The sequence below is a fragment of the Schistocerca gregaria genome, chromosome 1 (assembly GCF_023897955.1).
Source record: "Schistocerca gregaria isolate iqSchGreg1 chromosome 1, iqSchGreg1.2, whole genome shotgun sequence".
In the NCBI taxonomy this organism is placed as follows: domain Eukaryota; kingdom Metazoa; phylum Arthropoda; class Insecta; order Orthoptera; family Acrididae; genus Schistocerca; species Schistocerca gregaria.
Genome location: NC_064920.1, coordinates 1,129,318,181 through 1,129,390,269, shown reverse-complemented (window position 1 = coordinate 1,129,390,269; position 72,089 = coordinate 1,129,318,181).

The window sequence follows — 72,089 nt, the reverse complement described above, 5'->3', positions numbered from 1 at the left end:
AATTTTAATTAGTAATCATGTTGTTGAGTGACATACTTCAAACGCCATACTTTTTGTAATTTCTTCTAACTACGTATATCAGTAGAATATAATTCAAATGTATACTGAAAGGGACCAGTACCGTCATGACCTCTACGATACAGGGGAGCAAAAGACATTATCGAGTGATGGCATTCATTTATACCTTCACCCCCACGTTGCCGAATGGAAGACTGATAAAGTGCTCGGATTAAAAAGGAGGTAAGGCAATGGTGCAGGTTTTCTCCCCTACTGTTAAAGACACATATCGAAGAAAAAATGACGCAAATATTAAAAAAAATAGGAGTGGGATTAAAATTCAGAAGAATTACGGGGCCTGCTGGATGCAATGAAACGTCTAATGCGATAGGAATATAGGTTGAAAGTGAACAGTGAAACAGGAAGGTAATGTGGAGTGGCAGAAGCGAAATTAGCAATACACTTAACATCAAAATTGGGGACCAAGTAACAGACGAAGTGAAAGCATTTCGTCACCGTCGAAGCAAAATAGCAGAGGACGGACGAGGCAGGGGGCAATAAGAAGCAGACTAACGTAAGACAAGAGGAAATTTCTCGCTAAAAAATGAGTTTAGTGCAATCAAACGTAGGCCTTAATTTGAGGAAGAAATTTCTGAGAATGTATAGGGAGCACTCCATTGTACGAAAATAGATCTTGAACTGCAGCAAAATCAAAAAAGAAGACAAATGCAGCGTTTGAGGTTTTACAGAAATAAACATACGTTGAAAATATTTGACCTAGTCAGACAATCAAGAAGTTGTTTCCAGAATGAGATTTTCACTCTGCAGCGGAGTGTGCGCTGATATGAAACTTCCTGGCAGATTAAAACTGTGTGCCCGACCGAGACTCGAACTCGGGATCTTTGCCTTTCGCGGGCAAGTGCCCCTCCGCAATATCCTTTCTTTCAGAAGTGCTAGTTCTGCATGGTTCGCAGAAGAGCTTCTGTAAAGTTTGGTAGGTAGGAGACGGATACTGGCAGAAGTAAAGTTGTGAGTACCGGTCGTGAGTCGTGCTTCGGTAGCTCAGTTGGTAGAGCACTTGCCCGCGAAAGGCAAAGGTCCCGAGTTCGAGTCTCGGTCGGGCACACAGTTTTAATCTGCCAGGAAGTTTCAAGAAGGTGTTTCTTCGCAGAACTGGCGAGGAAAGCTATATGAGGAAAACACTGCCTAGAAGAAGGGACAGGATGATGTGATGTGTTTTCAGATATCGGGGAATAACTTTCATAGGACTAGAGGGAGCCGTAGAGGAAAAAACTGCAGGGGAAGACATACACTGGAACACATCCAACACATAATTGAGAACGTTCAGTGTAAATGCTAATCTGATTGCGAGACGAAAACCCTAACGCAACAGAGAACGTCGTGGAGAGCCGCATCAGAATGATCAGAAGACTGACACAACGTAGATAGCAAATCTGGAATCCTTTGTGAAACAATTACTGTGTTTTGTGTCCTGTCCGAATTAGGACAGTTTACCTAACCTAGAAGCCGTCTTGCACTATTGCTGAGCTTTGCGCGGTATTTTCCTTTGGAGTTCAGGCATGTCGTAGAAGTTGCGTCAGTGACGTAACTTTCAAGTTGTCGCGAACTGTTTCTTGCAATCGATTTTTCATGTTACGGAAAATTTTGCAACCTATGCGTAAGCTCCTATATGCTTGCGTCAGTTGATTCACAGATCTCTTCGGCGTTTGAAATATATCCGGATGACGCTCGTAGATTGCAATACATTTGACATGACTAACATCAGAAAGTAATCTTATGTCTTACGCTCAAATCAAAATAATCTTTCGTCCCTATCTAGAAATGTCACTCAGATAAAGAAGTGTTGCAATATAAAGGCTGTGTGGTGATACGTCTTATGTAACCGACGATCATTTTGCGGAGCACAGAATCACTTCTAAATTCTCAGTAATTTAGCACTGAGTAAAAAGATTAATTATCAAGAAGAAATACTCGAAACTGAGTAAATTTTTCACTACGCCCACCAGAACAGTGATGGAAATCAATGTAAGTAGTTTCAGAGTAAAATTGTGTTACTGACAAAACGAGTGTTTATGACGTCAACCAGATGTCCAGTACGTCAAGGCACCAAATCATAAAGGTTCTTCACATATTTCTCAGGCCTTATCTGTTCAGCTCTTTCGACCAGCGTGCAGAGATCACCGGAACAAAGTCCGACAACAGCTCCTTCACGTCAGTTACCAACGACATCCCAAACGAATAAGCTTCAGGACGATGGCGAAGTTAGGCAGGCGGAAGACTCAAGGAGGAGAGAAATATGACATTTTGGGAAAGAGGCCATCAAGCGTTGCGGTGTTGAAGTAACGTGTGTTTTGCCAAACCATGAGGGGCTATCTACACTCCTGGAAATGGAAAAAAGAACACATTGACACCGGTGTGTCAGACCCACCATACTTGCTCCGGACACTGCGAGAGGGCTGTACAAGCAATGATCACACGCACGGCACAACGGACACACCAGGAACCGCGGTGTTGGCCGTCGAATGGCGCTAGCTGCACAGCATTTGTGTACAGTCTTTAACACTGGTAGCATGCCGCGACAGCGTGGACGTGAACCGTATGTGCAGTTGACGGACTTTGAGCGAGGGCGTATAGTGGGCATGCGGGAGGCCGGGTGCACGTACCGCCGAATTGCTCAACACGTGGGGCGTGAGGTCTCCACAGTACATCGACGTTGTCGCCAGTGGTCGGCGGAAGGTGCACGTGCCCGTCGACCTGGGACCGGACCGCAGCGACGCACGGATTCAAGCCAAGACCGTAGGATCCTACGCAGTGCCGTAGGGGACCGCACCGCCACTTCCCAGGAAATTAGGGACACTGTTGCTCCTGGGGTATCGGCGAGGACCATTCGCAACCGTCTCCATGAAGCTGGGCTACGGTCCCGCACACCGTTAGGCCGTCTTCCGCTCACGCCCCAACATCGTGCAGCCCGCCTCCAGTGGTGTCGCGACAGGCGTGAATGGAGGGACAAATGGAGACGTATCGTCTTCCGCGATGAGAGTCGCTTCTGCCTTGGTGCCAATGATGGTCGTATGCATGTTTGGCGCCGTGCAGGTGAGCGCTACAATCAGGACTGCATACGACCGAGGCACACAGGGCCAACACCCGGCATCATGGTGTGGGGAGCGATCTCCTACACTGGCCGTACACCTCTGGTGATCGTCGAGGGGACACTGAATAGTGCACGGTACATCCAAACTGTCATCGAACCCATCGTTCTACCATTCCTAGACCGGCAAGGGAACTTGCTGTTCCAACAGGACAATGCACGTCCGCATGTATCCCGTGCCACCCAACGTGCTCTAGAAGGTGTAAGTCAACTACCCTGGCCAGCAAGATCTCCAGATCTGTCCCCCATTGAGCATGTTTGGGACTGGATGAAGCGTCGTCTCACGCGGTCTGCACGTCCAGCACGAACGCTGGTCCAACTGAGGCGCCAGGTGGAAATGGGATGGCAAGCCGTTCCACAGGACTACATCCAGCATCTCTACGATCGTCTCCATGGGAGAATAGCGGCCTGCATTGCTGCGAAAGGTGGATATACACTGTACTAGTGGCGACATTGTGCATGCTCTGTTGCCTGTGTCTATGTGCCTGTGGTGTTGTCAGTATGATCATGTGATGTATCTGACCCCAGGAATGTGTCAATAAAGTTTCCCCTTCCTGGGATAATGAATTCACGGTGTTCTTATTTCAATTTCCAGTAGTGTATTAAGCTACGCTATTCGTCGGAATAGATGTCACACTTATTCATCCAGGCACCAATTTTTTCGCTCAGAAAATTACATGATGAAGCTAAGGACAATTCTGCATATCAAACACAAATTCTGATTTTGCGTAACATATTCCAAACTGCACGTTACTTGTCATGAAGAAGTCATGTGCAGACGAAACACATAATTTGGCCATTAACAGTAAATAAATGTTAAGGGAGAAGCGTAGTTCTTCGTGAGATACCAGTGGAAGAGCAGAAATGGTAACATGGAGTTGTTCGCAGGTTATAGTCCAATGGTCACTGTCGCAGCATCTATATCCCTTGGTGGAGGGTTCGATTCCCGACCCGGTCGGAGATTTTGTTCGCTCGGAGACTGGGTGTTCGTGTAGCCGAAGAGACGTCAAATACTGTAGAAAGACTTACGACTGGTGGTCTAACAACTCCACATGGGGTTTCCGGCTAGAAAAGCCGTACGATTATTTCATTCAACGTGTAGCTAATATGAGTTGCTAATGAGGGTGAAGGCGAACATGAAGTAGAACAACTGAAATACAAGTTGCTTAACTCTTTTAATACGCTCTGAAGACTAAGGAGAAAGAAGCTGTCACTTGTAAACTCTGTGGATATGTTCTGTCTACCGCAATCGTTGCTGTCATCTATCTCTTTCTTCTTAATAGCAAAGCGTATAGTTAAATTAAGTTTCCGAGAATCCTTCACCACTTTTCTGCAATCATAAATCTTGTTCATTAGGCGATAACTATGAGATTGTACTAGTCAGCTACTGTCATTCTGGCATTCTATTCAGTACTATGGAATTCAAGCTTTTCGTGGTATTTGCTATGAAGCGTCCACAAAACCACTCAAACCAATTTACATGGGAACTAAGACACTGTTGTCAACGTGTTGTATAAGTATGCTCTTTTATCACCCGCTACTGAAACGGAATTTGCCTGGTAAAACACGTAATTCTAGGCTCCATGTACACCATGGATTGCCATATTAGGCACGATAGTTTCGTGAGTTTTTGGTGTTTCCATATTTCTGTCCACCCCACAAACTTGTACAATGCGCACAATTTCTGGTTCTCCCTCAGAGTTGGGCTAAATCAGTCAACTTGCTTTATCCCAGCCGTGCGGTTTCAAATGGCTCTGACAAGGGAACCTCCCCATCGCACCCCCCTCAGATTTAGTTTTAAGTTGGCACAGTGGGTAGGCCTTGAAAACTGAACACAGATCAATCGAGAAAACAGGAAGAAGTTGTGTGGAACTATGAAAAAATAAGCAAAATATACAAACTGAGTAGTCCATGCGCAAGATAGACAACATCAAGAATACTGGACTCCAGAGCGCAGTGGTCCGTCCGATGCGAGATAACTGCGCCGTAGTATGGGGACGCTACACCTAAACAAACATCGAAACCCACTACGTCAGTCGACTACAGCGCACGGAAGAGAGCACTGTCAAGGCAGAGGAATCTTTTTACCCATTCGCCTACTGTACAAGTTAGGTGGGTCGGCAACATATTCCTGTCATGTGACACACATGCCGTCACCAGTGTCGTATAGAATATATCAGACGTGTTTTCCTGTGAAGGAATGGGTTGACCTATGACCTTCCGATCAAATGTTTTCGGTTCCCATTGGAGAGACACGTCCTTTCGTCTACTAATCGCACAGTTTTGTGGTGCGGTCGCAAAACACAGACACTAAACTTATTACAGTGAACAGAGACGTCAATGAACGAACGGACAGAACGTAACTTTGCGAAAATAAAGAAAGTAAACTTTTCACACGAGATAAAACTTGAACCAAGGACCTCTCGTTGCGCAGCTGTTCACGCTAACTACGGGACCACTGTGCTCCTGAGCTCACACTATCCTTGATGTTACCTATCTTGCACATGGACTACTCAGTTTGTACATTTTGCTTATTTTTTTCATAGTTCCACACAACTTCTTCCTGTTTTCTCGATTGATATGTGTTGAGTTTTTCAAGGCCTATCCACTGTGACAACATATAACTAAATCTGAGGGGGATGTAAATGAGGAGGTTCCCTGGTGAGCACTATGAGACTTAACTTCTGAGGTCATCAGTCCCATAGAACTGAGAACTACATAAACATAACTAACCTAAGGACATCACACACATCCATAACCGAGGCAGGATTCGAACCTGCGACCGTAGCAGTCGCGCGGTTCCGGACTGAAGCACCTAGAACCGCTCGTCCACCCCGGCCGGCCGCGCGTGCGGGCATGAGAGATCCAAAATCAAATATTGACATGTGTTTCGTATTATGCATCTATTCCACGCCAAAATTCCGTTGCAACTACCTACAAATATTAAACATTTACGTTGAGTAAAAAGGTCCCTGGAGTAGCCTACATTCTGTCAGAATTATTGAGACAAAACTAGTCTGCCTGGTATGAACAGATGCATGTGAAACAATTCAGTAACAATTCCTATTCCAAAAATGAAAACTGGTGCTGACATGCTTAAATACTACCAAAACCGTCAGTTTAATAAATCGTGTTTCCGAAATACTGACAAGACTTATTGACAGAAGATCGGAGAAACTGGTGGAAGCTGACCTCGAGGGTAGATCACTTTGGGCTCCGCAGAAATGTGGGAACACCCGAGGCAATACTGACCCTGCGACTTATCTCTGAAGACTGGATCAATAAAGGCGAATTTATATTTATAACACTTGTAGATTTAAAGAAACGTTTTGACAGTGTTAGTTGGAATACATTCTTGAAATTTTGAAACGGAAGGTAGGAAGACTAGAGTTTAACGTCCCGCAGTCATTAGAGACAGTGATACTTTGAAGATAGCAAAGATACAAAACAGAGAGCGAAAAGTTATCTATAATTTGCACAGAAAACAGACTTCTGTTATAAGAGTTGGAAGGCATGAAATGAAACAGTAGTTGAGAAGGATGTGAGACAGGGTTGCAGCCCCGCCTCGATGTTGTTCAATCTGTCAATTCAGCAAGCATTAAAAGAAACCAAGAAAAAATTTGGAAAAGGAATTGCAGACCATGAGATTAGCCGACGACATTGTAATTCTGTCAGAAACTGTAAAGGTCTTATGTCAGTTGTATGGAACGAATAGTGCCTTGAAAAGAGGCGACAAGATGAACATCAACAAAAGTAAAACGACAGTAATGAAATGTAGAAAATGACATAAGCTGATACTGATGCAATTAGACTAGGAAACGAGGCACTAAAAGCAGCACCAGAATTTTACTTTTTCAAAAGGAGAATAACTGATGATGGACGAAGTAAAGAGAATACAAAAGTGAAACTGGCAATACCAACAAAAAGAGAAACTTCGAACACTGTATTTAAATTTATATGTTAGGAAGTCTTTTCTGAAGGTTTTTCTGTGGAGTGTAGCCTTTTATGGATGAGAAACATGAACAGCGCAAACAAGAAGAGGAAAGAAGCATTTGAAATGTGGTGCTGCAGAAGAATGCTGACGCTTACATAAATAGAACGAATAACTAATGAAGTGGTGCTGGATCGAATTGGAGCAAAAGATATTTATGTCACAACTGCACTAAAAGAAGGGATAGGTTGAAAAAATACATCCTTAGGTATCATTAGTTTGGTAAGCAAGGAAAGCTAAAATTTGTAGAAGGAGACCATGGTTTGAGTACAATAAGCACATTAGAATAGATCAGATTCCTCTAGTTACGCAGAGATGAGGAGGCTTGCACAGAACAGACTAACTTGAAGACGGCATCATAGGAGACTGGAAACTAGAACAGCACCATGTTTTATAAGATATATAATACTTCCTCAAAGCTGAATTCCTGCAGACAAAGTAGAGTGAGGGTACAAGTCTGTGATATGGGAGAACATTCTGTTCGGATTTGTGTGGACGTAGGCAGCTATCCTTCAACTATTTTAGCTTAATACTCTGTTTCTGGCTGTTCACACCCCAACACATATGGACTAGACAAATAATTTAGTAATTAGGAGAATTACTTCCTGTTGGTACATAAGTGAAGATATCGTGGTATGATTTACTTTCAGTTATTTTCACCTTCTTACTAAACTTGCGCGTTCTTTTCGAAACGTTGAATGTGATTTTGAGAATTTACATCGTACGTTTCATCCAGATGTTAGACTGGATGTAATGGTGGCTGCTAACAATACAGAAATCGTCAGTTTCTTTGTTGCTTATTGTCTTCGCTGAAGCTAATCCAGTTTTCGATATTGTTTTGTGGGAGCCATTTTTGCTAGGGAAAAATACTTAATATTCATTTACTATGCGCCTATGCATCTTATATCTCCAAGTATTCAAGTTCACTGATGATTCCAATTAATAAAAGACTCACGTACATAATTTCAGTAGATTCAGATACGGTGACATACAACAAAAGGATATATGCATCCCTACCATTTCTATATCACAGTCAGAGCTTGTCGTATAAAAGACTCAAGCTCAAGGTAGATATTCTTAAGGTTCGTTCTATAATTGCTAATAATTAATATTAAGAAACGAATTCTTGCCCTTAGCAGTTCAATGGAACCTAATTATGTATCCACACTGATAACTACTTCATTATTACAAGATATCCAATGAAGTGACGAAAGTCATGAAATGTATCCTAATATCGTGTTGCACCTCCTTTTCGCCCGACGTAGGGAGTAACTCGGCGTGGCATGGACTTAACAAGTTATTGAAAGCCTCCTGCAGGAATACTGAGCCTTGCTACCTCTACAGCCGTCCATGGTTGCGAAAGTGTTGCCGGTACAGGATGTCCCATAAATGTTCGATGGGATTCATATAGGGCTATCTAGGTGGCTAAATCATTCAATCGAATTATCCAGAATGTTCTACAAACTAATCGCGAACAACTGTGGCCCGGTGTTTGGCAATATGAAGTCCATGAATGGCAGCGAATGGTCTCCGAGAAGTCGAACATCATCATCTTCAGTAAATAATCAGTTCAGTTGGGCCAAAGGATCCAGTACAGACCATGGAAACACAGTCCACGCCATTATGGAGAAACAGTACATTGTTGAGAACTCGGGTCCACGGGTTCGTGAGGTCTGCACTACACTCGAAACTACCAACAGCTCTTACCAACTGGAATCGGGACTCATCTGACGACGCCATGGTTTTTCAGTTCTCTAGCTCCCAGTCAATACGATCAGAAGCCAAGGAGAGGCGATGTAGGCGATGTCGTGCTGTTAGCAAAGGCACTCGCGTCAGTCGGTCATCTGCAACCATAGCCCATTAACTTCCAATTTCGCCACATTGTCGTATCAGATACGTTCGTCATACAGCCACACTGATTTTTCAGTGTATACAAATTTGCAGTAAATTGTTGTTGTCATATAACAGGTTACAGTATACCAAATCTTTGCTCAAGTTCTTAACGTATTGTACACAGTATTGTACACGTACTGAGTATCAGAACATTTCAGCAACCCTTGTGAAATAACTGTAATTTGTTGACCATATTTTTCCACTCACTGATCTGTAAATTACAATATTTAGCAATTTATGATTTGTCTCTGTAGTGCAATTTGATGCTGAAGATGGGCATTTGACACGAAGCTGGTTCACTTTTAAGTCGGTTGTTTAGGTCTTTATGTTGGTAACGCCACGTAGCGCTATGTATGAAAATCACTGACTGTGCTGTGTGCAGTATGTGGCTGGTTGGCATTGTTGGAATATTTTCTACTGTAGTGTTGACCAGCTGGATGTGAACAGCGCGTAGCGTTGGACAGTTGGAGAATGAGCCGCCAGCAGTGGTGGATGTGGAGAGAGAGACGCCAAAGTTGTTGAAGTTACTATAAGCGAACGATCTGGACGTGTGTCCGCTGGAAAAGGAAATTTGTAAAGATGGATATCATGAAATGAATTGATATATGGTGTTACAAAAGGTACGGCCAAACTTTCAGCAAACGTTCCTCAGACATAAATAAAGAAAATATGTTATGTGGACATGTGTCCGGAAACGCTTAATTTCCATGTTAGAGCTCACTTTAGTTTCGTCAGTATGTACTGTACTTCCTTCGATTCACCGCCAGTTGGCCCAATTGAAGAGAGGTAATGTTGACTTCGGTGCTTGTGTTGACATGCGACTCATTTCTCTACAGTACTAGCATCAAGCACATCAGTACGTAGCATCAACAGGTTAGTGTTCATCACGAACGTGGTTTTGCAGTCAGTGTAATGTTTACAAATGCGGAGTTGGCAGATGCCCATTTTATGTATGGATTAGCACAGGGCAATAGCCGTGGCGCGGTACGTTTGTATCCAGACAGATTTCCAGAACGAAGGTGTCCCGACAGGAAGACGTTCGAAGCAATTGATCGGCGTCTTAGGTAGCACGGAACATTCCAGCCTATGACTCGCGACTGGGGAAGACCTAGAACGAAGAGGACACCTGCAATGGAAGAGGCAATTCTTCGTGCAGTTGACGATAACCCTAATGTCAGCGTCAGAGAAGTTGCTGCTGTACAAGGTAACGTTGACCACGTCACTGTATGGAGAGTGCTACGGGAGAACCAGTTGTTTCCGTACCATGTACAGCGTGTGCAGGCACTATCAGCAGCTGATTGGCCTCCACGGGTACACTTCTGCGAATGGTTCATTCAACAACGTGTCAATCCTCATTTCAGTGCAAATGTTCTCTTTACGTATGATGCTTCATTCCAACATGCTCAAATTGTAAATTTTCACAATCAACATCTGTGGTTTGACGAGAATCCGCACGCAATTGTGCACTCAGGTCATCAACAGAGATTTTCTGTGAACGTTTGGGCAGGCATTGTTGGTGATGTCTTGATATGGCCCCATGTTCTTCCACCTACGCTCAATGAAGCACGTTATCATGATTTCATACGGGATACTCTATCTGTGCTGCTAGAACATGTGCCTTTACAAGTACGACACAACATGTGGTTCATGCACGATGGAGCTCCTGCACGTTTTAGTCGAAGTGTACGTACGCTTTTCAACAACAGATTCGGTGACCGATGGATTGGTAGAGGCGGACCAATTTCATGGCGTCCACGCTCTTCTGACCTCAACCCTCTTGACTTTCACATATGGGGGCATTTGAAAGCTCTTGTCTACGAAACCCCGGTACCAAATGTAGAGATTCTTCGTGCTCGTATTATGGACGGCTGTGATACAATACGCCATTCTCCAGGGCTGCATAAGCGCATCAGGATTCCATGCGACGGAGGGTGGGTGTATGTATCCTCGGTAACGGAGGACATTTTGAACATTTCTTGTAACAAAGTGTTTGAAGTCACGCTGGTAAGTTCTGTTGCTGTGTGTTTCCATTCCATGATTAATGTGATTTGAAGAGAAGGAATAAAATGAACTCTAACATGGAAAGTTTGTGAGTGTGTTTGTGTTATGATAAATGTTTCCTAAAAGTTTGGCCGTACCTTTTTGTAACTTGTCCGGAAAATACGTATGAAATGGCACTGAGCAGTATGCGACTTAATTTCTGAGGTCATCAGTCACCTAGAACTTAGAACTAATCTAACCTAACTAACCTAAGGACGTCCATGCCCGAGGCAGGATTCGAACCTGCGATCGTAACAGTCGCTCGGTTCCAGACTGTAGCGCCTAGAACCGCACGGCCACTCCGTTCGGCTACGTATAAAAGTTGAATAAGAACTTTATTTTACAATTATTCAGGTGTTACAATATGGTCTCCTTCAAAGTACTCGATGCCATACACTTTTGCCAAAGCCGCTTTCACTGTTGATAACATTGCTGAAAGTCTTCAGTTGTGATGTTGTTTAGTTGCCGTGTCGTTTCCGCCTTGATGGCTTCCACATCTCCCAACTGCCGCCCCCGAAGCACCATTTTACATTTCCGGAATATGAAGAAGTCACACGGGGCTAAATCGGGTGAATAAGGCGGGTGGTCTGTCACAGTGATTGAGCTTCTAGCCAAAAACTCGCTCACAACGAGCGACGTGTGAGCGGGCGCATTGTCGTGCTGAAGGATCCACCTGCGCCCTTTTGCCAACTCCGGTCGAACTCGGTCCACACGAGCCCCCGTTCACTCTCTGGCCGGGAGGGGCAAATTCCTTGTGAACAATGCCCCTAGAATCAAACAAAACAATCAACATTGTCTTCACATTCGACCTTCATTTTCGCGACTTTTTTGTTCTCGGTTCTGCTGCTAGTTTCCATTCCTTGCTTTGAGATTTGAGGCCGGCCGGTGTGGCTGTGCGATTCTAGGCTCTACAGTGTGGAACCAAGCGACCGCTACGGTCACAGGTTCGAATCCTGCCTCGGGCATGGATGTGTACGATGTCCTTAGGTTAGTTAGGTTCAATTAGGTCTAAGTTCTAGGCGACTGATGACCTCAGAAGTTAAGTCGCATAGTGCTCAGAGCCATTTTGAGATTTGAGCTCCACATCGAATTCGTAAAAACCTGAACTCGTCTCCAGTGATGACTCAGTTGAGAAAGTCCCCACTTTCCTCTGCTTCTAAGCAATCCTCACAGCACTCAACCCTCTTTGCTTTCTGTTCTGGCGTCAAGAGCTTCGGGACGATTTTCGCACACAGTTTCTTCATTTCAAGTTTTTGTGTCAGGATTTCGTGAACTATTGTTTCCGGGATTGACAGTTCGTCAGCAATCATTCTGACTGTCAATCTACGGTCTTTAAGAACACAAACCCGAATTGGTTCAACATTTGCATCGGAAGTCGAAGTCGACGGGCGTCGTGGGCGAGGGTCATCGTTCACTTCTTCTGGGCCATCTCGGAACGTTTTTAACCACTTGTTCACAGTTGGTTTCTTCAGATAATTGTCTCCGTAAACCTGTTTCAAACACTCAAAAATCTCACGGCCATTCTTGCCTAGCTTTGCAAGAAACTTGATGTTGACGCGCTGTTCCTCAATCAGAGGGAGCTCCATGCCGACGGCAGGTGAAAAAGGGTAACTGTCAACAAGCTGCCGCACACTCCCACCTTCACGCAGAGTGCTCTGACTCGAACTGAGCGTTGGTGGGATTGATTACAGCAGTATTCTCGCCTGGCGGTGACTGCAACTTGTAACATAAAGACATTATTCAACTTTTATACGTATTTTCCGGACAGACCTCGTATATATATATATGGTAACTTTTGAACACTACTAAGGTAAATACATTATTTGTTCTCTATCAAAATCTTTCATTTATTTGCTGTGCCTATCAGTAGTTAGTGCCTTCAGTAGTTAGAATCTTTTATTTAACTGGCAGTATTGGCGCACAGTGTATTGCAGTAGTTTGAGCAACGAAGATTTTTATGAGGTAAGTGACACATGAAAGGTATACGTTATTGCTAGTCAGGGCCATTCTTTTGTAGGGATTTTTTGAAAGTCAGATTGCTAAAAATATTGTGCGTCAGTTTAATGAGGATCAGAATAAGTAAAGAGAATATTGTTTGAGTACGTTGAGTTTTGCTCAGCTGTTTTAAAATCAAATAACCTTGAAGTTTACTAGCACAGTCATGCTTAATTTTTCAAAGGGGACGTTTCACACTCTAATTTCTGAATTACAAGGACGTTCATAAATTGAGGTGGCGCAGTCGTAAGACACTCGACTGGTATTCAGGGAAGCGAGGTTAAAATTACCGTCCGATTATACAGACTAAGATTTTTCGTCCCTTTCCGAAATCAAGGCAAACTGTAATCTTATGCTCCTTCTACAATGAACTCTTCGTCGACGTGTCGTTGAATCCGTATCTCCTTTGTTCCAAAATGTCTTCCTTAAAATTGTTGCACAATCCGCCTTCAACACTTGGCTAAATTTAGTGGCTCGAATGCGCCATCACACGTCGCAAGTGACATGTATCACATGATAATATTAAATTTTGTTTGGATCGCAATGAGGAAATTCCACTCGCGTAACCTTCTACACTCCTGGAAATGGAAAAAAGAACACATTGACACCGGTGTGTCAGACCCACCATACTTGCTCCGGACACTGCGAGAGGGCTGTACAAGCAATGATCACACGCACGGCACAGCGGACACACCAGGAACCGCGGTATTGGGCGTCGAATGGCGCTAGCTGCGCAGCATTTGTGCACCGCCGCCGTCAATGTCAGCTAGTTTGCCGTGGCATACGGAGCTCCATCGCAGTCTTTAACACTGGTAGCATGCCGCGACAGCGTGGACGTGAACCGTATGTGCAGTTGACGGACTTTGAGCGAGGGCGTATAGTGGGCATGCGGGAGGCCGGGTGGACGTACCGCCGAATTGCTCAACACGTGGGGCGTGAGGTCTCCACAGTACATCGACGTTGTCGCCAGTGGTCGGCGGAAGGTGCACGTGCCCGTCGACCTGGGACCGGACCACAGCGACGCAAGGATGCACGCCAAGACCGTAGGATCCAACGCAGTGCCGTAGGGGACCGCACCGCCACTTCCCAGCAAATTAGGGACACTTTTGCTCCTGGGGTATCGGCGAGGACCATTCGCAACCGTCTCCATGAAGCTGGGCTACGGTCCTGCACACCGTTAGGCCGTCTTCCGCTCACGCCCCAACATCGTGCAGCCCGCCTCCAGTGGTGTCGCGACAGGCGTGAATGGAGGGACGAATGGAGACGTGTCGTCTTCAGCGATGAGAGTCGCTTCTGCCTTGGTGCCAATGATGGTCGTATGCGTGTTTGGCGCCGTGCAGATGAGCGCCACAATCAGGACTGCATACGACCGAGGCACACAGGGCCAACACCCGGCATCTTAGTGTGGGGAGCGATCTCCTACACTGGCCGTACACCTCTGGTGATCGTCGAGGGGACACTGAATAGTGCACGGTACATCCAAACTGTCATCGAACCCATCGTTCTACCATTCCTAGACCGGCAAGGGAACTTGCTGTTCCAACAGGACAATGCACGTCCGCATGTATCCCGTGCCACCCAACGTGCTCTAGAAGGTGTAAATCAACTACCCTGGCCAGCAAGATCTCCGGATCTGTCCCCCATTGAGCATGTTTGGGACTGGATGAAGCGTCGTCTCACGCGGTCTGCACGTCCAGCACGATCGCTGGTCCAACTGAGGCGCCAGGTGGAAATGGGATGGCAAGCCGTTCCACAGGACTACATCCAGCATCTCTACGATTGTCTCCATGGGAGAATAGCAGCCTGCATTGCTGCGAAAGGTGGATATACACTGTACTAGTGCCGACATTGTGCATGCTCTGTTGCCTGTGTCTATGTGCCTGTGGTTCTGTCAGTGTGATCATGTGATGTATCTGACCCCAGGCATGTGTCAATAAAGTTTCCCCTTCCTGGGACAATGAATTCACGGTGTTCTTATTTCAATTTCCAGGAGTGTATTTAACCAGTCGGCGCACGCAGATATCACGTTTTGTGCTGAGAGCCGCACACGGGGCTACAAAGTTCACAGCTGACATCGACCCAGTGATTTCGGGTGTACGTTTCCACACAGTCACTACAAAACGGAACGACGACTTTTGTAGTAAATGACTACCACTGGAGAGGGCCCATTCACGGCCAACTGATTGGGGTTGTATTTGGCAGATCGCTTGCGTATAACCTAACATGGAAGATTGTTAAGGTATGTTGGCTCAGTACCTCCCCCTCCCTCCCCTCACACCACTATTTAAGAAAACCACCCCTAAAGTTCGTAATGCGGAAACGACTCGGAACTGACGGGATGGATTGAAAACTGAACATTTTTCATCCTCATATGTACTGTCTGAAAACTCATATTTTTCAAGAATTTGTGCAAACGAATTGTTACGATCGCCGTTTATATGTTCGTAAGGTAAACGCTGTTCAGCTGAAGTGTCGCTGGCGTAGAGTCCGAGGCATCTGGCCTGGGAACAGAAAGCTTGTGTTCAATTTCTTTTTCCATTTGTGTTTTGTTTTCGTATCTAAACTGAACAACAGCGCTTATGCGAAAACAGTTCATATCTTAATTCGTGATCAGTTTTTAGTACCAACTTTGCAGCCGATGTTATCGTATGCGTAGTACGCATCAGAATTACTTCCCGAAAAATAAACAGTTTTGAAGGTAAACCAGGTCTGTTTTCCGCCAAATCTCCGGGAGTAACGATGTAGTTAGTTGAGCGAAGATTACACATAATAAGGCGAGCAGGATTAAAATGTTAACATTTTACTATTTCAATTTCTTTGATAAATGCATTTGCCGAACTTGTTATTATTCCTTACTGATTTACTTACCATATTGAGCCTCCTCTTCCTAAAAATTTTGTTACAGAAAAAAATGCAAATGAGGAAGATATTGGAGAATGCGTTTTGAATTCGAACAATGGTTTTTTTCCCCAGCCAAATGCCTCACTCGCAACGCCTGCGCCACTTTCGTTGAAACAAGCAGAGAACCGGAACGTAAGCGGCAATTGTAGAACTTCCAATTCTCGATATTTAAGGAAATAAGCATTTGCGGATACCATACATGATGATGATGATGGAAAATGCCCAATTATAAATTATCTACCGATCCCGTTAGTGTTGAGTCGATTGCGAGTCGTGAATTTTAGGAGTGGTTTTCTCGAAAATGGGAGTGTACCTGAGCCAAAACATCGCAAGAGTCATTCATTTTAGACTGTACATAAGCGACCTGCCAAGTAGGAGCTTGTCCGTGTCTGAGGTCTTCCCCTTGCCACCGAGGTTTTTCCCGACGCGGAAAAATGTTTGGAGATCTAGGAAGTCGGGTCACGGATTAATCATCGAAGTGAGTCATGTCGAGCCTTCTCAGCCAAGGGACCGACTGTACGAGGAAGTATGTTCACAATATGAGAAGTAACTGCTTGGAGATTAAGTAAGTACCTAAGGAATGTCGCCCGCACAGGTATCACTCTTCGTGTCTGGGTAAGAGCATCTTTAGTGCAGAACGTACGCCGTTGTGCCATATAGGATTACATTCGTTCAAGACCGGACCCGCGTAGGACAGATTTCATCTAAGGTAATGAGCTCTAACGTAGTCGATGGAATTAGAGAGACTGAAGATGAAACTTAGGACATAAGTACACAGTCATCATTTTCATGTGGAGCACCACAGCCGTATATTAGTTAAAGTACATTTTTAGAGGTGAGATTTCAAAAAGCTTCGAGATAAAAACTGGAGCGAGACAAGGGGATGGACTCTTCTCTTCAACTGTATCCTTGAAAAGGTTGTGAGAGAATGGCGCAAAGAACTGATCAATTTGGGTGTACAGAGTAGTGTTTACCTGGGCTGTAAGAACGAAGGACTGATTGTAGATTGTCTGGCTTTTACAGACGACATGATACTGATTGCTGATTCTCTTGAAATGGCAACAATGCGGGAAAACTGCCTCGGAAAACAGGAAGCCAAAGTGGGTCTTCAAGTGTCGCCGGACAAAACAGAGTTCTTCACCAATAACAAAGAGATGGTTCTAGACCAGATAAAGATCAAAAGGACTGGGAAATTTAAGTATCTCGGCGAATGGATTGAACCCAACTTATCTGAAAAAACGTCATTATTCATGAGAGTCAACAAGTTGGTAGTAGCCTATCGACTGACTATGAACTCCTACAACAAGAAATGCCAGTCACGCAACCTGAAACTGAAGCACTGGACATCAGTCATACGACCAAAAGCTCTGTATGCCATGGAATGTCTTTCTATGAACCGGAAAGGTCTGATGGAGAAATTGGAAGTCAGAGAGAGGAGAACCCTCAGGGAGATCCTAGGCGCGGTAGAAAAAGCTGGGGAATTCAGAAGGCGGCATAACGCGGAGCTCTACGAACATATCGAGAGGCTCTCTGACTGGGCAGGGAAAAGAAGGGTAGCTTTCTACAGCCATGTTGCAAGATTGCCTCCAAACAGACTGACCAAATGTCTGTTCACCTTCTGGCAAAACAAGAAGATTCGCACAACTTGGCTGGCAGAAGCCGAGAAGGACATTAAAGAACTGGGAATAACTGATCTCCAGAACAGACAGTCTGTGAGACATACCCTGAAGGAAGTCCGAGGATTTCAGGAAAAGCCCCGAAGAAAAGGTACCCCCTGAACAGAAGAAAGGAAGGAGTACACTGACACGGGATGCGACAGTACTGGGCAAAGATCAAAGCCCAACAGTTGAACAAACGTGTTCCAAAGTAGCCCATTCGAAACAAGAAGAAGAAGAAGTTTAAGTACATTTTGAAGTCTACAACCTAGGTTGTTTTCCACAAGTATTCAATTTATTTTGCCTAGCACGACTGGCAAATTTCCTTCAGTGGTATACAAAGAAACAGATCAAATTAACATCTAGCGTAAGTTTATATGAACGTCTGGTGTCTGTTCTTTCGGATAGATCCCGGGTTCGAATCCCGGTCTGGTACACATCTTCACTTGTCACTTCCGATTCCGCATAATGTCCCAATGCAGCTGACAGTAGCGATCCCTCCCTTTTCTTTACCATTCCTTTTCTTTCTTCCCCTCTCCACCTTCTATTTATAGCGTAAGTTTGACTTACTGACATAAAGGCGGTGGACAAAATAGCATGAACACCCGAACATCAACGCAATATTTACTTACTAATAAAAAACTGGGTCACAACTAGCTAAGAGAACAGCTGCAGTCCTTAGTGAAATAGATTCACAGAGTGTCTGATGCTCTCCCATCATTGTACCAAAACATCCGCCAATTGATTTAACGATGTTTGAGCTGGAAATCTGCACTAAAACTTCCCATAACGATTCAGATGCTACACAAACCACGCACGAACCTTTGACTCCATGTGTGTGTGTGTGTGGGGGGGGGGTTTATCATCTTGAAACATGGCAGTGTTTGGCAGCGATGTGCTAGTCACTGTACGCAGTTTACTGTGAGTATGTCGGCATATTCATTCGAAGTAGTCCGACCAGTGAGTGTAATAATAGGACCAGCTGAATTCCACGATATAGCCGCTCAAATTATAACGGAACCTTCCCCCGTACTTCACTGCAGGATTCTTTTGGGACTCTCCATGCAGAGCGTGGTAACATTAAGACTGCAGTGAGCATACCGCTGTTAAATGCAGAGGAGAGAGCGGCTAGGTGGAAAATGTACACTGAATGCCTCTATGTGGAGGAAGGCTTGTCTAATGACTTGACAAGACACCAAACAGGAGTCGATATAGGGGCTCCAGTATTAGAATCAGAATTTAAAAGAGCTTTGGAAGACTTATGTTCGAATAAAGCACAAGGGATTGATAAAATTCCATCGGAATTTCTAAAATCATTAGCCGCACTGGGTAGCCGCGTGGTCTAAGGAGTCTTGTCACGGTCTCTCCCCGTCGGAGGTTCGAGTCCTCCCTCGGGCATGGGTGTGTGTGTTGTCTTTAGCGGAAGTTAGAATAAATAGTGAGTAAGCTTGCGACCGATGAACTCAGCAGTTTGGTCCTGTACGACCATACGTCAAATTTCCAAAATTATAGCAGTTTGGTCCTGTAAGACATTACCTCAAATTTCCAAAATTTTCCTACAGTCATTGGAGTGAGTGGCAACAAACGACTACTCACGCTGCTGCTCAGAATGTATGAGTCTGGCGATATACTGTACGAATTTTGAACGAACACCATCCACACAATTCCGAAGATTGAAAGAGCCAAGTGCGAGAAATATCGGACAATCAGCTTAACAGCTCATGCATCCAAGTTGCTAACAAGAATAATCTACCGAAGAATGGAAAAAAAGTTGAGATTGCATTAGATGACGATCAGGTAAAGGTACCAGAAAAGCACTGGTGACTTTGCAGTTGATGATAGAAGCAAGAATGAAGAAAAATCAAGACACATTTATAAGATACGTCGACCCGGAGAAAGCGTTCGACAGCGTCAAATGTTCGAAATTCTGAGAAAAATAGGGGTAAGCTGTAAGGAAAGACAGGTAATATACACTATGTGCAAGTGCCAAGAGGGAACAATAAGAGTGGAAAACCCAGAATGAAGTGCTCGGATTAAAAACGGGTTAAGACAGGAATGTAGTTTCTGCCTATACTGTTAAATCTGTACGTCGAAGAAGCAATGACGGAAATTAAAGGAAGCTTCAAGAGGGGATTAAAATTCATGTTGTAAGGATATCAACGATAAGATTCGCTAAAGACATTGCTAACCCCAGTCAAAGCGAAGAATACTTACAGGATCTACTGTATGGAATGAACAGTCTAATGCGTACAGAATCAGGATGAGAGTAAATCGAAAGAAGTCGAATGTAATGAGAAGTAGCGGATGAGAGAAGAGCAAGAAACTTAACAACAGGATTGGTGATCACGAAGCATATGTAGTTAATGAATTCTGCTACCTAGTCCGTAAAATAACCCATGACGGACGAGCAAGCACATGAAAAGCGGGCAAGCACTCGCAAAGAGGGCATTCCTGACCAAGAGAATCTACTAGTGTCGAACATTGTACTTAATCTGATGAAGAAATTTCTGAGAATGTACGTCTGGAGCACAGAATCGTATGGTAGTGAAACAATGACAGTGGGAAAATCGGAAAAGAAGAGAATCGCTGCTGCAGAAGCATTTCGAAAATTGCATGGGCTCATAAGGGAAGGAATGAGGAGGTTCTCCGGTGAACCAGCAAGGAAAGGAATATTTGGAGAACACAAGAAGAAGGGACAGAATGGTAGGATATCTTTAAGACATGAGGAGATAACTTCCATGGTACTATAAGGATCTGTAGAGAGCGAAAACTGTAGATGAAGCAGATATTGGAATATATCCAGCAAATAATTGAGGACGTTGTTTGCAAGTGGTACTGTGAGGTGACGAGGTAGGCACAGGAGAGGTAATGGTGCGGTTCGGGACAAACCAGTCAGAAGACAGATGACTCAAAACACAACAAAAAACACAATATATATATATATGTGTGTGTGTGTTTGTGTGTGTTTGCAGAAAACAGCGTAATGAATTATTCATCGGACCATACCACATTCTTTCAGCCATTAAGTGTCCAGGCTTTATGTTCGTGGCGCCACATCTTTCACATCTTTGTGTTGGCGTCCGATACTTGGGGTTTCGTCGTTGTAGCCCTTCCTTCAATGTGAAGCTCCAGACGTACTGCTTTTGTCGACACAGCATTATTCGTGTGAATGTTGAGTTCTGCAGTCACTTCTGTCGCGGCTGTTTTATGTTCCCTGGCCACAATCCTTTTTAATGCTCCTCGGTCTCTGTCAGTTAACGTACGCCTTCGCTCACTATTCCTCCTCGCAAATGGTATTTCGCCACGTTTTGTGTATGCTGTCATTACTGTGGATTTTGTCGCTCGTGAAACGTTAAACCGTGCAGCCGTTTTCGCCACGGATGCTCCCGCTAACAGCGCTCTAACGAGTTGCCCTTTTTCGAAGTCTGGGATACCACGCATTTCACCGATGGCTTGCGTTAACCGTCACAGAACAAAGCACATAATATCCTGAAAGACAATCTCCGAGACTTTGCACGTCAACTGTACACTGCAGTGGCATCGCAATATTTACACATACGCAGCAGATTCAGCTGTATTGCAGGGTGTTTATATATTTTTGTCCATCCCCTGTAAGTAGTTTTGTTACACATTATACATTTTACTGTCATGTGAGCATTACGCTGAGTCACTCATTTTTGCTGTACCAAGCTGCCTCTGTTAATGTTTTAAATATTGACAACCACATATTTTAGACTGTCATATATTCTTTACTTGATACATCATTTGCCGTATTAGCTGCTAGTAGCCCCTTTTGTGTACGATGGCTTTAGGTCATGATGCTAAATTATGAACTGATTATTTTTTCGTTTTAGTTTGTCATTTTTATACGATAGCGAACTCTTGTTACTTTTTCGGTTATTATAATGTTCTGGATTATCAGCGTATGTCATCTGGTGAGCCGTGTATTAGAATAACTATTGTGATTCTGAATGTCGGTTTCTAGTTGAAGTAAAAAGTATTTGCTGTACAAATTGGTATGTGGTTATATTATCACAAATTATATTTCTAATGACGTACTGTTTGGCAAAGTGTATTTCCAAGTTCTTCATGTCCACACTCTAATAAAGGCTTCTTTCCCCTTTTCTCCTAGATTTAATCGCATTCTGCAGACGAATTTGATACCTTCGCATACTGTTTGCCCCTGATTTGGTTTCTTACTATTTCGGCCTTTTAATATATGCTTAAAATAGCAGGCAGTGCGTTACGTCTCTGACTCTTGTATCGATCTATGGACACACCGTTTGAAATTGCTGTATCTTTGTTCTGTTTCGCTCGTGAACAAAAGTGGCAAATGGTGTTCGATTACGAAAGCGAGCACATGTAGTGTCCTATAACGTGGCATTAGTTATAATAACTACTATTACAGCACACAGTAAACCTTCTGGTTTTAATTGTGACGCTTGCACGTTATGTGCTCTCTTTCAGATCTGTTACACTCACGTTTATCAACAGCATAATTGCGCTGCTGTTACAGTCGCAGGTTCGAATCCTGCCTCGGGCATGGATGTGTGTGATGTTCTTAGGCTAGTTAGGTTTAAGTAGTTCTAAGGGACTGACGACCTCAGATGTTAAGTCCCATAGTGCTTAGAGCCATTTAAACCATTTGAACAGCATAATTGCACAACATATTGACAGCTATAAGTGCAATTTTAGGCTGTTCAGTGTAAAATGTTGTTTTTCGTATTTCGGTATGCCAGAATCATCCTTGTTGTATCTTTGATCTGTTCCTTTGTAGACTGCGCTTGGAAATGGCCTCTAAGGCCGATATTGGCCAGTTGTGCAAGGTATAGTAAACTGAATATCTGTGAAACAACAGCCGAGGTAGATAACTTCGAAGTGTCCTTTAACAAGTACGCAGCGTCAGATTATTTTAAAAATTATTTAATGAACGTTGATAGTTGTTTGTCGATATGTCGAAACAACATCAATCGTTAGAACATTTGAAGGAGATGAGCTTGGCAGACTGCTAGCTACGCTTTAGTGCTTTTCCTTCCGATATATCAGCTCTACAGCTGAAGACTTAAATGCTAGATGTTTATTTCCGTACAATTTGAAAATTTTATATGAGTAATATTCACTATTGTACTTTGATGATGTGTTTGTGAGATGAAAATTATCACCATCTTACACTAAACGAAACATACGGAAGCCGCATTTGTCCTTCTCTGTCTTTAGCCCCGTTTCCATTTTGCTGAAATTGAATTTATTCCACTGACTGCACGTTGCTTTACGGGATATTCTTGCCCTGTCTCTTAATTTTCGCCCAAGATTGTTGCTTTGAATACATCATTGTGAAATATTTAGACTGTACTTGGGACATTTTCCTGCAGGTTGTTAACCAACGATATTTTATCGGTAACTTCCTAGAAGATTTACTCTTTGGATCATCTTCCAGTCCTAAATTTTTCTGTGTCTTTTTTTAGTATCTACGTCTTCGTTGCTTCTAATCCTTTCCTTTCATATTACTTCGGAGTCTACTATTCATGTAAACCTCGTAAAATACGAAACAGATCTATAAGTCTGCAATAACTCCTCACACGAACTCAGACTACCATCTCTACGTCCACTTAGGAAAAATTTGCTGTTACCCAGCAAATTACACTCTACCTTAGTTAATAATGAACCTGTTCCGTCTTTAAACGCTCCAGATATATTTCTTCGCCGGCCGCTGTGGCCGAGCGAGTCTAGGCGCTTCAGTCCGGAATCGCGCTGCTGCCACGGTCGCAGGTTCGATTCCTGCCTCGGGCATGAATGTGTGTGATGTCCTTAGGTTAGTTAGGTTTAAGTAGTTCTAAGTCTAGGGGATTGATGACCTCAGATATTAAGACCCATAGTGCTTAGAGCCATTTGAAGCATATACAGTATTTCTTCTTTATCTCTGTATTGAGGTTTATACATTCCTTATCTTCCGAATGCACGTTTGATCGTTACGAATGATATTTTAAAATCCGGTTCACTTTATCTCGCGTAATTTACTGTTTTACCTAAGTGACAGACTTACTTGTTTCGGAAGGGTCAGGGATTTTCTCTGCCTCGTGATGACTGGGTGTTATGTGGTGTCCTTAGGTTAGTTAGGTTAAAGTAGTTCTACGTTCTAGGGGACTGATGACCATAGATGTTAAGTCCCATAGTGCTCAGAGCCAAGTGAACCATTTGAACTTATTTGTTTACATTGGAGTTGTAGTTCCTATTTCAATGTTTGCTCTCACTTGCCTGTCCAGTTTCGTTTGTATTTGTCCTTGTAGTCCACTGGAGCGTCAGTAACAAATCTTAAATTTAAATCTTATTGTTTTATGAAAATACAGTAATTACTATGTCACCAGCTGATCCAATTGAAATATCCTTACATGCCATTATCTTTCATCACCTTCGTGACGTAACATTACGTCTTGCGCACTTTCTACGATCAAATACACAGAGGTCATGGGATACCTCCCAATATCGCGTTGAACTTCCTTTTTCCCGGCATAGTGCAACGACGTAACATGTCACGGATCATGTCGTTGAAAGTCCCATCAGAGATACTGAGCCATGCTGCCTCTTTAGCCGTCCATAATTTCAAAACTGTTGCCGGTGCAGAATTTCGTGCACGAACTGACCTCTCGATTATATTGACACAGTCATCTGGAAAAATTCCATCGTTGTTTGGGGTCATGAAGTCAAAGAATGGGCGCAAATGATCTCCAGCCGAACATGACCATTTCCAGTCAATGACCACAGTTTGAACTGAGGACCCAGTCCACTTTATGTAACACACCACACACCGTTATGGAGCCACCATCAGCTGGCCAATGCCTAGTTGAGAACTTGGGTCCATGACTTCTTGGGGTGAGCGCCACAACTGAAAGCAGGGAATATCTCATGAGGCCACATTTTTCCACTCTTCTGTGATCCAACCGGTAAGGTCCCGAGCCCAGGAGATGTGCAATCACGGCGGTCTTCTGCTGCCATAGCTCATTAACGTCAGATTTCGCCGCACTGTCCTAACGAATAGGAACGTCGTACATCCGACATTAGTTTCTGCGATTATTTCACGCAGTGTTGCTTGGCTATTAGCACTGACAACTCTACGCAAACGTCGCTGCTCTCGGTTATTAAGTGATGGCCGTCGGCTACTGCGGTGGCTTTGGTGAGAGGTAATGCCAGAAATGTGGAATTCTCAGCTCACTCTTGATAATGTGGACCTCGAAATACTGAAGTCCCTAACGATTTCTGAAATGGAATGTCCCATGCGTCTAGCTCCAACTACCATTCCGCGTTCATAGTCTGTTAATTCCCGTCGTGTCGTCGTGTGGCCATACCACGTCGGAAACTTTCATGTGAATCACCTGAATACAAATGACAACTCCGCCAAATCACTGCCTTTTTATACCAAGTGAACACGATACTACCGCCATCTGTATGTGTGCTTATAACTGTCACGTGACTTTTTTCACCTCAGTGTTGTAAACAGGAAGATTCAAATAGCTCTGAGCACTATGGGACTTAACATCTGTGGCCATCAGTCCCCTAGAACTTAGAACTACTTAAACCTAACTAACCTAAGGACATCACACAACACCCAGTCATCACGAGGCAGGGAAAAATCACTGACCCCGCCGGGAATCGAACCCGGGAACCCGGGCGCGGGAGGCGAGAACGCCACCGCACGGCAAACAGGAAGAAAGGGACAGTTTTTTCTGACACTTTATTGTAACCGTTTCCTTACTTCCATTGACATATTCTCTTGTATTTGTTTAAATTGTTGTTTTATGTCTGTATTGTACTCTATAATCCGTTCATCATGAGAATAAATCTGATGTAAACATTGAACTATGTATTCTTCCGCGTTTGCTGGAACCTCATTGGATTTCCGTTTCACGGGGGACGGCAGGCAAGCTGTCTCGAGTACTGTCAAGTACAATAATACGGGTACGTGTCGTGCTGTGCGTTACGCGCACAACTTAGCGATAGTATGGGACAACAGCTTTACCGGTACTGGCAGCTCAGCTGGTACTGCTAGCCTGCAGTGACGTGGCCAGCTGCAGTTCACACTTAAAAAGAGACGAGCAGAGAAAGAATACGGCTACAAATGTCATTTCATTTTTAAGCAGAATGAAATAATAATACACTGCAAATCTCCCACAATATGCTCCTTAGACGACTAGACTAAAACCGCAACACGTTATCGTTTTTACCTAACATACTATTGTAATTAAAAACAAGAATAATGAAAATTCCCGACTTAACGATAGAGTAATTCTTCTGCATAAGCCGTGTGTAACATAACAGAGTATTGAAGGATTTCACCGTATAGTTAAATAATGAAGACACTGAAGGTAGTACTTACAGTCAGTCGTCTGGTAATCTCATAGCTCCTCCCTTATCCAAATCCGGGAAATACATTTCAGTTCTGGAATTGTCACCTGCTACGTTGATAACGAGCCTATCAGAATCCACGAAGCCAACCAGGTGCATCATTTTCTCTTTTATGACGAGCCGTTCAACATCCCGCCAGCGTTCGTCAGTGACGTGTTAAAAGGCTGCGTGTATTAGTTCCAGCACATCTGGCAGTTTATCAGTCTGTTTACTTCTCGGGCCAAACCCCGCAGCTTGGCTCTTGATCAGTTCTGTCGGGCCGGCCGCTGTGGAAGAGCGGATCTAGGCGCTTCAGTACGGAACCGCGCTGCTGCTACGGTCTCAGGTTCGAATCCTGCCTCGAACATGGATGTGTGTGATGTCCTTAGGTTAGTTAGGTTTAAGTAGTTCTAAGTTTAGGGGACTGATGACCTCAGATGTTAAGTCCCATAGTGCTTAGACCCATTTAGAGCCAAGTTCTGTTGGATTCATATTGTAATGGTACAGCAGCAAACATGAAAATGCAGCATTGTATTACATACACGTACGGGAAAACATCAAAGCCGATTATCTTCGTAAATTTATGAAAAACGTTAAGAACAACCTGTTTCTCAGTACTTTTTAACTGTGTTCCACGCATGTCTTTCACTACGAAACAGAAAGCAGCCTCAGCCGTTTTCATACTGCGCATTAACACCACGACAATTAGAGCACAACGTTGTAGAGGCTGCGACTGTACGAGATTTTTAAAATAAAAACTACGTAGCTAGAGCCTGATGAAGAAAAACGTTGATGGCTGTTAATACATTTGAATATCTTAAAATTTCATTTAACATAACTTAGTAATAAGTACTCTGATAAATAAGTAGGACCTACTTCCAAGAGCGTAACAACACTAGTGTACGTGTGCTACGGCTTCTGACCAATCATGGCGGTTCATCCCCCCCCCTCCCCCCCCCCCCCCCCCACACACACAAGATACACTGAAAACAAAGATTAGCTATAAGAAGGTGAACGGAACGTTTGTATTTGTTTACTTCAAGTTTATTCTTATAATGAACGGATTCTATGTTTGTTCAGTTTTCGGAACGATGTCTACCTCTCCAATCTATGAGAAGCCATTTGCAGACTAACGATGCTACGTTGTTTTTCTGTTAATGTCGGTTGTTGTTAATAATGTAATGTTGGCGATATTTTTTGCTATTGCTTCTTTTTTAGAAACGTATAACAGTGGTTCAGGTAAGTACTAGTGAAACAAAGTTGGAAATTAATGTGGTTACTGAAAGGCACGTAACATTTACGAGATTGTGTGTGTGTGTGTGTGTCTGTCTGTGTGTGTGTGTGTGTGTGTCTGTGTGTGTGTGTGTGTGTGTGTGTGTGTGTGTGTGTGTGTGCGTTTCTTTGAAGCAGTTTAATCGCGATGTTGTTAGGTTTTGAGCTTCAAATATTGTAACTGGGGATGAATTTACTGGCAGTCTGAGATCTGTAGTCTAGAAATGTGCGCAGAAGTTGGCCGGCCTCCGTTCTAAGCACGTTGAGCACTTCTCTCTCGGGAACTGTCCGCTTAATGACCGAGACTGAGAAGGGCTCTCTCGCCGGTAATGCATTTTCCTCAAGTGGACATTAGGGGCACAAGCATTGTGCGGTTCTTGGGAACTGTGAGGGACAATACATTCCCAAGATTTCTGAGGGATTATTGGGGGACGGTTACTTTTATTCTTCTTATACTAGTCTGAACTAATTGTGAGGGTTTCCAGTAATGTCAGTGGGAACTTCAGGACAAGGGGCAGAAGCATTGTGGGGTTCTTGGAAACTGTGAGGCACAATACATTCCTAAGCTGCATTCATCTGAGGGATTATTACAGAACGCTTGATCTTGTTCTCCTTATACTTAGTTTGCTAGTTTGGACTAATGGTAAGGGATTCCAGTCTCGTCACTGGGAATTTTGCTACATTCACTTAGTGTCCAACCTGGACGCATCAAGACAGGACATATGGCTGAAATTTGTTGTCCCACCTACAGGCAAAGGAATATATTATGGTATTTTATCGGAAAAAATTGTCCGTCGCCTCAGATGAGTGGTCAACACGATCGGTTGCCATACAGAGGACCTCGGTTTGATTCCCGGCACTGCCAGGGATTTTTCCTTGGTGGGAAGACTGGAAAGCAGTGCAGTCAGACTTTTGAGGGCAACTGAGGAGCTATTTGACCGAGCAGTAACGCTTCCAAGGCCAACGACCAGGAATATGGTGTGCTGACCACATGCCCGTCCATACTGCGTCCAGCGACACCGTTGGCTTAGGAGGACAGGGTGATCGGTCGAGCTCGATTGGTGTGTCTAGGCGCAGAACGCAAAACTTTACCTTACCTTTACTTTATCGAAAACTGACAAAACTATTGTGATAGACTGTGGCTAGTAAAATTGCGAGTATGTAGCTCATTCTTACAAAAAAAGTAAAAACAGCAACCAGCCATCGTTAACAATCCTATTTATTAAGAACAGGCAGCACTGTCACCGGTTTCGAACTGTCTACTTCATCGTCAAATGGCGGTTACTTTTAGCCTTTTCTGTTCGTGAGATGTTCGCAGTTTGCTGTGGGGGTTATGGTGCCCTTCAGCAGAAACGATGTTAGAAAAAGGACTGCTTTGCCTTAATTGGGTCTAACAACAAACTAATATGTCTTTCTACACAAGAGGTGAATCAATATTATTTTACGTACGTTGGAAATCCTGCGACCTATTGTATCGCTGTGGTCTGCTTTTGAAGTTCATATTCCGCTGAATAGTAACCAAGAACTTTGACGGGTGAAATGGATATTTATATACAAACCCGGCAGTTTACAAAGACAAAGAAGGTTCCAGAGAATGTATCTGTTACAGTATGTGCATAAAAGTTACAAAATAATGATCGAAAGACATAAATATTTCAGCACAAGCAATATACACCGAATGAGCATTAATTGGAACTAAATTAAACAAATAAACGAAAACGTTCATCACTAAAATGTTACTGTAGTGATGTGTGTCAATGTGTCGCTCTTGCTTGTAACCCAAGCTGTAAGTATTGCTTGTACTGTATTTTGAAACATCCGTTCCGCCTGATATTTGACCGAAACCGGCCACACATTAAAGAATACATTAAACAACTTCTTACGCTACTTTAAAATTCTATTGTATTCTGAAGTCTATCAAAGCTACTGAATACAATAAAAATTTTCGAAAAAATGGCTGGACGAAGACTACTGAAGCGGTATAAACCAGAAATAATTCATCCTTTGCGTTTGTTTATAGAATAATATTTTCTGCTACCAGTTGAATGACTGCTAATGACTTTTTGAAGTTCAAAGAACCTAACTGTAATTGGTTATCTGTACGAAGCTTTTCGTGGATTAAGCATGTTTGAAGATGACAAATATTTGGCGAAACCGGTAACGTAAATATTCTTTACACATCTAAGCGATTATTGACGAAATGCGTAATACGTATACATCCAGTTGGCAATATAGCAGTTAAAAAAAAAGGAAAAAAAACGTAGAGATGAAGCTCGTGAGATACGTACGAGGAGGAAATAAAACGACTAGAATTCAGAATGAAACAGTAAGATGCCTACGAACTACAATTACAAACAAATTGAATTGGAAGGAACACGTAGAAAATACTGTGGGGAACGCTAAGCAAAGACTGTATTTTATTGGCAGGACACTTAGAAAATGTAACAGATCTACTGCAGAGACTGCCTACACTACGCATGTCCGTCCTCTTTTACAATACTGCTGCGCGGTATCGGGTCCTTGCCAGAAAGGATTGATGGACTACATCGAGGAAGTTCAAAGGAGGGCAGCACGTTTTGTGTTACCGCGAAATAGCGGAGAGAGTGTCACTGAAATGATATAGGATTTGGGGCGGACATAATTGAGACAAAGGCGTTTTTCGTTGCAGCGGTTCTCCTCACGAAATTTCAATCACCAACTTTCTCCTCCGAATGCGAAAATATTTTGCTGACGCCGACCTACATAGGGAGAAACGATCATCGTAATAATATAAGGGAAATCAGAGCTCGTACGGAAAGATGTAGGTGTTCATTCTTTCCTCGCGCTGTACGAGGTTCGTAGTAATAGACGGAAAGTCATAGACCAAAACAGAAGTAATATCCGGCGTTCCCCAAAGAAGGGTTATAGCCCCTCTATTGTTCCTGATCTATATTAACGACATAGGAGACAATCTGAGTAGCCCTCTTAGATTGTTTGCAGATGATGCTGTCATTTACCGTCTTGTAAAGGTATCAGATGATCAAAAAGACTTGCAAAATGATTTGGATAAGATATCTGTATGTTGCGAAAAGTTTCAATTGACCCTGAATAAAGAAAAGTGTGAAGTCATTCACATGAGTACTAAAAGAAATCAGCTACATTTCGATAAGTCACACAAATCTGAAGTCTGCAAATTCAACTAAATACTTACGGATTACAATTACAAATAACCTAAATTGGAACGATCACATAGATAATATTGAGAGTAGAGCAAACGAAAGACTGCGATTCATTGGCAGAACACTTAGAAGGTGCAACAGGTCTACCAAAGAGACTGCTTACATTACGCTTGTCGCCTTATTCTGGAGTATTGCTGTGCGGTGTGGGATCCGCATCAGGTGGGATTGACGGATGACATCGAAAAAATACAAAGAAGGGCAGCTCGTTTTATATTATCGCGAAATAGGCGAGATAGTGTCACAGACATGGTATGTGAATTGGAGTGGCAATCATTAAAACAATGGCGTTTTTCGTTGCGACGGGATCTTCTCATGAAATTTCAGTCACCAGTTTTATCCTCCAAAAATGTGCAAATGTGTGTGAAATCTTATGGGACTTAACTGCAAAGGTCATCAGACCCTAAGCTTACACACTACTTAACCTAAATTATCCTAAGGACAAACAAACACATCCACGGCCGAGGGAGGACTCGAAAATCCGACGGGACCAGCCGCACAGTCCATTTTCTTCTCCGATTGCGAAAATATTCTTTTGGCACCCACCAACATAGGGAGAAATGATCATCACGATAAAATAAGAGAAATCAGGCCTCGCACCGAAAAATTTAAGTGTTCGTTTTTCCCGCGTGCCGTTCGAGAATGGAACGGTACAGAGACAGCATGGAGGTGGTTCATTGAACCCTCTGCCAGGCACTTTATTGTGAATAGCAGATTAATCAGGTAGATGTAGATGTAGACGTAGAGCGTGGACTCCGTGTTCTGCTCTCGTAGGTAGCACATCGCGCCCTGTACACGTTCACCGCCTCGCTCGGGAGTCACAGCACCAAGTTATGACACCTGAAGATGGGCTTATAAGAACCCGGAACAGGTCGTGTATAATAGAAGTACTTTACAGCTGTAGCGGTATTTTCAGCCTCTGATATAATGCTCAGTTGCGGATGTTCCTCCTACAGGATTGTTTGAAATAGGATTATGTTGCTACTCTCCGTCCGAATAAGATTTGCAGGCTCAGTGGTGCCGACTAACCACCGTGTCTTCCTCTGCCGATAGCCGTTACTGGATGCGAATATGGAGTGGCATTTGATCAGCATACCGCTCTCCCGACCGTTGTCAGTTTTTACAAACAGAGCCACTACTTCTCAGTCAATTGTTGTTGTTGTTGTTGTTGTTGTCTTCAGTCCTGAGACTGGTTTGATGCAGCTCTCCATGCTACTCTATCCTGTGCAAGCTTCTTCATCTCCCAGTACTTACTGCAACCTACATCCTTCTGAATCTGCGTAGTGTATTCATCTCTTGGTCTCCCTCTACGATTTTTACCCTCCACGCTGCCCTCCAATGCTAAATTTGTGATCCCTTGATGGCTCAGAATATGTCCTACCAACCGGTCCCTTCTTCTTGTCAAGTTGTGCCACAAACCCCTGTTCTCCCCAATTCTATTCAATACCTCCTCGTTAGTTATGCGATCTAACCATCTAATCTTCAGCATTCTTCTGTAGCACCACATTTCGAAAGCTTCTATTTTCTTCTTGTCCAAACTATCTATCGTCCGTGTTTCACTTCCATACATGGCTACACTCCATACAAATACTTTCAGAAACGACTTCCTGACACTTAAATCAATACTCGATATTAACAAATTTCTCTTCTTCAGAAACGCCTTCCTTGCCATTGACAGTCTACATTTTATATCCTCTCTACTTCGACCATCATCAGTTATTTTGCTCCCGAAATAGCAAAACTCCTTTACTACTTTAAGTGTCTCACTTCCTAATCTAATTCCCTCAGCATCACCCGCCTTAATTCGACTACATTCCACTATCCTCGTTTTGCTCTTGTTGATGTTCGTCCTATATCCTCCTTTCAAGACACTGTCCATTCCGTTCAACTGCTCTTCCAGGTGCTTTACTGTCTCTGACACAATAACAGTGTCATCAGCGAACCTCAAAGTTTTTATTTCTTTTTCATGGATTTTAATTTCTACTCCCTGTATTTTACCCCTGCCACCTTCAGAATTTGAAAGAGAGTATTCCAGTCAACATCGTCGAAAGCTTTCTCTAAGTCTACAAATGCTAGAAATGTAGGTTTGCCTTTCCTTACTCTATTTTCTAAGATAGGTCGTAGGGTCAGTATTGACTCACGTGTTCCAACATTTATGCGGAATCCAAACTGATCTTCCCCGAGGTCGGCTTCTACCAGTTTTTCCATTCGTCTGTACAGAATTCGCGTTAGTATTTTGCAGCTGTGACTTATTAAAATGATGGTTCGGTAATTTTCACATCTGTCAACACCTGTTTTCTTTTTCAAGCAGCTCCTCAAGGGCTGAGTGCACCCAGCTCGCCTACAGCGCTCGGCAGACCCCGACTGTCGCCCATCCAAGCCCGACAGCGAGTAATTTCTGTGATCGACGGGAGTCGCATTTACTGCGGCATCGTGCTGATGGAATGGCTGAAAATCGGTTGCCGAAGAAAATAGTAACCGTCGGCCGGCTGGTAAGAGGTGGACGTCTGGTCTTGTAAAGAGGTGATGATGACGATGATAAGGCGCTAAGCACTGGCCCATTTTCATCAACCGCGCGCTGCGTTACCGGTGGGCGCACATCGCACAGTGAATTCACGTGACACGCACCGAGTGGTGCGACTGACAGCTCGCCGATGGACACGGCTGCCCCGCCGAACAAAGCGGGAGGAAGCAATTTATTGCACTTGCGTCAGCCGCGTAATTGCGTTACGTAGGGGGCCGAGCGGCCAAACGCTGTAACTACAGTCGCAGCCGAGTGCCGGCTACGCCCACGCAGACGCTGGCTGAGTGGGCAGGGCGGGGTAGGGTTGGGCTGCTCCACTGGGCCGAGGATCAGGCAGCGGACGAAACGCTCACCCAACTCACCCACCTCCCCTCACCCACCTCACCTCACCTCACCCCACCTCAGCTCAGCTCGCGTGACGGGCGCCGCCCTGGGTCAGACGCCGCGCTGTCATTCCGTGCCAACTTTCCACTCACAGATTTCGATTTGCCCCCTCTCTTTTCTGCTCGTTATTTAATTCCCTGTCGAGGTCAGCTGAGGCGACGTAAACTTGCCATATAGTACTGTGGCTGGGATATCCTCTGCATGTTAACCCTTTAAGTATCAAAACGGCCTAGCCAGCAGAGCAATGAAGTGAGACACTATCTTACACTGAAGGTCAGCATCATAAATGACCTTCACAACTCACATCAATATCCGAGGTCTGTCCTTTCTTTTCGGATCTGTCAGTAGCGTGCTGTTTGAAGCACAGAGTCCGAGGATGCTTTTGCACCATTACTGAGGAGTTGGTAGAGCACTTGCCCGCGAAAGGCAAAGATCCCGAGTTCGAGTCTCGGCCCGGCACACAGTTTTAATCTGCCAGGAAGTTTCATATCAGCGCACACTCCGCTGCAGAGTGAAAATCTCATTCTGGAAACATCCCCCACGCTGTGGCTAACCCATGTCTCCGCAATATCCTTTCATTCAGGAGTGCTAGTTCTGCAAGGTTCGCAGAAGGTTTGGAAGGTAGGGGACGAGGTACAGGCGGAAGTAAAGCTGTGAGGACGGGGCGTGAGTCGTGCTTGGGTAGCTCAGTTGGTAGAGCACTTGCCCGCGAAACGCAGAGTTCGAGTCTCGGCCCGGCACACAGTTTTAATCTGCCCGGAAGTTTCATTACTGAGGAAGGTTGTAGGTACCTTTGAGCCAAATTTCGAACTCATGTGTCGGAACGGAAGACAACTAAGGCATTTTGAAAGAGTGATATTTTAACTTTGTTGCGCAGTGTTTTTCTTGAGAGCATGACAGAGCATTAGAAATTGGTAGCATGTATTCCACTGTTGCAGATTACCGCACAGCTGTAATCACTTTGCAAGTAATAGCTTATCTAATATGGATGTTCTCATACACTGAAACGCCAAATAAACTGGTACGAGCATGTGTATTCAAATAAAGAGATATGTAAACACGCAGAATACGGCGCTGCGATCGGCAGCGTCTACATAAGGCAACAAATGTCTGGCGCAGTTGTTAGATCGGTTACTGGTGCTAGAATGGCAGATTATCAACATTTAAGTGAGTTCGAGCGTGGTGTTATACTCGTCCCACTAGCAAAGGGACACAGCATCTCCGAGGTAGCGATCAAGAGGGGGACTTTCCCATACGACCATTTCACGAGTGTACCTCGAATACCAGGAATCCGGTGACGACTGAAGTGAATCGTACAACGTGACAGAAGTGCAACCATTCCGCGAACTGCTGAAGATTTCAACGCTGGGCCTTCAGCAGATGTTAGCGTGCGAACCATTCAATGAAACTTCATCGATATGGGCTTTCGGAGCCGAAGGCCCTCTCGTGTAGCCCTGATGACTGCACGACACACATCATTACGCCTCGCGTGGGCCCGTCAACAGCGACTGTAGACCATTGATGACTGGAAACATATTGCCTGGTCGGACGAGTCTCGTTTCAAATTGTATCGTCCGTGTGGACGTGTACGGGTATGGAGACAACCTCCAGGATCTATGGACCCTGCTTGTCAGCAGGGGACTGTTTAAGCTGGTGAAGGCTCTAATTGTGTGAGGCGTGTGCAGTTGGAGTGATACGTCTAGATACGACTCTAACAGGTGATACGTTCGTAAGCGTTCTGTCTAATCACCTGCATCCAACCGTGTCCATTGTTCATTCCGACGGACTTTAGCAATTTCAGCAGGACAATGCGACACCTCTCGCGTCCAGAATTGCTACAGAGTAGCTCCAGGAACACTCTTCTGATTTTAAACTCTTCCGTTGGCCATCAAACTCTTAACACGAAAATTATTGAACATATCTGAGATGCCTTGCAAAGTGCTGATCAGAAGAGATCTTCACCACCTCATACTCTTACGGATTTATGGAGAGCCCTGCAGGATTCATGATGTCAGTTCCCTCCAGCATTACTCGAGACATTAGTCGAGTACATGCCAGATCGTGTTGCTGCACTTCTGCGTGCTTTCGGGGGCCCTAAACGATATTAAGCAAGTGTACCAGTTTCTATGGCTCTTCAGTGTAGAAGTAGTGCATACAACAAATTAACAACGGAGGAAAAATTTCTAAGTACAAAAAAATAATAATTCTAGGGACGCAGGTACAGAATCAGTAAACAACATTACGCAAAAAAACACTGTTGCTACACTTAATGAACTATATGACACACTTCCTCAAACAAGATAAAACTACCAAACTTCCTCTCATTACCTCGGTTTCTAACAAAAAGCTGTAAATTAGCGCCACGGACATAAAAGCACGAGGAACAAGTGAGGAGCAACAGCAACAGAAAATATCTTTCTGAACGTCTCGCTTAATGTCTTTCTGCTTGCATTTTGTTATTGAAAAATGGCGAATCAAACAAACAGTAAAGTCGTGTTTTGAAGTCAGTGTCTGAGAATAAATCTTATAACATACCAAACAAATTATGACAGAGTAGATGAAATCGGCGTTTTTGTTGCAAACGACCTCTGAAAAATGATGTTTCTAAACAGAGAAACTGGCTATTGGTTGTTATTTAGCATACAATTAGTGCAATGCATTAAATACACAGCATGATACCACCCTATTAAATCCGAGTCCTAAATGGTGCACTTGAAGCTGTGTAATCGCGTCAAAAGCAGAACGACGTATTACAGTTTTTAGGCCTACAACAGTAACACAGAAAACCAGCTAAATATGAAACATATACTCATAAAAGTAAAATTAAGCCCACTAAAGGTGGCACTTAAGTGCTGATAACTCTCTGGGTAACGAACTAAAAAAATTGATGCTTTTACAGAAGTTTCAAAATAAAGTATTTACATTGTTTATGTTTTAGTTGAATTCACGTCGGAGTCTCCCATTTGGGCTTTAAGTTACGTCATGCATAACTTCGTGAAAAAATGGCGGTAAAATATTCTGTAGACATCAAGATCGTTAGAAATGGAGAGCTAGCTTAGGTGTCCAGAGGATGGGAAATGAATTCGCCGTAGCAGTGCTGCAAAACAAATCCTATCATTATCCTAAAACTCTTGGGAAAACCTAATTTAGATGGCCGAATAGGAATTTGTGCCTTGCTCCTATGGAAAACAAAATGACTCTGAGCACTACACGACTTAACTTCTGAGGTCATCAGTCACCTAGAACTTAGAACTAATTAAACCTAACTAACTTAAGGACATCACACACATCCATGCCCGAGGCAGGATTCGAACCTGCGACCGTAGCGGTCTCGCGGTTCCAGACTGACGCGCCTAGAACCGCACGGCCACACCGGCCGGCTTATGGAAAACAAATTAATGGCTGAAACACCACATGCTCGCGTGATTGCTAAAATACCGTTTAAGGTAACTGATAGATTTAACATGTTTTTTTTAGGGATTTTGTGTGAATAAAGAACAACATAATTATTTATGGTGTAGCCTTTGTTTAGAAATGAAGTCACAATTTTAGGCGAGAGAAATTTTCTTCCCTCAGTTGTAACGTTTCTTAGACTTCCCTCCGCTAACTTTTCCTGTAACGCTGAAGTCGCCTAAGTAGAGCGAACCACGTAATTCTTTACAGATGCTTGCCTTGTTTCAAAATCGCAGCGCCACGGCCTTGTGCCTCTAAGCTGTAGTAACTCCGCTGAGGAAACCGTTGAGTAATTAGTCATTGTAGCGTCTGACTAACGCGCGCTACGATATACAAAGTTCTGTACACGTGCGATACTCCCTGCCGTTATCTAAGTGTAGTGCTGTTGATTTGATTTCTTTAACCTCGTGGAAATAACAAAATACTCCACCAATGTCGTTCTCCTATCCCACTGGGCGCGCCGGCCGCGGTGGTCTAGCGGTTCTAGGCGCTCAGTCCGGAACCGCGCGACTGCTACGGTCGCAGGTTCGAATCCTGCCTCGGGCATGGATGTGTGTGATGTCCTTAGGTTAGTTAGGTTTAAGTAGTTCTAAGTTCTAGAGGACTGATGACCACAGATGTTAAGGCCCATAGTGCTCAGAGCCATTTGAACCATTCTGAACCACTGGGCGTCGAAGGGGGCCGAAGTGTTCGTGCCGTTTCCGCTGTAAACATTAGCAGTCTTAAGCTATACAGGGGAGCTTCGAAGAACGACATCTGAATAGCTCGATGGAGTTGTGAATCACGATCCTCTTGAAAGCAAGGCCATTGTCTTCTTGTCGCATCACTGTCTGCCGAAGAAACAACTCACCGTTGTCTGCCAAACAGACGTCACGTGTGCATGCCACAAGTACATCTGAGACGTAAACAGTACTAAAACAATATGGTAATGATAGCACAACCGTCGACAAACGAAGTGTACTTTAAAAATAAAGCTGACGGAGGCAGTAAATCGCAGTTTCGTTATATGCCATACAGGAGATGACGAGATATTGTCCCGTCAAGAGCGGATCGACAGAGGGGCCCAAAAGCTGGTAAAAAATAAATAGATAAATCGAGACAGAAAAATGGTTTAATAATTAAGTCAGGATTAAGAGAAGTTGATGAAAACATCGAAATAGTTTGAGGATATTTAAGACAATACCAGTGACTACAGAATCTTGCGAACGGAGTTTTAGCAAATTACAGATGATAAAAGAAAAACTACTTCAGTTCAAATATGGGTGAAATCACAGTCAGGGTTAGCCATAGAATACAACACAGCTTTTGCTTCGTTCAGAGAAAAGGAGATGCAAAGTATATTTATAATAAAAACACAGTTCCTGAAAAGGGATATTTTCTCAAATGTTAACTGCAGCCATTTTCCTTTTATTTCTAATCAATAATTTATGATGAGCTAATAAAATCTGTTCTTTATTATAAAACATACTAAAATCAATGTATAGTACCGGCGATAAACAATGAGTCATAGATTTTATTTAACTTTCAATCTTTTTTAGAAGTTTGTAAAATTTGTAATGTATTTATTACAATAATGCATTTAATTTATTATGTGCAGTATTTTTCATCACTATAGTTCATTATTATTCGATTGTAGTTTGGAGGAAATACCGCGGGACTGAAGAGAAAGAACTGAAGAAGAGAGAATAAATAAACTGAAACTCGGAAGAAAGAGAATGAAGCTTAGAACTGACTACTTAGCCTTAGCAGTCTTAGGAGAGAACCTGCAAGATCGGACGAAACAGAAAATTATTCGTTTGTGGTTTGGAGAAAGCAGCACGAGAACAGAGAAAAAGAACAAAAGATGAGACAATAAATAAATTGGAACTTGGAAAAAAAGAGAATGAAGCTTGGAACTTACTACTTAGCCTTAGCAATCTTAGCAGATAACCTCCAAGGTCAGACGAAACAGAAAAAACACCCTCGAAGAGATAACAGAAAAAATTCATAACAGTTTTCGTTTGAAAAAGTCATCTACATCACCAACGTTAACGGTGCCCCAAAATATACTGATAGAAAAGAAAATCGCAATACCAAGAAGGAGTAGTGCAGCATAACGAAAAAGTTGGCAAACGTATTTCTTGATCTGAAAAATGGCGTATATTCAAATTTAGCCCCAGTCGCATAAGAGTAGCGCTAGTAACGCCATTATAGGAAGGAAAACATATTCCCTTTAAATACGCGCTGTGACAGTCGTAAACATTAGTTACGTTCGAGATCAGAATTGGTGAGTTGATGTTAGTCAACAACGCCTTCAAAGTGACAAGAACTGAATTTGAACGAGATTTTGTAATAGGGCTGAGAGAAACTGGATGTTACTTCTGTGATACTGCAGAAAGACTTGGCAGTTAGGTAGCAACTTTACATGATTGCTGGGTGCGGTGGTTACGAGAATATACGGTCGCAAGAAGACAGGGCTCCGGCCGGCCATGTGACGCTACCGAGAGGGAAGACTATCGTGCTCGGGAGTGCATATATGACTTTGGTGCATCGCACTGCATGTGCAGCAGCAATTTGAGCAGCAGTCGGCGCCAAAGTAGCACGACGAATAAGCCGGTTACTTCAAGGATAGCTCCGAGCCAGAAACTATGTAGTGTGCATTCCACTGACCCCAAACCACAGCCATTTGCGACTACATTGGTGTCAAGCAAGAACTCACTGGAGACCGGGGTAGAGGTATGTTGTGTTTTCCGACAAGCCGGTGCTGCCTCGGTTCCAGTGATGACCGTGTGCTGGTTAGAAGGAGGCAAGTTCAAAAAATGTTCGAATATGTGTGAAATCTTATGGGACTTAACTGCTAAGGTCATCAGTCGCTAAGCTTACACACTACTTAACCTAAATTATCCTAAGGACAAACACACACACCCATGCCCGAGGAAGGACTCGAACCTCCGCCGGGACCAGCCGCACAGTCCATGACTGCAGCGCCTGAGACCGCTCGGCTAATCCCGGGCGGCAGGAGGAGGCAAGTTTAGGGCCTGCAACAACCTGTCTCCGTGCTAAACACAATGGACCTACACCTGGAATTATGCTCTGGGGTGCGATTTCGTATGACAGTAGGAATACTCTCGTGTTTATCCTACGCAGGCTGACTGCAAATTTGTACAGCAGTCTGGTGACTCGACCTGTTGTGCTGCTATTCATAAACAGCATTCCTGTGGGTGTTTTTCAACAAGATAATGCTCGCCACATACCACTGTTCTAAGTCAACATACTCTGCAGATTGTCGACATGTTTGCCTTGGCCTCCTCGAGGTCCAGAGCGGTCTCCAGTCGAACAAGTATGGGACACCGTCGCACTCTGCCAACTCCAGCGTCGTCCTGAAGCAGCATTAAGCGTCCCACTGTTGACCGACCAGGTGGGAACTCCATCCCACAAACTGACATGCACCTGTGTTACACAATGCATGCGCGTTTGTACACTTGCATTGAACATTCTGGCGGTTGCGCCGATTCTTAACGCACCAGCATTTCGCATTTGCAATGGCTTATCAAGCGCGTGCAATAACTTGTGATCTTGCAATGTTAATCACTACACAAATGTATTTCGTTACTCTACATTAATTTTTTTTTGATGTTGCGATTTTTTTCCGTCAGTGCATATTGAATCAAAAAATGGGAAAACAAATAAAAATTACAGAATTGAAATATTTGGGGAAATAATCCAGTCAAATACATTGGTCAGAGCAGCTAATATAAACAGAGCCAGAATAACGGAATATGGCGGTCCACATAAAAAACACTTGCAATAAAAATTCTTACCTGTTAATACAAAATTGAGGCATTACAATGTGATGATTAAAACCTGTTGTCTTTGTGCCTCAGAATGCCTCGCGATAAACACTGCCATTGACTTAAGTAATGTGAAGAAGTAAGAAAGAAAAATAATCCGAAAAAATTTGCGACTTAGAAATTTAGATGCAACATGGAGGTGTACGAAAAACTAAGAATACGATAGATGCAACGAAAAACTGAGGATTATACATTTCGGCCACTTAAAAAGAGTGGACGAAAAGCTGACAAAAAATATTCAATTTTTTGACAAAAATCCAAAAACTCAAATTTTATAGAAGTTTTATAGAATTTTAGAAAGATGTGGTCGAATTGGAAAAGACGGACAAAGGCATAGAAAAGAAACATAAACTCAGAGAAAACATACGAGAGGCGAGGGTTTGCAGAAGAAAACCCATAAGAAGAGAAGAGGGACTTGGACAGGACGAAGAAGGAACAACAAAGAGCAAGGTATTGCGAAAATAGCATGGTGTCGTAAATCAGCTGTTTCACTTGTTCCTCGGTTGGCCAAGTCCTAATAATAATAATAATAATAATAATAATAATAGTAATAGTTGTTATAATAATGATAATAGTATATAATGAAAACCAGTAGCATAAAAGAAATTTAATTTCTTTACCAGCTTCGGGCACTTAGTGCCTTTCTTCAGATGCTTATACCTATCGCTTTATTTACGACTATAAATAATAAACCTCATACAGCAAAAAGCCGTGGCCCTATAAAATATGCAGTAGCAATACGAAAACAGTACTGAATCCATTAATACAACTAAGAGCTCTTAGATGCCTACATGTAGTTCACAATATCTGCACAAAACAAGTACAAAGAAGTGAAACAACAAATGCAATAATGCGATAGGTATAACCTTCCGAAGAAGAGCAGTAAGTGCCCGAACCCGGTAAGGAAATTAAATTTCTTTTATGCAACTGAGTGCTCATTATTTCATTGTACATGATTAAAGTTGATGAAGATGGATAAAATAATAATAGTAGTTTGTAACACTACTGGCTTTACAGCTATCACGTTCAGGCACAAGAAGCGCTCCTTTGAGCAGTTGAGAAGGCAGCAGTGGGAAGATGACGTAATGCGGTGTGAGGTAGCGAAGACAAATGGGTTGTTCGGTAAGCGTATCGTGAGGAACACCACCTAAATTGTGGTCATTCTCCGCGATTGGCAAACTAAAGCGTATGTACTTGCATTTCCCATTAGAGCATCTCTCAATAGCATGCTATCGTTTCATTATTCCACAGGTATTAATAATCAGCAGAATAATAAACAACTGATAAACGAAAAGGTAGACGAAGCATCTCGAGACCTACGGATCGTGTCTGAATAGATGGCGGGCGAAGTGGTTCGGCTGTAAGATTAGAGATGGTTCGGAGGACGGTCGTGTTGTCTGCCGCAATATCAGTTAAGACTTAACCTGGAATGTCTGATTTGTAAATGTGAAAGCTGTAATTACGGAAATACGTATTTCGTTAATTTGTTGAAGAATAGAAATAGTGACTCTTAAAGTGGAACGTAATTTTGTAGGTTCTCGTGTTCCGCTAATAAAAAGCTAATGGCGTCGCGTATAAACAAACTGATCGGAAATTTAATTACTTCTAAAATAACAGTTCCTCGGCAAGAGTTTCTTGCAGCCTCAAGATAATGGAGTTACGATTTACGTGCTGTTTTCTACGCAGGGGACAACAACTGTAGGAGACTGCAGGTTGGTGATCATTTATTAGGACTTATGAATTCCACTCAGGTCGGTGGAAGCAAATAGGCTTCTGGTGTGTATTGCAATCTTAGTACAGACGAGATCAGTTACACGTCACAGAGCAGGTATGAAGGAGAGAAGTTGTTGAGGGAGGGGGTTTATCATACGCACATATAAATATCTTCCTCTCTCTCCCTGACTCTCTTTTTTCAACTTGTCGTAAGTTACGTTGTTGTTGTTGTTGTTGTTGTGGTCTTCAGTCCAGAGACTGGTTTGATGCAACTATCCATACTACTCTATCCTGCGCAGGTTTCTTCATCTCCCAGTACCTACTGCAACCAACATCCTTCTGAATCTGCTTAGTGTATTCATCCCTTGGTCTCCCTCCAGTCTCCGTCCAGTACTAAATTGGTGATCCCTTGATACCTCAGAACGTATCCTACCAACCGATCCCTTCTTCTAGTCAAGTTCTGCAACAAATTCCTCTTCTCCACAATTCTATTCAGTACGTTCTCATTAGTTATGTGATCTACCCATCTAATCTTCAGCGTTCTTCTGTAGCACCACATTTCGAGAGCTTCTATTCTCTTCTTGCCTAAAGTATTTATCGTCCACGATTCACTTCCATACATGGATGGCTACACTCCATACAAATACTTTCAGAAAAGACTTCCTGACACTTAAACCGATACTCGATATTAACAAATTTCTCTTCTTCAGAAACTCTTTCCTTGCCATTGCCGGTCCACATTTTATATCCTCTTTACTTCGACCATCATCAGTTATTTTGCTCCCCAAATAGCAAAACTCCTTTACTACTTTAAGTGTCTCATTTCCTAATCTAATCCCCTCAGCATCACCTGATTTAATTAGACAACATTCCGTTATCATCGTTTTACTTTTGTTGATTATCATCTTATATCCTCCTTTCAAGACGCTGTCCATTCAGTTCAGCTGTTATTCCACGTCCTTTGCTGTATCTGACAGAATTACACTGTCGTCGGCAAACATCAGAGTTTGTATTTCTTCTCCATGGGTTTCAATTCCTACTCCGAATTTTTCTTTTGTTTCCTTTACTGCTTGTTCAATATACAGATTGAGTAACATCGGGGATAGGCTACAACACTGTCTCACTCCCTTCCCAACCACTGTTTCCCTTTCATGCTCGTCGACTCTTATAACTGCCATCTGGTTTCTGTACAAACTGCAAATAGCCTTTCGCTCACTGTATTTGACCCCTGTCACCTTCAGAATTTGAAAGAGAGTATTCCATTTAACGTTGTCAAAAGATGTCACTAAGTCTACAAATGCCAGACACGTAGGATGGCCTTTCCTTAATCTAGCTTCTAAGATAAGTCGTAGCGTCAGTATAGCCTCGCGTGTCCTAACATTTCTGCGGAATCCAAACTGATCTTCCCGTAGGCCGATTTCCACCAGTTTTTAGTTCAAATGGCGTGGGCACTATTAGACTTATTATGTGAGGTCATCAGTCCCCTAGACTTAGAACTACTCAAACCTAACCAACCTAAGAACATCACACACATCGATGCCCGAGGCAGGAATCGAACCTGCGAACGTAGCAGTCGCGCGGTTCCGGACTGAAGCACCTAGAACCGCTCAGCTACCGCGGCCGGCCACCAGCTTTTCCATTCGTCTGTAAGGAATTTGCGTCAGTATTTTGCAGCCGTGACCTATTAAATTTCTCATAATTTTTTAAAATGAAGCTTCATTTTAAAAACGTAATTATAAAGTGATAAAATTTACCAGATCTGTTCAGAAAAAGTTACGGAAAGGTAGACTTACCGGAAGTATCTAGGAAGGGAAGGGGATGGTTCAAATGGCTCTGAGCACTGTGGGACTAAATTTCTGAGGTCAACAGTCCCCTATAACATAGAACTACTTAAACCTAACTAAGCTAAGGGCATCACGCACATCCATGCCCGCGGCAGGATTCTAATCTGCGGCCGTAGTGGTCGCGCGGTTCCAGGCTGTCGCGCCAAGAACCGCTCGGCAACCCCGGCCGGAAGGGGGGTGATTTTGGGGGGGGGGAGGAGGCGGAGAGTTGAAGGTGGAGAGGTAAGTTTGGCATGTTTGCCAAGGGCGCAGGATCACCTCGGTGGGGATCTGATTGTAGTAAAGTGTGGGTGGAGAAAACTGGTATTGCGTGAGTTACAGCCACACAGCTACGTGCTCATTGTTGGATGTCCTCGCCGTAGAACACGTCGCTCTGAGCGACATTCACGCGAAATCTGCAAGGAGTTAGGGAATTGCAGTATCCGAGGCGGGCCAGGGTTTCCCAGACGGTAAGGGCGAGCGCCACGTCATAGGGGAAGCTCCTTGCGGCGCGGACCGGCGATTTCTCTGTGCCGGCGGCCGGGCCGGGATGTGGGTCACGGCCCCGGCAGTCCCAGTACCAGCATCGCTGCGAACCGTGCTAGCAGCAGCAGCAAGCGGTCCCCGCTGCAGCCGCCACGTACCGTGCTGTGCTGACTCACCGCGAGGGGCCTTCCTTTCCGCCCTCGCGCTGCGTGACCGCTGGCACGAGCACCGCCACCTCACCCCCTCACTGTGTCACCCACAACACAGCCCTGTATACAGGGTGTTACCAAAAGGTACGGCCAAACTTTCAGCAAAAATTCCTCACACACAAATAAAGAAAAGATGTTATGTGGACATGTGTCCGGAAACGCTTACTTTCCATGTTAGAGCTCATTTTAGTTTCGTCAGTATGTACTGTACTTCCTCGATTCACCGCCAGTTGGCTCAATTGAAGGAAGGTAATGTTGACTTCGGTGCTTGTGTTGACATGCGACTCATTGCTCTACAGTACTAGCATCAAGCACACCAGTACGTAGCATCAACAGGTTAGTGTTCATCACGAACGTGGTTTTGCAGTCAGTGCGATGTTTCCAAATGGTGAATTGGCAGATGCCCATTTGATGTATGGATTAGCACGGGGCAATAGCCGTGGCGCGATACGTTTGTATCGAGACAGATTTCCAGAACGAATGTGTCCCGACAGGAAGACGTTCGAAGGGCGTCTTAAGGAGCACGGAACATTCCAGCCTATGACTCGCGACTGTGGAAGACCTAGAACGACGAGGACACCTGCAATGGACGAGGAAGTTATTCGTGCAGTTGACGATAACCCCAATGTCAGCGTCAGAGGAGTTGCTGCTGTACAAGATAAAGTTGACCACGTCACTGTATGGAGAGTGCTACGGGAGAACCAGTTCTTTCCGTAGCATGTACAGCGTGTGCAACCACTATCAGCAGCTGATTGGCCTCCACGGGTACACTTCTGCGAATGGTTTATCCAACAATGTGTCAATCCTCATTTCAGTGCAAATGTTCTCTTTACGGATCAGGCTTCATTCCAACCTGATCAAATTGTAAATGTTCACATTTTCAACATGTGTGGGCTGACGAGAATCCGCACGCAGTTGTGCAATCACGTCATCACCACAGATTTTCTGTGAACGTTTGGGCAGGCATTGTTGGTGATGTCTTGATTGGGCCCCATGTTCTTCCACCTACGCTCAATGGAGCACGTTATCATGATTTCATACGGGATACTCTACCTGTGCTGCTAGAACATGTGCTTTTCAAGTACGACAAAACATGTGGTTCATGCACGATGGAGCTCCTGCACGTTTCAGCCGAAGTGTTCGTACGCTTCTCAACAACAGATTCGGTGACGGATGGATCGGTAGAGGCGGACCAATTCCATGGCCTCCACGCTCTCCTGACCTCAACCCTCTTGACTTTCATTTATGGGGGCATTAGAAAGCTCTTGTCTACGCAACCCCGGTACCAAATGTAGAGACTCTTCGTGCTCGTATTGTGGACGGCTGTGATACTGTACGCCATTCTCCAGGGATGCATCAACGCGTCAGGGATTCCATGGGACGGAGGGTGGATGCATGTATCCTCGCTAACGTAAGACCTTTTGAACATTTCCTGTAACAAAGTGTTTGAAGTCACGCAGGTACGTTCTGTTGCTGCGTGTTTCCATTCCATGATTAATGCGATTTGACGAGAAGTAATAAAATGAGTTCTAACATGGAAAGTAAGCGTTTCCGGACACATGTCCACATAACATATTTTCTTTCGTTGTGTGTGAGGAATGTTTCCTGAAAGTTTGGCTTTACCTTTTTGTAACACCCTGTATACAGCGTGTTAGTTAATACGTGAGAAATATCTTTGAAAGAGACAGAGGACTTAAAAAGAAGCGTAAAACTGCATATAAACGTACCAAGTATAGGGATATCAAACTGGGATTTCCCTATACACCACGAAGATGACGTGCTACTGAGGCGAAATTTAACTGACAGGAAGAAGATGCTGTGATATGCAAATGATTAGCTTTTCAGAGCATTCACACAAGGTTGGCGACGGTGGCGACACCTACAACGTGCTGACATGAGAAAAGTTTCCAACCGATTTCTCATACACAAACAACAGTTGACCGGCGTTGCCTGGTGAAACGTTGTTGTGATGCCTCGTGTAATGAGGAGAAATGCGTAGCATCACATTTCCGACTTTGATAAAGGTCGGATTATAGCTTATCGCGATTGCGGTTTATCGTATCGCGACATTGATGCTCGCGTTGGTCGAGATCCAATGACTGTTAGCCGAATATGGAATCGGTGTGTTCAGGAGGGTAATACGGAACGCCGTGCTGGATCCCAACGGCCTCGTTTCACTAGCAGTCAAGATGACAGGCGTCTTATCAGCACGACTGTAGCGGATCGTGCAGCTACGTCTCGACCCCTGAGTCGACAGATGGGGACGTTTGCATGACAACAACCATCTGCACGAACAGTTCTACGACTTTTTCAGCAGCAGCGACTATCAGCTCGGAGACCATGGCTGCGGTTACCCTTGACGCTGCATCACAGACAGGAGCTTCTGAGACGGTGTACTCAACGACGAACCTGGGTGCACGAATGGCAAAACTCATTTTTTCGGATGAATCCAGGTTCTGTTTACAGCACCATGATGGTCGCATCCGTGTTTGGCGACACTGCGGTGAACGCACATTGGAAGCGTGTATTCGTCATCGCCATACTGCCGTATCACCCGGCGTGATGGTATGTGGTGCCATTGGTTACACATCTCGGACACCTCAAGTTCGCACTGACGGCACTTTGAACAGTGGATGTTACATTTCAGATGTGTTACGACCCGTGGTTCTACCCTTCATTCGATCTTTGCGAAACCCTACATTTCAGCAGGATAATGCACGACCGCATGTTGGAGGTTCTGTACGGGCATTTCAGGACACAGAAAATGTTCGACTGCTGCCCTGGCCAGCACATTCTCCAGATCTCTCACCAATTGGGAACGTCTGGACTGTGGTATTGGTTGAAGCTGCATGGGCAGCTGTACCCGTACACGCCATCTAAGCTCTGTTTGGCTCAATGCCCAGGCGTATCAATGCCGTTATTACGGCGAGAGGTGGCTGTTCTGGGTACTGATTTCTCAGGATCTATGCACCCAAATTGCGTGAAAATGTAATTAGATGTCATTTCTAGTATAATATATTTGTCCAATGAATACCCGTTTATCATCTGCATTTCTTCTTGGTGTAGCAATTTTAATGTCCAGTAGTGTATGTTCATGAGATCACGGATCCCTTACAAAGTGCGACACAACATATCGTCTCCAGCTAAGATTGCTAAAGCACACTTTTTCGGTGGCGTCACTCTAGGAAATAGCCGATTCGATTCCTGGTGGGGTCGAAGATTGTTTAGTACACACTAAAACCTAACCCATAACAACTGTAGAGAAGTTCCACAACAGATTCTCTTTTCAATTCTGATAAGTTTCTTATTTACTAGTCTTATGACAACTAAACTAAGAAGGCTGTGACTGAACACTTCCGAAAATATAGAACTTCTGAAAACAAAACAAAAATAAATACCTGTAGAACTAAGCTGTTAATTTGAAAACAAGAAGACAGAAACGAAGCAAACGTATAACAACAAAAAAGTGTCTGTAAATAAGAAAATTAAAAAAATGTTTGTGGCTTACGTAATACATTTTCAACAATATAGTAAAAACTAGATTGCTACTTACCGTAAAGAAGACACGTCAAGTTGCAGACAGCCACTGTTTAAAGAAACACACGCTTAGCTTTCGACCACAGCCTCCATCATAAAAGACACACTCATACACACGCATACAACATTCACACACAAGCACAAGCAAGCACACCTCACACACACATAACCGCCAACTCCAGGATTTCGGGCCGGAATGCCAATCTGTCCCGAGATGCTGGAGTTGGCGGTTATGTGTGTGTGAGATGTGGTTGCTGTGTTTATGAGTGAATTTTGTTATTTTTTTATAGGAGCAAACGCTGAGGTCATCGGTTCCTAGACTTACACCTACTTAATCTAACTTAAACTAACCTACGCTAAGGTCAACACACACACCCATGCCCGAGGGTGGACTCGAACCTACGATGGGGGGGTGGAGGGGTGGGGGGTGGGGGGCGAGAGAGAGCACCGCGAACTGTAGCCTGTAGCAACGGGCCTAAGACCGCGCGGCAGTGTCAATGTTGTGTATGTGTTTAATGTGTTTATTGGCGGAGGCTGTGGCCGAAAGCTACATGTTAATGTCTAACCTAAGGACATCACACACATATCCATGCCCGGCGTAGGATTCGAACCTGCGACCGTAGCGGCCGCGTGGTCCCACACTGTAGCACCTAGAACCGCTCGGTCACAGCAGCCGGCTCAGGGTCACTTTCCTGGCTGTTAGTTCTCTAATGTCCCAACACTCCGGCGATGTGGAGACAGGCTATAATATTTCGGGGATCGAAAAGTAAAGTCGATTCTGTACACATTCGTTTGTCATTTGTTAGATGACTGTGTCTTGAAAGTCGTGCCAGACGCATTTTACGGTTAGAATGTCCTTTAATACTCGTAAATAATGTCTTTTTTAGCATTTGGCGTTGAAATCGCCAGCGAAATAGCAGAAGAGGTACATGATCGACATCGAATGCTTTTTGAGTTTCGTGGAAGACCAACAGTTTTAGTCGCTCGATCACCATACATGAAAAATGTGTCCGCTGTGTCAATGCAAGCCACAGAAGACAGTGGCTCTTTCCGAATGAATCGCGGTGAATTACAATAAGCTAGGTTTTGCTCATTCCAGAAACGCTGTATTGTGTCTTTACTCGAGCGTTCGTAGGGTCGTTTATTTTAAAGTGGTAAAACCTGGACAAACTGGGAAAACAGAAATTCGCTGTGAACAACTGGTCGAGTAAACTAATATTTAATTGAAAAGTTCCCAGCGATTCTCAACAGAAAAGACGTTATTTTGCGACATGATATTCCAATCCCGCATTGCGCATGACGAACCCTGGGGTTAAAAATGATGGATTAGGGTGGGAGGTACTGCTTCATCCACCATACACGCAAGATATTACGCCATCGGATTTCCATTTATTTCGATTGCTATAACCTTTTATAAGTGCCGAAAAGTTTATATGCCATCTCCAGTCATTTTGCTCAAAACGCAGTTGATTTTTTTTTTTATCGAAAGCAGCATGTCACATTTGCAATGGCTTATCTTGCGCTTGCATTAACCTACGAACTCGCAATGTTAATCAGTTACGTATATTATCCATGCAAATGTGTTCCAGAAATTTCATTACTCTACATTCATTATTATTTAATATTGTGATATTTCTTCCGTCACTGTATTTCGTATAGGAATGTCTCACTGTTGTAGCAACTCTATAGAAGACTATTGCTTCCATACGCACAAAAAATAGGAAAGGTCGTTCATAACGAGGATCATAACATCAGTGATTAAAAATATAAACTTATTAAAAATTTATCTGTTTCAATTTTACGTAAAAAAGAGATTACTTGCCGGTCCCCCAAATCTTTTTGTTGCTGATAGTTCCCCTATTGGCTGTTTTGAGTTAGGACGTTTCATTAAACGCATCACACACGGATGGACGTTAAGTTCTACGGGAAATACACTGAAGAGCTAAAAAAACTGGTACCCCTGCCTAACATCGTGTAGGGCCCCCGCTAGCACGAAGAAGTGCCGCAACACGACGACACCATTACTCCTGCAGGGCTGTCCATAAATCCGTAAGAGTACGAGAGGGTGGAAATCTTTTCTGAACAGCACGTTGCAAGGCATCCCAGATATGTTCAATAATGTTCATGTCTGGGGAGTTCGGTGGCCGGAAGAAGTATTTGAACTCAGAAGAGTCTTGCTGGAGCCACAGTATAGCAATTCTGGACGTGTAGGATCTCACATTATCCTGCTGGAATTGTCCAAGTCCGTCGGAATGCACAATGGACAAGAACGGATGCAGCTGATCAGACAGGATGCTTACGTACGTGTCACCTGTCAGAGTGTATCTACACGTATCAGGGTTCCCGTATCAGTCCAACTGCACATGCCCCATACCATTACAGAGCCTCCACCAGCTTGAACAGTCCCCTGCTGACATGCAGGGTCCACGGATTCATGAGGTCGTCTCCATACCCGTACACGTCTATCAGAGCCTCCACCAGCTTGAACAGTCCCCTGCTGACATGCAGGGTCCACGGATTCATGAGGTTGTCTCCATACCCGTACACGTCCATCCGCTAGATGCAATTTGAAAGGAGACTCGTCCTGTCAGGCAACGTGTATCCAGTCGTCAAGAGTCCAGTGTCGATATTGACGGGCCCAGACGAGGCGTAAAGCTTTGTGTCGTGCACTCATGACAACCCACATCGATGATGTTTCGTTGATGGTTCACACGTTGACGGTTGTTAATAGCCCAACATTGAAATCTGCAGCAATTTGCGAAAGGGTTGCACTTCCGTCGCGTTGACCGTTTCTCTTCAGTTGCCTAGCAGTACCTTTTACCGGCCGCAGCGACGTCGGAGATTTGATGTTTTACCGGATTCCTGATATTCACGGTACAGTCGTGATATGGTCGTACGGGAAAATCGCCACTTCATCGCTACACTGGAGATACTGTGCCCCATCGCTCGTGCGCCGACTATAACACCACGTTCAAACTCAATTAAATCTTGATAACCTGCCATTGGAGCAGCAGTAACCGATCTAACAGCTGCGCCAGACACTTGTTATCTTATATAGGCATTGCCGACCGTATACCGTATTCTGCCTGTTTACATATCTATGAATTTGAAAACGCATGCCGATACCAGCTTCTTTGTCGCTTGTGTATATACCTGGCGCGGCATGTGGAAGCGACTGCTTCGTTACTGAAGCCTCCTTACGCTAATGCTTGAATACATCTTTCTTTGGAGCCGTAATGTGACTTGAACCTTTGTGTGATTCTGGCTTTGTTCACCGGTAATGATTTGAACTCAAGTTAGCTGTAATCATAATATTCGCTCTCTGCTGCGTTCTTGATCATTATCAATTTTGCTTTTCTCATCTAAAGTAGATCGTGATATTGGCTCGCCGAGTTTGCATCAGGCTAGACGCAAGATTGTTTATGACTGACTATGAGACAAATGGAACGTCGGCGGTCGGATGGTTACTCTGGTATATCAGTGCATTACATTGTCGGGCGGCGTATCAGACGACACGTGGCTTTCACACTGTGTGCATGACACAGCGCTACCTGAGAGCGCTGCTTATTGCGTTTGAGTAGGTTACGGCCCAGCTACAGTATAGTCGGTATAGGAAGCTCCCAAATACTTGCAGCACTGTTGCCGGGTTTCATTAGCGACGTGCGAACGGCTACAGATCGAAGCAATAGTCTTCTATAAAGCTGCTACAACAGTGAACGACTGCAATCCCAACATACTACTCCAGGTTCAAATGGCTCTGAGCACTATGGGACTCAACGTCTGAGGTCATCAGTCCCCTAGAACTTAGAACTACTTAAACCTAACTAACCTAAAGACATCACACACATACATGGCCGAGGCAGGATTGGAACCTGCGACCGTAGCGGTAGCGTGGTTCCAAAATGTAGCGCCTAGAACCGCTTGGCCACTCCGGCCGGTACTACTCCAGGCGGGTGTGAAAATGAATGTGCGCAACGGAAAATAATAAACGATAAAATGATGATTTGGCCCAGTCTGACTACTCCCTAAAGCAGATCTTTGGATCTCTTAATGCTCTTTTTAACATGTAAATTACAATCTAAACATAAAGAAATGATGAAGGCAACTAATACTGCTAAATGATAAACGTTGTTGTTCAGTACATATTTATTATAGATTAAAATCAGCCCTTTAAGTACAAATGTCTATATTTCCTAACTAAAATTTTTAATCAATTGCCCAACTCTGCCTCTTATTATGACTGCTCGGTCTAATATCACTAACGCGAAATGACTGACAACATCTATGTATCAAACCCTAGAAGACACTACTTTCAAAGATGATCTACAGTGGTGTGGAAACTCAGTGGAAATAAACTAATGTGATGACAGCTGTTTATAGCCCTAATAAGCCGAAGCAATTTGCGATGTCACCGTGTGTACTGTGTCCGGTGCGTCGAAGAGATGGTTCTCGTACTCGTCTGCGACGATGGGAGAACTTCAAAACGGTTCAAATGGCACTGAGCACTATGGGACTTAACTTCTGAGGTCGTCAGTCCCCTAGAACTTAGAACTACTTAAACCTAACTACTCTGAGGACATCACACACATCCATGCCCGAGGTAGGATTCGAACCCGCGACCGAAGCGGTCGCGCGGCTCCGGACTGTAGCGCCTAGAACAGCTCGGCCACTCCGGCCGGCGACGGAAGAACTCCAGCCACAAGTAAACGCTTTCAAGCACTAGGACGGTAGAATGCGGTCCACTGACTAATATACTCTAACACTGTCTGCTCCTCTCGGTGGTCTACAGACGAAAAACGCGAACTTCCAGCCAGGATGGAGTTTAGATAACGTCTCAACGTAAGTATAGGCAGAAGAAATTCTCTCAATTACTGAACGCTCCATACTCAACGAAGACTTCCAAGCCCAGAATCGTCTAGGTTCGCAACAGTACAGTGCCTAACCGTTCTAACAATAAACTCTCCTGAGAGCAAAGATAACAAGCCCGTCTGTACCAACAAAGCTGATACCGAGCGACCATCACCCACGGGCGCTCGCAATGTAAGACACCGTCTCTTCACGTCTGGCTTCCCAGCAAGGCTCAGCTCCCCACCCTCGTAATTCCGAAAACGAATGATATTCCCGAGACCATGGAATATTCTCCCTTGCCTACAGGTTCTTCCGAATGCCGAACAACCATATTTAGTCTTTTGTCGTCCAGCGCAGGAAGTTTGTGAGGAAAAACCTGTACTCGAACAATGGAACGCTTCTGAGTAAAAATCATTGGAATTAACCCAGCCTGCATGGTTTCCGAGGTGCTGCTTCTTCGTTCCTCTCACCTGCGCCGAAGATTTCCAGCGTTCGAAAGTATTATCCGGTCATCCTTCCGGCTACAATAGCGGCCGGCCGTCAGCCTATTGAGCTCCAGAGCTCAGGTGCCACGATGTCCACTTAGCTACTTCCTGCCTTTAACCAGGACCAACACCTGTGAGGACATTCCACCCAGAGCTTAAGTTCTGCCTGCCGTTACATCTCCACTGGCGTTCCAACCTCTACTAGTATAGGCAATCATTCATTATCCGTTCTGATAATGAAGACAATCCGTCACCTTTCATGCAATAACCATTAACAATTATTTACAAGGCTTACATGACAATGTCAGTCTCGTTTAAATATTCATGTAGATGATGTACAACCTGTCAAATGATACCTGATTGTGGTTGTAGTTCACGGCAAAGTGACTTAATAAGTGCTTGTAAGGTTCGAAATTATAGCCACCTTACACAATACAAAATAAAGTGACGGAAAAAGTATTACAACAACAAGAAATAATTGATATCGAGTAATGTAATTTCCGGAATACATTTACCTATGTAATGTATGTAATTGATTAACATTGCAAGTTCATAGATTAATGTAAGCGCAGGATAATTCATTGAAATTGTGAAATGCTCGTACATTAACAACCAGAGTGTCGTATGCAAGCATGCAAACGTGCGTGCACTGTGTTGTACAGGTGCCGGATGTTAGTTTGTGGGATGGAGATTGACAAATATGCAGTCAGGGTGCACGGGATAATCACACTAGTGCTCCTGCTGTCATACGAAATCGCACCCCAGACCGTACATCCAGGTGTAGGGCCAGTGTGTCCAGCACGCTGCCAGATTGTTTTCAGGAAGTCAACTGGCCTCCTTCCAACCAACACGCTGCCACCACTGGCAACGAGGCAGAACTAGCTTTCATCAGGAAACACAAAAGACTTTGTAAGTAGGCTGTTTAGGTTTTTATACTGGTAACGCCACGTAGCGCTCTATATGAAAATCACTGACTGTGCTGTGTGAAGTCTGTTGGCATTGGCATTGTTGGAATTGTGGCTATTGTAGTGTTGGGCAGTTGGCTGTTAACAGCGCGTAGCGTTGGCAGTTGGAGGTGAGCCGCCCGCAGTGGAGGATGTGGGGAGGGAGATGGCGGAGTTTTGAGAGCGGATGATCTGATATATATATATATATATATATATATATATATATATATATATATATAATGAATTTTGAACACTATTAAGGTAAATACATTGTTTGTACTCTACCAAAAGCTTTCATTTGCTAACTATGCCTATCAGTATTTAGTGCCTTCAGTAGTTAGAATCTTTTATTTAGCTGGCAGTATTGGCTCTCGCTGTATTGCAGTAGTTCGAGTAACGAAGATTTTTGTGAGGTAAGTGATGTGTGAAAGGTATAGGTTATTGTTAGTCAGGGCCATTCTTTTGTAGGGATTATTGAAAGTCAGATTGCGTTGCGCTAAATATATTGTGTGTCCGTTTAGTGATCAGAATAAGTAAAGAGCGAAATGTCTGAGGACGTTCAGTTCCGCTCAGCTGTTTGAAAATCAAATAATGTAAGAGGTTTATCAGCAAATTAATTCATTAATTTTTCTAAGGGGACGTTTCAACTTCTACCCTGCTCCAGGGTATATACGATGAGGTGACAACAGTCGTGTGATACTGCCTAATATCGTATCGCTCGGCATAATGCAGCAGTGCGTCGTGGCATGGACTAAAAAAAGTCACTGGAAGTCCCCTGTAGAAATATTGAGGCATGCTGCCTCTATAGCCGTCCATAATTGCGAAAAGCCGGCCGTTGTGGACGAGCGGTTGTAGGCGCTTCAATCCGGAGCCGGACTGCTGCTACGGTCGCAGGTTCGAATCCTGCCTCGGGCATGGATGTGTGTGCTGTTCTTAGGTTAGTTAGGTTTAACTACTTCTAAGTCTGGGGGACTGATAACCTCAGATGTTAAGTCGCATAGTGCTTAGAGCCATTTGAATTGCGAAATTATTACCGGGGTAGGATTTTGTGGACGAACTGACTTTTCGATTAGGTCCCATAAATGCTCGATAGCATTCACGTCGGGCGATCCGGGTGGTCAAAAGATTCGCTGAATTGTACAGATTTCTCTGCCTCGTGATGACTGGGTGTTGTGTGCTGTCCTTAGGTTAGTTAGGTTTAAGTGCTTCTAAGTTCTAGGGGACTGATGACCATAGATGTTAAGTCCCGTAGTGCTCAGAGCCATTTGAACCATTTTTGTTAGCAAAGACTCTCGCGTCGGTCGTCTGCTGTCATACCCCATTAACGCCTGATTTCACAGCATGTTCGTCGTACATCTCACATCGATTGCTGCGGTTATTTCACGCAGTATTGTTTGTCTGTTAGCACTGACGACTCTACGCGAACCCCGCTGCTCTCGGTCGTTAAGCGCTGTCTCCAACCACCTTTTCGCATTCAAAATCTGTTAATTCCCATAGTGCGGCTATAATCTCGTCGCAAACCTTTTCACTTAAATCACCTGAGTACAAATGACAGTTACGCCAATACACTGTCCTTCTATATCTTTCTCTCAGAGAGAGACCGTAACACAAATTAAGTAAGCGCTGACAAATAGTAGTAAGCAGATACATGGTGTCTAAAAAAAAAGTGTCACATTTGCCTACAGGGGGTAGAACTGATCAAAAGTTGAAAGAGAAGTTCGTATAATGACAATCTGGGAAGTATGTTGAGATGTGGGTGTGACGCTACAACGCAGTGTTTGCTATGAATTTTTTCGCTTACGAAACACATGGAACTGTTTGTATACGATGTATTGTCTAGTGTAAATATGTATTGTAGATACTGTGTTTAAATTATGTAATATTTAACACTGGCAAGTCAGGGCATATTTAGTTAATTGTTTTGAGAGAGATTGTTTTGTGCTGCTATTTCTAGCTGTATTACATCTGACGGCTAGTGTGTGGATCTAAGTACGACGGGAAAGTAATGGTCGGTATATCTAGAAGCATGACCGGGCAAGTTATTATGAATTAATGGGTATAGTGCTGAAGAAACGAGGGCTTAAATGTGAAGCGCACTGTGTCGCCGTCGTGGACTTCCGTCGATCCACCGACAACGAGGGAAGTAAGATCTACGTAAATTTCGTAGGATAAAATTGTAGAAGGCTTGCCAGTGACTGTGCTTTTCTCTGAAGTTGAACAATTAATAACAAGCACTTCATAATCGAAGTGTTGCAGCTACATTCCACCCGACAATAGGTTCCTTCCGATCCTTACCTTACTGAACCGAGTGAGTCACGCCATTATCAAGAGAAAATATGTTAATTATCAAATTATTTGCATAGACGGTGAAGAGTAAATTTCAGTGTTTTGAACGATTGGTTATCGTAGTTTATTGTTGCACTTAATAAGCTTACGCCAACCGTAGTAACTTAATAATAGACTGAAGTAATACATTTGATTATTAAGACTTATTTCAATGCATATTGGCTGAAATGGCTCTGAGCGCTATTGGGCTTAACATATGAGTTCATCAGTCCCCTAGAACTTAGAACTACTTAAACCTAACTAACCTAAGGACATCACACACACCCATGCCCGAGGCAGGATTCGAACCTGCGACCGTAGCGGTCGCGCGATTCCAGACTGTAGCGCCTACAACCGCTCGGCCACCAATGCTTATTCAGCTGAAGTAAGTTCAAGGATATTTCATGAAACTATAAAGCTTATTCCACCTGACAATCGCCCAGTTAATGAATTATCATCATTCAAAACATAGTTATCAATTATTGGCAATATATTTCATTATCAGTAGATTAAACTGGGAAAAATACGTAATTTTAAAGACAAAATGACAGTCCATTATTCAAAATCTCGATAGATAATTATCTGTTGTCAGCATTGCACTTAACTGACAAATTATGAACAAAATAATTATCAAAATACTTATTGAAAGTTAACCATTAATGTTTAAGTGTAGTTAGATTGTTACGACGGTATTTTATATGACTACTGAGCCTGACACAGCACTTACGTAAAAGTTCCCGTTCCACCTGCTGCGCAACAAACAGGTAAAATTTATTTTGACACAATTATTCACTTACTTAACAGTACTGTCGCTCATCAGTTGAGCTGGTAACCGATTTTTTAATTGCTTTTACAACTTAATCATTTCTTTCAGCAAAATTTCCTCTGGCAAAATTTATTTCCAAATTATTTCCATTATTTCATTTACCGATCATTATTGAATGAAATTACTCATAAAATAACGGTCAAGTTATAGCGTCTCCTGTTTACCGCGTAATAATCATTATTTACTTCGGATTCGTATGCCTTATCCCGACACGGGTCAAAATTCATAATTTACGGTCGTTGCTAACTTGTAATTTAGCAAATCCCGGGAAGCAGGGGGTGTGTTACATAGGCTAATGTGTTCTCTCAATCTAATCTGCCTGCTACATAGGAGTAGACACTATACGCAGGGCTGCATCTGCTTACCACATACTTCAGCCCTTCTAAGCAGTGAATTGCCCGTTTTTCAGATATATTTGGCTAGATCCTGACTGTGCCTCATGCGCAGTTCACATGCTCCTGTACATTGTCAAAGGGTTGGGCATACACCATTTCCTCTAAAAGTCGCCATAGCCAGAAATCCAACGGATTCACATCCGGAAACAGGTAGATCTTGCAACCGAACCTCCTCGAAGAGTCCATTGCCCGCGAAACGTTGCGGTAAGGTTCTCACGCACGATTCATAGATAGTGGGGTCGTCGAGCGTGGACCACAGTTGCTTTCTTTCTGCGATCGCAACATTCTCCAATAGCGCTGGTAAGTCAGCGCTCAGTAATCGACTATACTCAGCAGCTGTTAATCTGTTTGGTAAAAGTGCATATCCCTATAATTCACTGCCACTTCCTGCCCACTCGTTGATACCAAAGCGACCCTGATGTCTCACTCCAAAATTAATCAAGCATTTGTACCCATCCAAAAGTGGTATTCTACTAATTTACTACGTCGTCTCTAGTGAATCGTACAAAGTTTGTAAATAAAATGCAGGCTGTAAACTATGAATTTTCGATGACCCGTATCTTAACGAGCCTTGGTTCTCTGACATATCAGTATAGGACCTTTACTTGTAGCTTTGGTTCAAATGGTTCAAATGACTCTGAGCACTATGGGACTTAACTTCTGAGGTCATAAGTTGTAAGTAGGCTGTTTAGGTTTTCTTATTGGTAACGCCACATAGCGCTCGGTATGAAAAAATCACTGGCTGTGCCGTGTGCAGTCTGTGTTTAGTTTGCATTGTTGTCTGCCATTGTAGTGTTCGGCAGCGGCAGCTGGATGCTAACAGCGCGTAGCGTTGCGCAGTTGGAGGTGAGCCGCCAGCAGTGGTGGACGTGGGTAGAGAGATGGCGGAGTTTTAAAATTTGTAAGAATTGGTGTCACGAACTGATTTATATATTATGACTATTAAGGTAAATACATTGTCTGCTCTGTATTAAAATCTTTCATTTGCTAACTATGCCTGTCAGTAGTTAGTGCCTTCAGTAGTTTGAATATTTTATTTAGCTGGCAGTAGTGGTGCTCACTGTATTGCAGTAGCTCGAGTAACGAAGATTTTTGTGAGGTAAGTGATTTGTGAAACGTATAGGTTAATGTTAGTCAGGGCCATTCTTTTGTAGGGATTTGCGTTGCGCTAAAAAATATTGTGTGTCAGTTTAAGCACATTCGTGTATAATTGTTCAAAGAGGACGTTTCACATAGACCAGTCGTGTATAAATTGTTCTGAGTGGGACGTTTCAAAGTCCCCTAGAACTTAGAACTACTTGAACCTAACTCACTTAAGGACGTCACACATATCCATGCCCGAAGCAGGATTCGAACCTGCGACCGTAGCGGTGGCGCGGTCCCAGACTGAAGCGCCTAGAACCGCTCGGCCACCCCGGCCGGCACTTGTAGCTTTGACCAATACTATTTCCTTGTAGGAATATAGGTCTCTTTCTCTAAACAGCCTATAACACATTGTTTCTGTTGTTCGTTATTCCTTTATGATGTTTCCACGGCTGTTGGTTGTAATTAATGAAGAAAAAGAAGTAGCGTAACAAAAGACTTCTACTCGCTTTACATGCTACGGACACAAAACTCAATTCGTTTTGTAGCTGCAAACGTCAGAGGGCCATCTGAGATATTTTGTACAATAGCCAATAGTTTCTTGTTAGCAGAGAACAGCTTAATTGAAACTTCCTGGCAGATTAAAACTGTGTGCCCGACCGAGACTCGAACTCGGGACCTTTGCCTTTCGCGGGCAAGTGCTCTACCAACTGAGCTACCGAAGCACGACTCACGTCCGGTACTCACAGCTTTACTTCTGCCAGTAAAGCTGTGAGTACCGGACGTGAGTCGTGCTTCGGTAGCTCAGTTGGTAGAGCACTTGCCCGCGAAAGGCAAAGGTCCCGAGTTCGAGTCTCGGTCGGGCACACAGTTTTAATCTGCCAGGAAGTTTCATATCAGCGCACACTCCGCTGCAGAGTGAAAATCTCATTCTGGAAACATCCCCCAGGCTGTGGCTAAGCCATGTCTCCGCAGGATCCTTTCTTTCAGGAGTGCTAGTTCTGCAAGGTTCGCAGAAGAGCTTCTGTAAAGTTTGGAAGGTAGGAGACGGATACTGGCAGAAGTAAAGCTGTGAGTACCGGACGTGAGTCGTGCTTCGGTAGCTCAGTTGGTAGAGCACTTGCCCGCGAAAGGCAAAGGTCCCGAGTTCGAGTCTCGGTCGGGCACACAGTTTTAATCTGCCAGGAAGTTTCATATCAGCGCACACTCCGCTGCAGAGTGAAAATCTCATTCTGGAAACATCCCCCAGGCTGTGGCTAAGCCATGTCTCCGCAGGATCCTTTCTTTCAGGAGTGCTAGTTCTGCAAGGTTCGCAGAAGAGCTTCTGTAAAGTTTGGAAGGTAGGAGACGGATACTGGCAGAAGTAAAGCTGTGAGTACCGGACGTGAGTCGTGCTTCGGTAGCTCAGTTGGTAGAGCACTTGCCCGCGAAAGGCAAAGGTCCCGAGTTCGAGTCTCGGTCGGGCACACAGTTTTAATCTGCCAGGAAGTTTCATATCAGCGCACACTCCGCTGCAGAGTGAAAATCTCATTCTGGAAACATCCCCCAGGCTGTGGCTAAGCCATGTCTCCGCAGGATCCTTTCTTTCAGGAGTGCTAGTTCTGCAAGGTTCGCAGAAGAGCTTCTGTAAAGTTTGGAAGGTAGGAGACGGATACTGGCAGAAGTAAAGCTGTGAGTACCGGACGTGAGTCGTGCTTCGGTAGCTCAGTTGGTAGAGCACTTGCCCGCGAAAGGCAAAGGTCCCGAGTTCGAGTCTCGGTCGGGCACACAGTTTTAATCTGCCAGGAAGTTTCATATCAGCGCACACTCCGCTGCAGAGTGAAAATCTCATTCTGGAAACATCCCCCAGGCTGTGGCTAAGCCATGTCTCCGCAGGATCCTTTCTTTCAGGAGTGCTAGTTCTGCAAGGTTCGCAGAAGAGCTTCTGTAAAGTTTGGAAGGTAGGAGACGGATACTGGCAGAAGTAAAGCTGTGAGTACCGGACGTGAGTCGTGCTTCGGTAGCTCAGTTGGTAGAGCACTTGCCCGCGAAAGGCAAAGGTCCCGAGTTCGAGTCTCGGTCGGGCACACAGTTTTAATCTGCCAGGAAGTTTCATATCAGCGCACACTCCGCTGCAGAGTGAAAATCTCATTCTGGAAACAGCTTAATTGTCTGGCCCAACGAGTAGCATTCCAAAAATTTCTCTTCTCTCCTTCCTTCCCTCCTCCTTCTTTCTTTTCGTAGTACCTGAATGCAAAGTGGAATAAAAAGTCGCCACTCTTCTTACACTGTTTGCTTTTAGAATGTCACGCTCACCGTCACGTACGGCAAGTGCTAAAGAAATTACGCATGTTTCCTGCATTGAGGTTGCGCTTTGTTTGGCATCTGCCAAGTTTTCTTGGCTGGTTCTGCATGCGCCTGGCTGAGTCGACTACTCAAGTGAGGTAAACTGCAATTACGTTCGGTTACCTCATTTTGTCTGTGAAGCAAGTTCGTTCATGCTAGTTAATTATACATCACTGCAAGGCTATGTACGATTTACTGTACAACGACAGTATCTCTTTTTTTTGCTGTTGTTGCTCTTGACACCTGCAAGAATTTGCGTACTTTTTTGGCTTATGTATATTGTGAAGTAAGAAATATTTTGCAGTTGAGCTATTTTGACAAATGCTTTCAGCTTTGTACCTCAACAGTGTAAAAGATCAGTCTTCGTTCCCACTCTGGCTCACTCCAGGTACTTGAAGTCTGACGGGAACAACCCTTGTCATTTACTTTTTTTTTTCAGTTTCGCGCTTTCAGATTGCTCTGAAAATCTTGCACCCATCCCCAAGACTAATGACCTGCACTAATGAGGTATGGCAGAAGCGACCCTTGTCCTGATGTTACAGCTGAAAAATGTGATGGTTCTAGAAAAACAGCCTTTGTCAAAATAATTTCCGATAATAACAGCCTTTGTCATTTGACAAGGGCTGTTTATGTGTGAAAGTAGGCGTCAACCTCAATGTTCACTGTCGCCTCTGTAGTATTTGTTGGATTAACTCAGTCCACTCTTTGGCAAATGACGGTTCAGTTTCTGTGGTTCTGTAATGAATTCCGAAGACAGTGGTCAGTGACCTAAAAATCAGACTGTCAAGAAAGAAAAGTGAATGTAATAAAGAAGAAGAAGCCGATGGGCGAGGAACACATGAATTACGTCGGCAAAAGTGTTCCCGCCACACGACGTAACTAAGTGGACGCTTTATTGTCTTATTACTGGAGAAGTTGGCAACACCTGGAGAGAGATTTAGTTTTCATTTCTGTACATGCTAGTGCGCAGCCTGAAAATGTTCAACAGCATAACTTACATCTTTCCTTCGAGGGATGATTCTTTTTTGCCCAATGATCAAGATTTGTTCTTGATTTCACCTAAATTTTCTAAAAACAAAAAAAACAAAAAAAGAGAACCAGCCAACGTCAGTGAGGACTGTAATTTGAAAAAAATAACCATAGTACCTCCACTGAAAGATAAATTAGTACATTGTCATAAAAATGATTTAGACTTTCCCAAGAAGGCACATAGAAAATATAACTATGGTGAGACTTTATACAACAACTTCGAACGTTTTTCGCTCTTCTGAAAAATGTAAATTTGTGACAGGGGTCGTTTTTGTTACGAAGTCTTCAATTACATTCCTGCACATTACTCAGTTTTCGCTCTAACCATGTAACGCTGCACTTCCTGAGTACTTTCTCCGGAAGTACAGAATTCTTATTGCCATTTCTGGGTGGAGAAGGCTTTTCTTGAGTCCAGGAATGCCATAAAAACATTTTGCTACCTCTATTAGTAAACGAGAGGGCTAAATTATTTCTTCGATAAATTGCTCTCTCTTGGGTCTTATAACTTATTTAAAAAAAATTTGTATGAGGATTTGGTCCATCTCATCAGCCTCCAAACTGGAGGACCAGGTAATTTTTATTGAGTTTTGGAACATGAAAAGGTATTTTATGGGATCGCTGGAGAAGAAAGAAAACAGAAGAAAAATAATCCAAACAATTATTAGAAATATGGACAGTTAAATGGTATTGAAAAGATCGATGGTAACTGAAACGGAATTTTGGAGACGGCCTGCAGGTATATGCAGGCGGGGTAGGAGCACAAATGAAGCCATCAGGAAGAAAAATGATGTCACAGTTTCGATTATTGATTTTATGGATGAGAAACAACTCTATCGCATGGGCATACAAAAAGAATGTGCGGAGAGAGATTGCGATGAGGGAATGGGAGCCACCAGAAAGGATGAACACAGGAGTCCATTGGAAATACAGATACAAGGAATTCGGACATAAAGCAAAAGACGTACTATTAAAAAAATGTGGACAGATAGGCACAAATGAAGAATTAAATTTGCATTGGTTTTGTAACCATTGGTAAGGGGATAACATAAATATATTGTAAAACTGCGAATAATAATAAACTGTTTAGATAAAAAAAACAAGGCCACGAAAGTTAAACTACAACTGGCGTCTAACAGCGTTCGTCATTTAGTTTTACTTACTTAACATACAGTGAAGTATTGACATAATGAGGCAGTAGAATTATGGTGTGCTTCAATTATGTTCTGCGGGGTGCACTCAGCCTCGTGATGCTCGACCGAATAGTAGCTGCTCTGGTCAAAGAAAACCATCACAACGACCGGGAGAGCGGTGTGATGACCACACGCCCCTCCTATGCGCATCATCATCTGAGGATGACACGGCGGTCGGTTGGTCCCGGTGCGCCACTCGTGGCCTGAAGCCGGAGTGCTTTTTTTTTCAATTATGTTCAACATTATTTTTTTCTGCAGGGTGGAAGTTTACGAGCGTGTTTACATTCCCTAGTTATTTTAATGAATTTATTCTGTGTGTGTGTGTGTGTGTGTGTGTGTGTGTGTGTGTATGTGTATGTGAACGCGACACAACAGATATTTTTAATTAATGTCGCTAGCCACGGTTTTCTGTCTGCCTGTTATGGCTTTTATCAGGAACTACTGTAGGGGATTTGGTATAATTTTCACTGACAGATGGACTATTCACAAGGAAAGTTTTTTTATTGACTGAAGCCCCAAAGAAACTGGTATTGACATGCGTATTCAAATGCAGAGGTATGTAAACAGGCGCTACGCCTATGTAATACAACAAGTGTCTGGCGCAGTTGTTAGACCGGTTACTGCTGCTACACTGGCAGTTTATCAACATTTAAGTGAGTTTGGACGTGGTGTTATTGTCGGCGGACGAGCGATGGGCTACAGCATCTTCGAGGTAGCGAAGAAGTGAGCATTTTCCCGTTCGATCATTTCACGAGTGTACCGCAATATCATGAATCCGCTATAATATCAGAACTCTGACATCGCTGCTGCCGGAAAAAGATACTGCAAGAACGGGACCAATGACGACTGAAGAGAATAGTTCAACGTGACAGAAGTGCAACCCTTCCGCAAATTACTGCAGATTTCAATGCTGGGCTATCAACGAGTGTCAGCGTGCGAACCATTCAACGAAACATCATCGATATGGACTTTCCGATCCGAAGGCCCACTCGTGTACACTTCATGACTGCACGATACAAGGCTTTACGTTTCGCCTGGGCCCAACACTGGACTTTTGATGACTGGAAACTTTGCCTGGTTTGTTAGCCGAGCGATCTGTGGCGCCTTACCACTTCGCGCAGGTCCCCCCGTCGGAGGTTCTACTCCGTACTCGGGCTCGGGCATGGGTGTGTATGTTGTCTTTGGTGTAAGTTTAAGTTAGATTAAGTAGTGTGCAAGCCTAGAGACCGAAGACAGCAGTTTCCTCCCCTAGGAACTTGCCACGAAAATACATTTTTCGGACAAGTCTCATTTCAAATTGTATCGATCGGATGGACTTGTACGGATATGGAGACAAAGTCATGAATCCATGGACTCTGCATGTCTGGAGGTGACTGTTGAAGCTGGTGGAGGCTCTGAAATGGTGTGGGACGTGTGCAATTGGAGTGATATGGGACCCCTGATACGTGTAGATGCGACGCGATAGGTGAGACGTATGTAAGCATCCTGTCTGATAATCTACATCCGTTCATGTCCATTGTGCATTCCGACGGAATATTCCAGCAGGACAATGCGACACCCCACACGACCAGAACTGCTTCAGAGCTGCTCCTCTGGTCACCAAACTCCCCAGACATGAACATTATTGAGCATATCTGTCATACGATGCAATGTGGTATTCAGAAGAGATACCCACGTCATTGACTCTACGGATTTATGGACTGCCCTGCCGGACTGATGGTGTCAGTTTCCACCAGTATTACTTCAGACAGTAGTCGAGTCTATGCCACGTCGTATTGCGGCACTTCTGTGTGTTCGCGGGGTACACACCGGTACCTCTAACATCCAGTAGCATGTCCTCTTCCATTGATGCTTGCCAGTATTCGTCGTGGCATACTATCCACAAGTTCATCATGGCTCTGTTGGTCCAGATAGTCCCACTCCTGAACGGCGATCCAGCGCACATCCCACAGAGTGGTTGGTGGGTCACGTCATACATAAACACCCCTTATCAGTCTATCCCAGGCATGTTCGAAAGGGTTCATGTCAGGAGAACATGCTGGCCACTCTAGTCGAGCGATGTCATTATCCTGGAGGAAGTCATCCACAAGATGTGCACGATGGGGGTGCAAATTGTCGTCCATGAAGACGAATGCCTCACCAATACGGTGCCAATGTGGTTGTACTATGGGTCTGAGGATGGCATTCAAGTATCATACAGGCGTTATGGCGCCTTCCTTGACCATTAGCTGCGTACATCGGCCCCACATAATGCCACCCCAAAAGAGCAGGGAACCTCCACCTTGCTGCGCTCGCTCGACAGTGTGTCTAAGGAGTTCAACCTGTCTGGGTTGCCTCCAAACACGTCTCCGACGATTGTCAGGTTGAAGGCATATGAGACATTCATCAGTGAAGAGAACGTTATGTCAGTCCTGAGCGGTCCATTCGGCATGTTGTTGGGCCCATCTGTACCGCGCTGCATGGTGTCGTGGTTGCAAAGAAGGACCTCGCCATGGACGTCGGGAGTGAAGTTGCACATAGTACAGTCTATTACACACAATTTGAGTCGTAGAACGACGTCCTGTGGCTGCACGATAAGCATTATTCAACATGGTGGCGTTGCTGTCAGGGTTCCTCCGAGTCATAATCCGTAGGTAGCCGTCATCCACTGCAGTAATAGCTCTTGGGTGGCCTGAGCGAGGCATGTCATAGGCATTTCCTGTCTCCCTATGTCGCCTCCATATCCGAACAACATCGCTTTGGTTCACTCCGAGATGCCTGGACACTTCCCTTGTTGGGAGCCCTTCCTGGCACAAAGTAACAATGCGGACGCGATCGAGTCGCGGTATTGACCGTCTGGGCATGGTTGAACTATAGACAACACGAGCCGTGTACCTACTTCCTGGTGGACTGATTGGAATTGATCCGCTGTCGGACCCCCTCCGTCTAATAGGCTCTGCTCATGCATAGTTGTTTACATCTTTGGGCGGGGCTAGTGACAGCTCTGAAGAGTCAAAGGGACTGTGTCTGTGATACAATATCCACAGTCAACGTCTATCTTCAGGAATTCAGGGAACTGGGGGGGGGTTGCAGAACTTTTTTTGATGTGTGTATGTATAGTTATCTGTTCCATTTTTAGTTGGCCTCTGGGATGACATCTCTTACGCAATGATGGGAGTTACGACCTGGCGAGCTAGAGAAGGCGATATCGGGCGGGAAAAGCAGTAAACGGCTGTCTCTCTAGGCTCTCGAGTTTTCATCGGGATTTTCCGGTCATCTCTGGTCTGGTTAAGGCTAAGCAAAAGTGCCGTTCCTGTTCGTGTAGTCGTCTCTGTTCACCTTTTGTCTTCTTCACTGCTAACAGTACTGACAGCCTTCGGATGGCCTACGGAAGGCCAGTATTCCCTGGTCACCGGCGCGGACGTCGTTCGTAGCGGCTGAGCGAGTTGGCTGCTGTGAAGCCGTTGTGGTTGCCTGGACAGCAGGCACCACAACAACATCGACTTCCTTCTGTGTCTCGACGAAGTGGAACAACCTGTCGATGGTCCTGCGTGGCAGCGAGATTTCTCCCTCGGGAAATCAATGCGTTGTCCCTTTGGCGTGCCGTCTCGAGTACGCTTTTTGGCGCCATATTCTGGCGCTGTCTGGAGAGACGGCAGTGCTGGTTGCGTTGCCGGCCTCTATTTTGTATGGTCGGTCTAGCGTCATGAGCAGAGACGGAGATCAGTAATGTAGCAAGCTATGTGTTGCTGGTTCACGTCGCCCTTAATCCAATCTTTTTTTACCAACGTTCCCGTTTTCTAATAAGTTCTGATACTTTCTTATTAGTTTAGCAGAGGACTATTCTGTACTATTCAATGTTATGAAAATATAAGTGCGCTCCTTCTGAGGAGTGAATTCGTTGGACTGGCTTTGTCTGCAAGACAGCTTGCACTACTTGCAGTAGGATATTTTGCACTTTCTTGTTTCAAGTTTTCAATTTTTGTATTTCACCTGTCACAAAGGTTCTGCTGCTGAATAGGAACAGTGATCAAGTGAGAACGATAGGATTTTACCAATAGTGAGAATGATGAAATAATTATTATCTTATGTTGAGAACGATTGTAAACTGGCATCGTACGGTTTGTAACGGAACATTTATAAGCCGATGTCCTTATTGATTGGATATGATATTTTGCTTTTCCCCGTACACTAAGTTCATCGATATTGAAATTTTTATTTAAGTACACTGCAGACAGAACAACAACCTACCAGTTTTGAACATGTCTATCTTTCAGCAATCGTATAATAAGTTTTAACACAGGAATCACACAGCCAGTCAGTTGCAAATAACTGTTTGGTAAAATGACCTAGGTTTCATCAGAATGAAATTCTAAGGAACTATAAGATTACATTGTGAGAAGGCAACGGTCAAAGCTTAGAGCAGATATGTTCAAGTCAAGAATTAAAATTAAACACATTCCATATGTGCCAAAGGCTGGAACGAGGTCAATTTTAATTTTTGACTTGAGCATATCTGCTCCAGACTTTGACCGTTGCCTTCTTCTTAAAATTTCATTCTGATGAAAACATCCTTAGAGGCGTCGATACCTAGGTTAGTGTACCAAACAGTTGCTTGCAACCGGTTCGCTGTGTGATTCCTTTGCTGCAACATGACAAGTGAGGAAACGTGCGTTTCAATAGAGCTGATAAAAGAATTATACGCCCGTCCATTTTGTAGAACAGTGTGCTTTGCAAGCCAATTAGAGCCGACATTTGCCCCTAGAGCGGGCTGCGGTCACGTATACCACACTGAGACACACGTACCATATGCACAAGTCGCATCTTTTCTCAGCGTTCAATAGCATACTGAACTCGGCACGCTCAACATTCACGTTCTAAAGTACGGTCCGTGTGCCGACATCTCAAGGCATGCCGCGCTAGCGAGCTATCGAGGCAGTAAAACTATCACAGGCACGATAACTCGAGAGTTTTTGCACTTAGGTTTCTGCATCCTTGGTAGCGGGCAGTGGTCTTTCCGCGTGGTTGCCTGTGCACTCGGATGCCTCAGGCAAGGGGCAGTGGCGAGCCACATGCCTCGCCTCCTGACACCTCTCTTCTCGCGACAGTGACTCCGATGTCGACCACTCTCTTCAGCTGAAACAGCTTCCTGTCGTCCAGGTTGTCGACAGCGATCACCAGGAGCGATGGAGACTTTCTGCGTCCTGAGGCGCTTAACGCGCTACACAACGCACTGTAGATCTCAGGTCGTCCAGTTCTTCATTAAGGAAGTCCGTAATTGCCGAGCTCGGAAACCCCTTGAAGACCTCCTTGATGAGCCTTCCCGGAACGGTGGCCTGGTGTAGAAGGGCATCGACAGTGCCGCAGCCTCGATCGTCACCTTCCGGAAATCTTTTGTCGAACTGTACTCGCACAGTGTAGAGCCCTTCAGTCTTGACGGCGTAGCTCGAACGTGTCCACTGCTTCAGTCGTTGCAGCGTTTACTTAAAAAAAAATGACGGTGGCAGGTGGTCTCTGCTGCGACCGCATGGTGGGGAGAGGGGGGGGGGGGGCTGGCCACGCCTTCATTTTTGGTTGCTGCCTGCACAGCAGCTGCTTTGGACTCTCTTATTCTTGTGCAGCAGGATGTGTGTCCTCCTGACCGTTCTGCGGCTGTTCTTGCGTCAGAGGATCGGGGTCGGCAAACGCGAGGAAGCGGTTACCAGTTTTCGTCGTCTGCGGCGCGCTGTACTTCTTGGCAGTTGGCGCAGAACGAGCCGCACGCTTTGGTTTGACCGACCGCCAACCGCCCTTTGCTCCTGTGACGGCTGTAGCTGTTGCCGCCGCACATTCAGAAAATAGGGAAGCTTGACCAGAAACTACTCTACTGGCCATTAAAATTGCCACACCATGAAGATGACGTGCTACAGACGCGAAATTTAACCGACAGGAAGAAGGTGCTGCGATATGCATATGATTAGATTTCTCATACACAAACAGAAGTTGACCTGCGTTGCCTGGTGGAAACGTTGTTGTGATGCCTCGTGCAAGGAGGAGAAATGCGTACCATGACGTTTCCGACTTTGATAAAGGTCGGATTGTAGCCTATCGCGATTGCGGCTTATCGTATCGCGACATTGCTGCTCGCGTTGGTCGAGATCCAATGACTGTTTGCAGAATATGGAATCGGTGGGTTCAGGAGGGTAATACGGAATGCCGTGATGGATCCCAATGGCCTCGTATCACTAGCAGTCGAGATGACAGGCATCTTATCCGCATGGCTGTAACGGATCGTGCAGCCACGTCTCGATCCCTAAGTCAACAGATGGGGACGTTTGCAAGACAACAACCATCTGCACGAACAGTTCGAGAACGTTGGTTGCCCGTCTCGGTCACCTTTTGTTCGCATTGACGGCACGTTGAACAGTGGACGTCACGACCCGTGGCTCTAGCCTTCATTCGATCCCTGCGAAACCCTACATTTCAGCAGGATAATGCACTACCGCATGTTGCAGGTCCTGTACGGGCCTTTCTGAATACAGAAAATGTTCAACTGCTGCCCTGGCCAGCACATTCTCCAGATCTCTCACCAATTGGGAACGTCTGGTCAATGGCCGCCGAGCAACTGGCTTGTCACAATACGCCAGTCACTACTCTTGATGGACTGTGGTATCGGTTGAAGCTGCATGGGCAGCTGTACCCGTACACGCCATCTAAGCTCTGTTTGGCTCTATGCCCAGGAGTATCAATGCCGTTATTACGGCGAGAGGTGGTTGTTCTGGGTACTGATTTCTCAGGATCTACGCACCCAAATTGCGTGAAAATGTAATTACATGTCAGTTCTAGTATAATATATTTGTCTGATGAATACCCGTTTATCATCTGCATTTCTTCTTGGTGTAGCAATTTAAATCGCCAGTCGTGTATTACTACCATAAATTAGAATCGTACACTGTGTTTTTCTCTCCGTATTGAAGACTAATCTCGGGAACTATTGTAGGGATTTGGTACTGTTTTCACTAATAGCCAGAGAGATTCACAAAGATGGTCTGTGTAGATCACTACATACGAGGGACGTTCACAAAGTAAGTTCCGTGTGTATTTCCATCTGCGGCAGCGCTACGATCGCAGTTCCGAGCGTGCGCGGCAGTTACTGCGACTCAAGGAGAACACATGTACGCCATTTTCAGATCGCTGCTGCCGACGTGTGCTTTGTAGTGCTGGCTTATAATGTCAGCCGTAATTGAAAATGTTGCCGCATGTGAAATCAGATCTGTGATTCGTTTTGTAAATGCAAAGAAAGTGAAACCAAAGGAAATGCATCGGCAAATCTGTGAGGTTTACGGACAAAATGCTATGAGTGATTCAATGGTTAGAAGATGGGTCAGACTGTTCAGTGAAGGGAGTGGTCAAGTGCACGATGAAGAACGTAGTGGACGGCCGTCTGTCGTTACTGATAAACTGATTCACACAACTGGAGAGAAGATTAAGCACAACTGTAAGTTTACACTTAGTGCCCTTGCTATGGAAGTTCCCCAAATCTCACGATCACTAATTCATGAAATTGTTTCTGAATAACTGAAATTTCGAAAACTTTGCTCTCGTTGTGTATCTAAAATTCTTACTGAACAACACAAAAAACAACGAATGGGCAGTGCACGCTACAATGAAGAAGGCGATGGCTTTCTTTCTCGGATAGTCACGGGGAATGAAACTTGGGTATCGTACGACACCCCTGAAACATAACGGCTATCAATGGAATGGAGGCGCACTTCATCCTCAGCGAAGGTTAAGCTTAAGCAAATCTTGACACCTAGAAAAGTCATGTGCACCGTTTTTTGGGACAGCAAAGGCATTTTCCTGATTGATACCACGAGACCAAACAGTTAATGCACACGGTTACTGCGAGACTATTAAGAAATTGCGCCGCGCAATACAGAACAAGCGCCGAGGATTCCTGTCAAAAGGTGATGTTTTTTTCCACGATAATGCCCGACTTCACAAGGCGAATGTGACCAAACAACTCCTACGGGAATTTCATTTCACTGGGACGCGTTTGATCATCCCCCGTACAGCCCGCACCTAGCTCCTGGCGACTTTCATCTCTTCTTACACCTAAAATCTGTCCTTCATGGTCAACACTTCAACGCTGATGACGAGCCGAAAGAATATGTTACCATATGGTTGACTACACAGACGGCAACGTTCTATG